At 40.5% G+C, this 72089-nt stretch overlaps 3 protein-coding genes and 1 pseudogene across 5 annotated transcripts in view; 3 read left to right on the top strand and 1 right to left on the bottom strand.

Moving 5' to 3' along the window:
* Positions 1 to 7947, bottom strand: part of LOC138357385 (VPS35 endosomal protein-sorting factor-like) — a 33722-nt pseudogene extending 25775 nt beyond the window's left edge.
* A 5172-nt stretch (positions 7948 to 13119) lies between these two features.
* Positions 13120 to 48652, top strand: LOC123746088 (TLC domain-containing protein 2). Of its 2 annotated transcripts, none has more exons than XM_069314121.1 (5): positions 13120 to 13432; positions 36906 to 36988; positions 39925 to 40054; positions 40777 to 41006; positions 42208 to 48652. In XM_069314121.1, the coding sequence occupies exons 1-5, from the start codon at positions 13242 to 13244 to the stop codon at positions 42414 to 42416; spliced, it is 843 nt and encodes a 280-aa protein (XP_069170222.1). In that variant the 5' UTR covers positions 13120 to 13241; the 3' UTR covers positions 42417 to 48652. The 2 variants fall into 2 exon arrangements, with proteins under 2 accessions (XP_069170222.1, XP_069170223.1); XM_069314122.1 differs by lacking the exon at positions 13120 to 13432 and adding an exon at positions 30411 to 30565.
* A 1335-nt stretch (positions 48653 to 49987) lies between these two features.
* LOC123746089 (glutamate [NMDA] receptor subunit 1) lies at positions 49988 to 67065 on the top strand. The gene is made up of 21 exons (XM_069314120.1): positions 49988 to 50195; positions 52281 to 52413; positions 54210 to 54336; positions 54523 to 54650; positions 54801 to 54989; positions 56237 to 56337; positions 56689 to 56862; positions 57019 to 57135; positions 57573 to 57741; positions 58067 to 58168; positions 58752 to 58863; positions 59559 to 59690; positions 60080 to 60237; positions 61144 to 61274; positions 61723 to 61811; positions 63998 to 64146; positions 64343 to 64500; positions 64627 to 64799; positions 65003 to 65304; positions 65567 to 65810; positions 65940 to 67065. The coding sequence occupies exons 1-21, from the start codon at positions 50188 to 50190 to the stop codon at positions 66626 to 66628; spliced, it is 3585 nt and encodes a 1194-aa protein (XP_069170221.1). The 5' UTR covers positions 49988 to 50187; the 3' UTR covers positions 66629 to 67065.
* A 2966-nt stretch (positions 67066 to 70031) lies between these two features.
* LOC123746090 (BBSome complex member BBS2) overlaps positions 70032 to 72089 on the top strand; it is a 21494-nt gene continuing 19436 nt past the window's right edge. For both annotated transcript variants that reach the window (XR_011224970.1, XM_045727354.2), the window contains exon 1: positions 70032 to 70139. The gene's annotated coding sequence lies outside the window, so the exon portion shown is untranslated. The remainder of the gene's footprint in view (positions 70140 to 72089) is intronic.

Below are 72089 nucleotides of genomic sequence, written 5' to 3'. Positions count from 1 at the left end.
GCTTTATGAACTATTAAATTTTGTTCAAGAGCTCAACTGAATCATTTCATGAATCTTTAAATGCAGGCAATGGGTTAAATGCTGACATTTTAATTCAGTGCAAAGTAGTAAAGGATGAAACATGTACATAAATGTTAAAATGCAATGTGACAATCATAAAGACTTCAGCATTAACCATAATTATTGAGTATGTCCCCACCTGGACAACCCTATATCAAAACAGAATCAAATTGAATTGTTATTCTTATAAAATTGTAGATACGTATGAAAAGATCAGAAAATACCCAAAAGAAAAACATATCTACCTCTTTGTTGGCTTGGTGATGTTTGTGCTTTTGATTAATGTGACACATTCTTCAATAATAATAATAATAATGATGATGGATAGAGGTGGCTTCCACAACTTCTCTCAGTGCATTCACTTGTTAAGCATCTATACACTGTACAAGTATTTCTGATTTTTGTTATTAATATGCATTTTCAGCCTCCACTGATGATAACTTGTCTAATTTCTCTCAATTTAAAGAGACTGTGTTAATCCACTTTACCTATTCCCTCAGTATTTTACATGTACATTGGTGATCAACTCTACCGTGTTCCTTCTTTCCTCTACGGTTGTGAAACCGAGTTCCTTTAAACTGTCTTCAAAGCACTGTTATCCTAATTCAGGTACTTGTACCTTGTTGTAAAAATTTTAACTTTTTCAGGTTTATCATTGTGCTTTTATGAGATGCAGATTTGATGCTGCATCTTTTAGTGCTGTATCGGTTCTCATGCATCATGCATATGTTGTCTTTTAGAGTCCTCGCTCTGATTTATAAATGCCATTTTTATGTTTGCCAGCTTCCCATATAATGCTAATGTTACCCTGTTCGTGTGTTCCCCTTGGTGTTAGCGTTGAAGTTGCAGTCAGACTCAAGGGTTTCTCTAATTCTGATTCCTATAGCTGTGTTTTCCTCATGAAAAAAAAAGAGAGGGGGAGGGAGAGAGAGGTGGAGGGAGGGAGGAAGAGAGAGAGAGAGGGAGGAAAAGAGAGGGAGGGAGGAAGAGAGAGAGAGGGAGGAAAAGAGAGAGGGACAGAGAGGGAGGGAGGGAGGAAAGTGGAGGGAAGGAAAACAGGAGCAATGTGAATTTTGTTGCCCAGGTTTAATAATACAGTATATTTTTAACTCAGAACAAGGTTCAGTACAAAAGTGTTTTAATATAAGATCTATAATTTCTTTATTCTAAAAAGATTACTCACAGAGTATAAAAATTTCAATATATGCAATTTATGTCTGTAACTGCTTGAACTACATTTAACATTTTGTTTTCACATATGCAAAAAAAAAAAGCATTGAATGTAATAAAACGCCATTTTCTGGGCGAGCCAAGGAGGCTTCCTGAAGCTATCTGAACTGATATGTGCTATAATAGTTTGGGGTCATCAGCAGCATACTACCGAATGTCATGGGCATGAAGATAGCCTGGCTGGACTTGATGACACTGCAGACGACCTGAGAGACACGAGCCCTGGAACAGGGAACCAGAGAAACCGGATCCACCCAAAGAGCGTCCACCGTCATAGAACCAGTGGCCCGCAGGTACCAGCGTAAAGTCACCACCAGACACAAAATGTGATAAATCCCTGGCCTAACCAACGAAGCATCCACAAACAACGGACCCCTCCGGAAGCCCACTGTCTCATTCTTTGCCAGAAAAAAAGGAGAAAGCTGCAAGCAAACAAAATGACCACCTCGACCAAACGAACAGGTGGTCGTTTTCATGCTCACCTTCGTCGGAGGAGAGCAAACTCCCACACTGTGCTATGAGCCTGATGAGCCCCCAAGGCAGAGCCCTCATCCACGCCTACCACCCCTGAAGAAAAGGTCGAGTAAAGGGTAAAGATTCCATGAGGTGAGTCTGCTGGGTTGACTCAGATGCCCTGGTGGGAAAATCGGGCCAACCACAACCGTGGCCGAATCAACCCCCGAAGTTAAAGCCACCCGAGCCTCATCCCAAATTAAACCCTCTCTCCTGACCCCCAAACCCTTAGACGTTTGGGAGCCAGGAGCCAGAAGTTAGGGAGGGAGGGGCAGGGAAAAACCACACCCACTTGGGAAGGAAGCAGGGCGTGAACAGGAATCAAGGCCAAAGGAACCAACTCCCCCAAATCCTGGTCCCAAAAACCCAAGTGGGGCAGCTCCAGGGCCTCCAACCGGGCAATCAACCCGGCCCGTTGCAATAAGGAGGATCGAGCATGCAATGCAGCCACCATCTGATCCCTGAGATGATAAGACAAGGAATGGGTAAATTGAAACACAAGCGGGGAACAAGTCCGGTAAGACTCCAGGTCATAGGTGTCACTGACCCAACAGGCAGCATGACGGAGGCAGGATCCTGCCTCAGGATCATCTCCCTGAGACAGGGACGACGAACAACCTTTAACTTCGCACAAGGCAAGAGAAGACTCGTAAGACACATCCATGATGCCCCCGAGCCCACTTGGGTTTTCCAGGGCCCGTAAAGTGAGGAAGTCCTATGGGAAGCCCAGGCACTGGGGCTTGCCAAGCCAGTAGAACTTTTTCAGTCAGCAGGAAAACCCCCACCAATAGCAGCCATGTAACCTTGAGGGCAACAGAGGAGGACCCCCATCACAACCTAGGCTTTCCTAATAAGAAGCTAGGCAGACCTCCTCCGTTAACAAAAAGCAAAAATGCTAGGAAAGAAAAACAAAACTCCCGAAGACACACAAGAAACTGGCAGCCGGGGAGAATCGTAGGCTGTTGCATGTGTAAGCTATGCTGGCCTCAGTACGCCCTGCATAGCCAATAATACTCCCCACCTGGGGCAAGACGGAAAGCCCAAGACCCCAACGTACCCCAAGGGTGACGACAACGTCAAGTGATGAAGTCCTCAAACAGGAGTGAGTCCTGAATGCCCCAGGGAAGATAACCCTGAAATGCAAGGGTAAAACTTGCAGAGCACCTATGGAAGATTACCCTAGGTGCATGCTGCTCTGCATACAATAAGACACCTGGACACCACACCACACACACTGCTGGTACAGCCACATGGGGCAAAATCCAGAACAAGAAATTGAGGCCAGAGGTGACCGAGCTGACTCCAGCACATTAGTTCAAGAACTAGAATGGTGAGCTGGCTCCATCTTCTAACCCCACCTTTGTGTGTGGGGGGGGGGGGGGTAGGACTAACGAGTGGGGGTGCTAGTTGGATGAAGCGTTGCTTGTTTTTTTTCTAGGGGGGAGTTCTTTTGCCATGTTCGGACATAAGTTGCAATTTTCATCAATTTTTCAGATTTCCCCAGTAGATGGCAATTACAACACGACATAGTTTAAATGTAAAGTGTGCATAGGCCATTGCTCCCTGCGCCTCTCTGAGGGAGCCAGGTTCTGGCTTGTGGTTCCCGGTAGACATAATGACTCCTGTGACTGATGGCCTCAAACTAATATAGCACATATCAGTTCGGATAACTTCAGGGAGCCGATGGGGCGCCTCACAGAAAAATTGTTTTGTATGCTAATAATATATTTTTCCTTTCTAATGACTAACAATTAAACAGATCACATTCACTTATGGCATTCTCACTGTACAGCCGAGTTAAAACCTCACCCGAGTCTGACGGCTGCAGGAAACTTGAAGTGAAGGTGAGGGTCCCAGTTGTGGTAAAATTTGTAAGTATGAATGCCCGGTGTTGTTCCCAGGTACTATGTCGACTGTCCACGATGGTCATCTCTGTCTCTCTATTCTCCTCCAATATCTAAAAACAAATTAATTACTTGCTGCAGTTGTACCTCTATAAATGGTTCAAAATTGGCCTCAGATTTGGAGTGAGGACCTGCATAGGCCTCGGACCATATGGCTGTGTGGAATGTTAGAAGAAGAAATGAGGAACAACAGAAGCTGGAAGTGGCAAATCTTTAAGGTGCTGGCTTTATGTGAGATAAAACAGAAAGGAAGAAAGAATAATGAATGGAATAAATATTATTATTGGAGCAATTAATTTAATTTCTTTTGTCAGGGACAGGAAACCTGTGTGTATATATATATATACATTAGGCTTATATTAAGGTCTCCTTAAGGTTGAGCTACTGACCATCCACAGGATACAACCCCACAACACTGACTAACTTCCTGGGTTGTGTGATATTAATGTAAAGTGTATGGCAGGGTGTATAATGACCACTAGTTCTTTAATAAATAAATATATATGAATGGAGGTTACAAGGGAGATGAAGGTGGAGTGAGTCTTAGCTATACTGTACTGAGGTACTATAGCAATGGATTGCCTATCCAGTATTGTTGCATATATTTGTTTTATTTCTTTGATCAACATTATTAATAAATAAAATAAATATAAATATGTTTATTCAGGTAAGGTACATACATACAAGTGATGTTACATTAATGGATCAATATATAGATAGAGCTAGTACATACAATGCCTAAAGCCACTATTACGCAATGCGTTTCGGGCAGGAAGAACATTAATATCTAGAACTTAATACTAATTGAGCATAAAGAATAAAATGTGTTGAGAACAAATACAAATAAAGATAAAAAAAAAAGGGGGAACATGACTGAAAAGCAGCACAAATACAATAGGTTGACAAACAGTGTTCATTAAAAAAAATAACAGACATGGGTTGACAATAGAGGGGTAAAGTAATTAGATTAGTAATCTGATGATTCACCTTTTGCTTTAGGTATGGTTCACTATATGGTCTACATAACAAGAAGGCGGGGTAGGTAAATCAAGGTCCTTCTATGATAACTGCTGACCTTCCCGGGGATGCAACCCACAACAGTTCCCCGGCTCTGTTGTAGGCTTCTCTCTCCCCACCCCATGAATGATAATGGTAACAACTGCAGTTGTTCATTCACATGCACATCTTGGTATACTGAACAGGAATATTTCCCCAATGGTCCTCAACGGTGTTTTAGGATTTTATTTCATGTAAGCTGGATAAGTTTCTCTTAAGATCGTTATATATTACAATAAACTGCTGAAGAGATGCAGCAACAAAATAAAACAATAAATTCATGTCTCTAAATAAAAAATACTGTACTTTTTTATTAATTTTCAGTTGGTATAGTTTATTTCTTTCCAAATACAAACAGAAATACTTAATTTATGAACAAAACTTTTATACCCACTTACATTTAGCCTGTGTAATAAAGAAACAGTCGAGTAAACTCTAATACAAGAGAGATCCAATTCGTCATTTACCTGAAATGAAGCAGTTGGAAAGGCCTTGCCAGATAACGGATCTGAAGCACTAAGAAGATCACTCAGGGGATCGGGACCATCCAGAACTGATGACAGTGGGTCAACCATAATCTGTTGTATTTTACATACTGTATAAATAGTACAAGAAATAATCTGAGAACTAAATGTATTTTTGTAGATTCTTAGTGAAACTTCGTGAAAATATTATAAAAGATAATACTTTTTTTTACTAATATGTATTCCAGACACCCAGAGATACTAATTAGTCCAGAAAATCAGGACTGATTATACAGAGCAAATAAAGACAATTGAACTTACCGGTTGCACAGCAGGCCTGCTTTTCTTGTCATATACTTGCCCTGCATGTTTCAGAGTTCGGTCCTTCACCTGTAAATATAAGGTTCAGTTAGTCATTTTGTCTGTACATACTATTTTTCATTATACGACTTGATAATGGTCCAGGACAGACCAAAACATTATCAATTCTTTTATTTTCAGCTCTATGGTTGGGTGTTTATTTTTTGGCCAAATTATTGTGACTTACTGTCTGCTTCTTGAACAGACTTTCAACTAATTATTTAGAAAAATAAACCATCCTTTTACAATAGTATAGAAAGTTGTCACCTATTAAGTGACTAATTTAATTTGTAGAGTGATAAAGTAACATAAAACCTGTATTAAACTGCACCTAATAACATTTTTAAAACAAACCCAGTAAATGTGTTGTGCTGTAAAAAAATGACATAGAACTGTAAAATTATGACTCAAGTCTCAATATAACTGAGATGGGTTCTGCATTAAAATTTTTGTCTTAAACTTGCCCCTTGCAGCGGATGACTTGAGGTTGGCTTTGGTACCAATGGATTCTTTTCCAAGCCCCATTGTCGAACAGCTATTTTCCTGTAAAATATAAAACACTGCATTAATAATACTAAAAAAGTATAGCTCAACTGGGAATGAAGTCCTAATTTTTAAGCCTGACTCGAAAGCTTTACCTTTAGCCCAAAGTCTTACTAAAAGATACCAAGAGAATAGGACAATTACGTGAACTTCTGAAGTAAATATACCAAACTATTGAACAATAGGTAAGGTTACTAATGGTTAATTTGTATTTATGGGATTTAAAGGTGACAAGAAATAAGGACTGTGTTGAGCCCTGTCTTTCAATTCACCGAATTAAAATGAAGCTGGTCAAGATCTGATAATTCCTGGTAAAGTGGATGCCAAATTACAAGTTGGAGAACAAACAGCATTGTTTAACGAAAGCAAGCCATGGGGTTGGCATTTAGGGGGTAAGGGAAGTTACATGGAGTTAATTAAGTAGCACTTGGTTTTATTCTTAAACTGGTTGAGAGAGGTACAGCCTTTGACATGATGGGGGAGACCATTCCACATTCTGGGTCCCTTGATTTGTAGAGCATTTCTAGTTTGGTTAAGTTGCACTCTTGGCATATGAAATAGGTATTTGTTTCTGGTGTGATGCCCAGGAGTTCTATTACAACCTTCTAGGAAGCTTCTAAGGTCAGGAATGACATTGCAGTTCAGTTTTAAATATATAGAGTATGCATGAGAGGATGTTCAGTGACTTAATATCTAATACTGTATATTCAAAGACTTGAGTAAGGGTACTGAGTGATGTCTGGGGCCAGAGTTAGATATTGTTCTAATAGCAGCTTTGTGTTGAATAATTAGAGGATGTAAATGATTTTGTGTAGAACCCCAAGCACAAATACCATAATTTAGATAAGGATAGATGAGAATAATAGAGCGTCTGCAGGGCAGGGCGAGGTACATAATATCTGATCTTAGAAAGAACGCCAACAGTTTTAGAAACTTTTCTTGATATATTTTGAATGTGTCCCTGGAAATTCAGCTTGTTATCGATGAGGATACCAAGGAATTTTCCATCTAATGTACTTTGTTACTAATTTGGATATTGTTTATTCTTAGATTAATTTGATTTGAGGATTTATTGCCAAGCATGATATAGAAAGTTTTGTCAATGTTAAAGGTGAGTTTATTGGCAGTTAGCCAAAGATGGCCTTTATTTAGTTCAGTGTTCACTGTGACATTTAGAACAAGAGGGTCAGGACTGGAGAAAATGAAACTAAACTAAAACTGTGTCGTTAGCAAATATAATTGGTTTGAGGTGTTGCATTTGGAAGGTCATTATTAATGTAGATGAGAAAGAGGAGAGGGCCAAGTATGCTGCCCTGAGGAACACCAATGTTCATGGGTAGGGTGGGAGAAATTGAATTATTCACAGAAACATACTGGAGCCTGTCAGTAAGGCAAGACTGAAGATATTGCAGGGAGTGACCTCTGACTCCATAATGATGTAATTTAAGAAGAAGGTTTTGGTGGTTGACAGTGTCAAAAGCCTTACGTAGGTCAACAAATAACCCAACATGGATTGCAATTTTTCATCCCAAACAGGGATTGGGATTTAATTGCACACTGTACAACTGATCATTACTGTCTCATTCCTAAGCAGTCAATCATTTGCACCTTACAGCGTTTTATAAATGACTATGACAGGCATATTAGGTACGACTAGAGAATATCAGTACAATGTATAATTCTCACCAAACCACCGACATGTTCCGCCCACTTTAAAGGTCTTATACAGAGGCCATCAGGCAGAGACGAGTGTGGCCAGTAGAGAGGGGCGTATCATCCCTCATCAACCTATCACAAACCAGTTAACAAAACTCTGGCAAAGGAGCTTTGCTATAAATGTTTATGTCATTAACTGCCGCGCGTTATTTAAATATTCATTTCATATTTACCAGAATTTACCTGAATATCAAGAGGATAGGGATATTCCATATCCTTTCCCGACCCCGGGAAATGAGATGGAATTCTGTCTTTAGACAACACACAGCTTCTATAATAATAAAAATAATAATAATTTTTATTTAGGTAAGGTACATACATAAAGAGATTTTACAAAGTTTGTTGGCTTTATAGATGTAATTCTCTGTTTATTCTTTCTGTTTATTTCTTTCTGTAATTCTCTGTTTATTCTGTTGGCTTTATTGATGTAATTCTCTGTTTAAATCTCTTAACATGCTAAACATACACTCACTCCAGCCATTCTATTGTGCTATTTATCTGTACAAAACTGTGGAAACTGTTCTTAATTTCTAATATTGAACTCAAACGTTTCATTAATAGGTATAATAGTACCCATATTAAAGTTGAAACAGTGTCCCCAGATATAAATATCGCCTTGATATCCCCTGACTCAAACTAAATCTGTGCAAACACTCTATGCAAACAAAAGGACCCAGTCTATGGAACTCACTCCCTAATTAATTAAAAAAATTCCAACTTATACCTTATTCAAAGTAAAACCAAAAAGTACCTAATATCATCCTCATAGTTTCCTACCTTGTGCTTCAAACTCACACTTTATCTTGTACTACCCATTTCCCCAATATTAGTAATTAAGACATGCAACTTCACCAGTGTAATAATTTTCATCAATTTATATGTAGTTATTATATTAAACCTAAAATTGCTACAGTGTATACAGTGTAGAGTGTAAGAGCACCAATGTTATGTACTCTCACAAACCTATTGTACCTTCTTGTATCAATAAATAAGTACATAAATAAATATATTAAATAATTATAATTAATAATGGGTGCATACTAATAAAATGTACCTTTTCTGTGTATACCAGACAAGAGAATCTATTTAATGGCAGAATTTAGCCATTTTGTACCGTGATTAGCTGTTGCAGGTAATATCAAAATGTCTCTGAATTAAATGCAAACTAACTCAATAATTTAGTCCACTAAGAGGGCGAAGCTTTTTATCATCGATATTATTTGTTTGAGGCAACCCGATGCCTCTGTTTGAGGTTACAGAACGTAATTTTAATATTCGCAAAACAATCTCATTCATTGATGTTAAAATCCACTAAAACATGACATGACCGACTTTTTCCCGCCTGAGGAAGCTCGCGCCTCAAGCTCCTATTATGCACAGTGTTGCCAGATTGGGCTACAAGTAGCGAATTGGGCTACTTTTGAGAGCCCCCGCGCTCCCATATTTTTAATTTCGCTATTTGCTACTTTTTGGGCTAATTAAAAGCAAGATGTGTTAATTTGGGCTATTAATGTTAAGACTGTACGATTGCGAGTTACATGAAAGTAACTAAGCTATAAATAATTGTAATTAATAATAATTGTATATATTAATTAATACTAAATAATATTATTTAATAAAGTAGTCCCAATTCAATGCAGAGTTTTCTTCCAAGCACAGAAACCTGTAAATATAAATACAAGATAATAGATCGATAAATAAATAGACAACTTTCAAGTATTGCACCAAGTAATGGCGAAAGGAAAAAACTAGACAGTACAACAATTACAATACAATTTTATTTAGGTAAGGTACATACATACAATAAATATTTACAAGGATTGTTTAACTTATAGGTATAGCTAGTACATACAATGCCTAAAGCCACTATTACGCAAAGCGTTTCGGGCATACATTATATATGAAATTAATAATGGATGAATGGTAATAAATTGGTGTATGTTTGTATGTACACCAGACAAAATCTATTTAATGGCAGAATTTAGCCATTTTGTGTAAAAACTTTTATATCTCATACTATTATTTATAACAGTAATCGAAAAAAAGTCATAGTTTGTATATACAAGAGATGAAGCAGCGAGTCATGAGCTAGAGCGATGTGCTGAGTCCATAAGGAGGCGGAGCTTCCAGAAATACCTTCCTGTGATTGGCTGTTGCGGGGAATACCAACACTCTTTTATGAATAAAATTTAAACTAAGGAATAGGTCCTTGTGCACAACAACAAGGTTCTTGTGAAAAAGAACAACAATTTTTGTTTTACACCTGACAAAAATCTCCATCTAACTGAATAATTTACTCGAATAAGAGGGCAGAGCCGTGTATCATTATTTGTGTCAAGGCAACCCCCAATAATAACGTCACAAGTTAGGTAGCCAGCCCATGTTTCTGTAACACCCGTTACATCCTGCATTATTTAATTATCACTATATTAATACTTTTAAACACTTAACATTTGACTTTTTAGGTAGATTAAAGTTGAAGCAGAATGTCATAAGCAAGGATGGTGTGCTGAATAAATATGATTTATTAAGTGGATGGAGCCTTTAGCTGATCCCTTCCTGTGATTGGCTGTCGCGGGGAATGCCAACGCTTATATGAATAAAATGCAAAATAAGAAATACGCCCTTTTGCTCAACAACCTTGGTGTTGTTGTACAAAAGAACAACAATTTCTGTTTTATACAAGACAGAAATTTCCATCTAACTGAATAATGTAGACCAATATGAGGGCGGATCAGGCATTGTATCGCCGATATTATTTGTGTGAGGCAACTCCCACTGATGACGTCACAAGTCAGGTAGCCAGCCCATGTTTCTGTAACACTCGTTACATCCTGCAGTATTTTTAATTATCACTATATTAATACTTTTAAATAATTAACATTTCACTTTTAGGTAGATTAAAGTTGAAGCAAAATGTCATAAGCAAGGATGGTGTGCTGAATAAAGATGATTTATTAAGTGGATGGAGCCTTTAGCTGATCCCTTCCTGTGATTGGCTGTTGTGTGAATGTCAACATTATGCACCCTATACCATCTGTGGGCGGAGCTTGGAACCTCCTACCCGAACACAACAACCCGCCTTATGGGTTGCTGTTTGGCTATTTATAGTGCGTTGGAAAAAAAAGAGATGGCGCTAGTTGTTTTTTGTAGGGTAATTTGTTATAAGTGTAATTTGATGTCAACAGATGGCGTAAGCTGTACCTTATGGCCACTATTGACCAGCCAGTTAATAGTGTTCTCTTCTGCCGACAGATGGCATCAGCTGTATTATTATTACTTCCGAATTCCCTTTAAACACTGATCTACAAATCCTTTGGCTTTTGATAAGGTTTTATACCATTTATGATAAGTATTAGATAACTGGAGTTCCGTAATTACTTTTATTTATCAACTGTTCAGGATATCATCATATAACGTCTGGTTAGGACGTACTGCTCTCGATTGATGAAGATTAAGCCACCCAAGAGGTGGCACGGGCATGAATAGCCCGTAAATATTGCTCTCGTAATATTATTTAGGGGGGTGGGGGAACTATCAAGTGAAAGCGCCAAGCCTATATAGCACTCGGAAGGGATCAGGATACGGATTTGGGATGGAACGGGGGAAAGGAATGGTGCCCAACCTCATGGGCGGCCGGGGATTGAACGCGGACCTGTAGGAAACGAGACCGTCGCTCTACCGTCCAGCCCAAGTGGTTAAGCGTAATATTATTAAAACAACAATTTATGCATATAATAACAGCATTTCACACTAAAAATACTTGGATATATCGAAATTTGGTAGTGAATTCCAATCTAGGAATCTCCTATGACTAAACTGTACTTTTTAATCATTTTTATGTACTTACTACTTATTATTAAATTATTAATTACTTACTATAATAATTAAATAAATTATTTTATTTAATATTTAAATTAAATGATAAAATATTAGGTAATAATAAATCATTGTGTATGGGGACAGGCAGCCAGTGTATATATAGATGTTAGGCTTATACCAAGGTCCCACAAAGGTGCCAAATTAAAGACTGGGTGCTGCCAAGTTCAAGTTCAAGAACTTAAACTGAACTTGAACCAGCAGCGAACACAAGCCAGCGCATATGTATATAGGAAAGGGTTCGTATATATATATTCTTTTAAATTTTATATAGATTTACATTCTTTTAAACTAAAGAAATTTACATTTAATTTGGAAATATATATTTGTCTTGATCTCAGTTAAATGCATTAATTAAAAAATTGCAACAGTTGCCAAAATCACATAATACGAAATGTAAACCCAGGTAAGAGGGGGTTGCTAGGTTCGTTCATGCTAAGGCTTGCAGTTACACAACTGGTCGGGGTCCGCTTACACAACTGGTCGGGGTCTGCTTACACAACTGGTCGCGGGGTCCGCTTATACAACTGGTCGGGGTTCGGGGTGCACGACAAACTACCACTCACTGGTTGAATATATGTATATATATATATATATATATATATATATATATATATATATATATATATATATATATATATATATATATATATATATATATATATATATATATATATATATATATATATATATATATATATATATATATATATATATATATATATATATATATATATATATATATATATATATATATATATATATATATATATATATATATAAGCAACCCCCTAGCAACCCCCTCTTACCTGGGTTTACATTTCGTATTATGTGATTTTGGCAACTGTTGCAATTTTTTAATTAATGCATTTAACTGAGATCAATATATATATATATATATATATATATATATATATATATATATATATATATATACATAATACCTCATACATAATGAAATGGGTAGCTTTATCATTTCATAAGAAAAAAATTAGAGAAAATACATTAATTCAGGAAAACTTGGCTTATTAGGCAAATCGGGCCTTGCATAGTAGGCTGAGAAGTACGTTCTGGCTACTAGGTACGACATATATATATATATATATATACATATATATATATATATATATATATATATATATATATATATATATATATATATATATATATATATATATATATATATATAATGTGTGTGTGTAGAAATAATATTAGTAAAACAATTAACATCGTGTAGTGTACTCTATATATCAAAATATATTACTTTGAAACCCATATCATTCACTACAAAAAATTGGGCTACTCTTATGACAAATTCGCTACTTTTAGAGCGTCAGCTCGCTACTTTGAGCAATTGAGATCTGGCAACCCTATTATGTAGCCAAAATTAGTTGTGAATGTGGAGTCAGCGCGGGAGGACGCTACTCGCGCGCTCTCGCTCCACGTCAGTTAATATCGCGAAACCCTACATCGTATCCCTGAGCCTCACTGGAAACTAAAAGATAACAATTGTAACATGACGGAAGATGTCGTATCAGGGCCCAAATGGGTACTGGGAGGCTTTGTGTGGACCTGCGTGTGGAACCAAGTGTTGCGCTTATTGGTACCCCGGAGTGCGCGTACCACGGGGGTGCAGACCTGGAAGTGGAAGAACACTGGTGTATCTCTCACCCACTCCCTTATCACCGGGCCCTGGTCCCTCTACTGGTGCGTATACACCACTCTGATAGTACATTGCTGCTAGTACAATAATAGTACATTAGATTCCTATACAACACCCGCCTAGTACGCGCTATTGACAGGCGGAGAGGGAGAGAGAGGGAGTAGCATACGCCCTTCCATTGAGGAGTTTGCCTGAGAGTTTTGTTTACAACTTTCTGTGTTGTAAACATGATTTGTTTTTGTGTTGAGGCTGGTATTTTCTCCCCTGTAAATGACTTACCATAACTTTAACTTTAACCATAGACTAACCTTATGGCTAGCCATCGTGTGAGAGGGGAATATTAGAAGAACTTAGAGCTAGTTTTTGATCTACAGTGTAATCTTTCAGATAGAATAGGGTAGCAGCATATTGCTGTGTCAGTGGATACTCAGTACTGTGAACGTATCAATGAACATTTAGTATCGTGAACACATTTATTTATTTATATACAAGAAGGTACATTGGGTTTGTTAGAATACATAGCATAGTATTTACAATCTTGTAAAGCTACTAGTACGCATCTGATTTTGTGTAACATATGTTGAACATCTGTGATAAGATATCAGTTTTGTGTAATTTAATGATGTTGGTGTCAAAAAATTGGTTGTATTAAACTACTTTCGTTTAATTAGAGGTTGAGGGTAGTGTAGCAGGTGATAACGTAGTGGTGTAGTCTGTTGATGACAGAGTAGTGGCTCAGCCCCACAGTAGGCTACAGGTCAATCTGGTCTTAACAACACAGGCGGCTCTGTAACTGGCTGGTTTGTAATACGTAATTCAATGTTACAAAATTGCTATGCTTGGCATATTATTATCAGCTTAATTGTGTTATTTTTAAATAAAAATCGGTTAGATAGGTAAAACACATAGATAATTAAAAGATATGTATTTATAAACACGTGGAAAACACACTGGCCCATAACTCCTATACAAGGTAACTTGCAAGTTTCTTGTTTTTCACACTTGAGTTGCTCCTTATCCTACCAGCGCACCTGTTGCTTCTTGCTCCACTCCGCCACCTGTTACTTCTGGCTTGTCTACGGAACCTTCTTCCCCGTCCCATCCCAAATCTTTATCCTGACCCCTTCCAAGTGCTATCTAGTCATAATGGCTTGGCGCTTTCTCTTGATTGTTCCCTTCTTTTCCGGAACCTGTCCAATTGTTGCTTCCAATGCCACTCACAAGAAGGGCATGGGGTCCACTGCCACTCGCAAGAGGGACATGGGTTCAAATACCACTCTCTCCACTCAGTGGACCTCAAGAGAGGCATGGGGGTCCCTTACCACTCACAAGAGGGGCATGACTGGGTTGTATAATAAATGAACTGACCTAAAACTGACACGAAGGCCATCCATCGCAGCAATAATACCACGTTTAGCAGCCACCATTATCATCGTACATCACTTCTACACATCGCTTATCAGTTACGATGGCTGTCAACCCGTCCTCTCTCGCGTCGTACAAGATCTGCCCATCATTTTGACTTATTGCCCCTCATTTTGACAAAATGAGGGGGGCATACGGGCAAAATAGGAGGTTCATTTTTTACCAAAATGCCTCTCATTTTGACATAAATCCGCTAAGGGCAAAAACTGACGGACTAAAAACCACAACGGCTCGCAAAATTGATGTGATGTACCGTTTTCTATCTGTGGACTCTCGGTTAGGTTAGGTTCGGGTAATTTATTTAGTTCATCAGTTTAATGACGTCGGGAACGTTCGAGAGGCTGGACCCTCACCGCCACAACAGACCGTGACGTCACTGGCCGCATGACGTCATGGGCGTGAGTTACCAGTGATTGTTTTTCTTCTTCTATTTACTCTGTGATGCACGTGGATTGGTTTTCTCGTTCATGGCCGATACGTTGGTTAGTTTTGTTTGTAAGATGGTAAGTGTACATTTGTAGGGATAATCATGGTATTTAAAGTGCTATAATCATTCTTTTGTTTTTGGTGTTGTGGTAGTGAGTAATTTTGGAAGCGTGGGAGTGTGACCTTGGAGAGCTTAACCACCACCCACTTTCACTTTCACCTGCACGCTGGCATCCGTACTCACCTGCATGCTGAAACAGGTGCGTCTTGATGGCATTGAGCCACGCTGACCTCTCGTCGTATATTTTACAACAACAAGAACCATTATTAACACTACGGGCTCACTATAGCCCGTGCTACTTGGAACTTTTGTTCTGAGTTGCTGAATCTAAAACAACATTATTAACACGCTATTTCCGCGCCTCGCCACCGATTTGATCTGGGTTCGAGTCCTGGCCAGGGAGGATTGACTGGGTGCTACCCCTTAATTGTTCGCCCCCCAGTTCATCCTGCAGTAATTGGGTATACCTGGTTGTTAAACGATTGGCGGGTTTATTCCAGGGAAAACTTGTTGTGTAAGGCCTTACCATGAGCTATGGGAGGAGGAAACCCTTAGCCTGCTAACACGTCACCAGACGTCTGCTCCTGTACCCACCTGTGTAAAAAAGAAAAAAACAGTTCTACGACTGATTATTAGAGGTGAAGTCTCTTGAAAACCTGTCGAGTTAAGCTATATAGGTTATCTTGGGTGGCGCAGAGCCCTTGAGAATGTCTAGTATGATGAGAGCAGAGTTAAAACAGAGCCCTTTATGTTTGACTTATATATGTATGAGAGAAAAATCTGAATACACATTTTGGCTTTAGTAAGTTGGCCAACTCCATCCGTCTCGCGTGTTGGCAGGTCAGCACTAGAGAGCTAAAAATGGCACATAACTTCATTGTTAATGAGAAAATCCATAGGAGCCGTGATAAGGATTCGAACTTGTGCACTGGGTATTCCCACACGCGCACCCCCAGACAACCAGGCCATAACATGGTTTGATGCATCACTTTAGTGTGATTAGATTGTTAATGATACAATACCTGAAATACGCAATGTATATCCACGTTTCGTTTGTAAGAAATATATGAAAATTTACGTGAAGAATTAACTTTGTAGCCTAACATCAGAGGGAATTCGGGTCTATGTAAAATGCAATACTCCTGTTCACTTATAATATCAACAATATCCAGTGTTGATAATTATGTTAATTGTTGCCTAAATGACTTGATTTGCATTTCGTAATGTAGCGTTGTTGCACATAGCAGTTGCTGTTCTGTTATCACACCAATCTCATTATTATGAAATTAATTGTGTACATATGAACAGAAATACATCAACCAACACCCACTGAGGGCTAATTAAACCTCTTGTGCCCTCTGTAAAGATGGGTAATGAGGTGCTCAGTGAACTACCACTCACAGGATGAGTATGGGCTGCACAGTAAACTAGCACTCACAGGATGAGTATGGGCTGCACAGTAAACTAGCACTCACAGGATGAGTATGGGCTGCACAGTAAACTAGCACTCACAGGATGAGTATGGGCTGCACAGTAAACTACCACTCACAGGATGAGTATGGGCTGCACAGTAAACTACCACTCACAGGATGAGTATGGGCTGCACAGTAAACTACCACTCACAGGATGAGTATGGGCTGCACAGTAAACTAGCGCTGCTGAATGCAACACTGAGCCTTAAACACTGCATTGAAGAATGCCTCATATTGTGTGATTTTTCAGCCCTAGAGTAAGGCATGCCGGGATGTATTAATAACCTACTATCTTAGTTCTAGAACACTTGACAATGTACTTGGCCTATATCGAAGATTTGCTGTGTAATGTAACCCTTATCTCCAGTAAACAGCTCTACCACCCTTCCCATTCCCTTACCTGTAGGATGTAGGTTTGGTATGTTTTATATTGCCAACAAAGTGGCTCGTGTTGTCGTTGTGTGTGCGAGAATTATCAGCTGGATTCATAGGTCGTTTACTGACTTGTCGCCAGTTCTTTGATGTTGTCATCCTTGAGGTGGTACTTATTGTGCTTGCGGGGATTGAGCTTTGGCTCTTTGGTCCCACCTCTCAACTGTCAATCAACTGGTGTACAGATTCCTGAGCCTACTGGGCTCTATCATATCTACGTTTGAAACTGTGTATGGAGTCAGCCTCCACCACATCACTGCCTAAAACATTCGATTTATTAACTACTCTGACACTGAAAAAAATTCTTTCTAACGTCTCTGTGGCTCATCTGGGTACTAAGTTTCCACCTGTGTCCCCTTGTGCTGGCTCTCTCCTGTTTCTTCCCACTGGCCAATGTTATCATTAATGTGTGTTGTATCATAGATTTTAATGATGGAAAATTCTTTATATTTTCACACATCTTTTGCCAGGGAAGGTAATTACTGAAATGCAACCACAGTTAACTTCGGCAATTACATTTCATTCATTTGAGCCTTAGGAGCCTCGAATCATCAATCCTCGGGGCGGGAGACGGCAGCTCTCCCAATCATGATATGAACAGCCTCAATAGGGAAGGATTCGAGAGGCAACTAACTGCCCCCCAACTGGAACTTTAAGCCCTCCCTAAGCTGTCACTCAAGCATTGAGTAATTAGATAATCCACGCCCCAATCATATAAATTGTCAACCACAATTAACGTGGATAATAACACTTCATTTGTTTTTATTATAATCCAGTATAATAACGTTTGGAAGCTAGCCAAAATATAATGATTTTATATGAGCCGAATTTGTATAAAAACGATATTAAATATAATATATGGCATCATCTTAATCTGAGGGTAAATGATTGGCAATGTGATTGTCATGTGGTTATAATAAGTGTTGTGGTTGTTGGTGAATGACTTAAATAACACACGGACGAGCCGCTGTGTTGATGTACCCAGCCCAGTGGGCGCTATATCAAAGGGTAACATCAGTTTATTAAGGTTGAGTCAACGTAGATAAACACACCGAGATAAAACTGTGTTGGTGTTCAACTCTACAAACTGGAATAGTGAGGCGTGTTGTGTAGTAATCTCAAGTGTGTCATTAACTGATTGCTCTACATCATGATATGGTAAATATTCCATCATGATAAGCTAAATATTTCATCATTGGTCTTGTATCTGTGTGTATTTATCTATCAGCACTTGCCTACCATTGTCTAAGGACAGCAAGACTTAGCTCTTGGTCCCCCTGGACCCCGAATCCTAGCTATTGGTGACTGGTAGGTTTATGTCTGTTTTCTATATTACTTGCTCTTGATAGATGTAACAGCCACTGCTACTTGCTTACTGCCTGCGCTTCCAATAATACTTTTTTATGTTTAACTCATTTGTGTTTTCAACTTCCATCTGTAACCTCTCGTTCTGTACCCCTGTTTACCCCTTAGACTCCTCTCAGTATCTTGTACGTTGTAATCATGTCTCCTCTGGTACTTGTATCTTTTCCTGTCCTTGTAGCCTCGTTTTATTTCAGACGATAATTTTGTTGCAGATCTCAGGAATTCTTCAGTCTTCTTGTTGATTGGGTTATTTGCTCATTTATTTTATGTGCTTCACAAGGTGGGTATGCCATGCCGGTGCTGCATATTATAGATTTGGTCTTACATACGTTGTGTATAGTGTCTCGTTTGTTAGATTGATGTACTGTTACCGTAATGAATTGTAACCCCCGTGCCTCTGGTGGGACCGTCTTGATGCCTACATGATTCGTGGAGCTGGTCACTTTTGTACAAGTATTCAGCTAGTTGTGCTTGCAGGGGTTGAGCTTTGCTCTTTCGGCCCGCCTCTTAACTGTCAATCAATCAACTACTACTAACTAATTTGTTCCCCCCCACACACACAGGAAGCAGCCCGTAACAGCAGTCTAACTCCCATGTACCTATTTAGTGCTAGGTAACAGGGGGAATCAGGGTGAAAAAAACTCTGCCCATTTTTGTTTCTCGCCGGCGCCGGGAATCGAACCCGGACCACAGGATTACGTGTACAGCGTGTTACCCACACAGCCACCAACGCCCCTATGTGTGTGTGTGTGTGTGTGTGTGTGTGTGTGTATGTATACTCACCTAGTTTGTTTGCGGGGGTTGAGCTTTAGCTCTTTGGTCCCGCCTCTCAACCGTCAATCAACAGGTGTACAGATTCTTGAGCCTACCGGGCTCTATCATATCTACACTTGAAACTGTGTATGGAGTCAGCCTCCACCACATCACTCCCTAATGCATTCCATTTGTCATTTCCATTTTTGTGTGTGTGTGTGTGTGTCGGGGGAGGGGGGGTTACCAATATACAAACACACAACAAGCGCTATGATTACATACTATGAGAATATAAATTAGTGAGTAGCTGCATACTGAGATTAAAATTATCTATGAAAAGCCATTTATTTTTATTATATTATTTATCTTATATACTGCCGCTGCTGTTATTATTATTATTATTATTATTATTATTATTATTATTATTATTATTATTATTATTATTATTATGATGATTATTTATATTAGTGTTATTTTCTACTATCTGCTACTTCTACTTCTACAACTACTACGGCTACTCCTACTACTGTTAGATATTCTACCACAGCTGTGGCTTGGGTGGGAGGAGGAGGGATGACGAGAGAGCTTTTTAGGTCTGTAAGAGTGACGGGTAAAGTTAGGTAAAGTGGGACGAAGGGGATGGAGGGTTTCGGGCCAGGGGAGAGAGAGAGAGAGAGAGAGAGAGAGAGAGAGAGAGAGAGAGAGAGAGAGAGAGAGGCAATACATTGATTAATAGGTAAGAAGATTAGTAAAGCGCTACATCATAAACAAATACAAATATGGAGATTCCAAAACAAATTGGGTTAGGAACAAATCCACAAGGGCCGTAACGAGGATTCGAACCTACGTTAGGGGGTTAAGGCGTGCGTGGGAACACAACAAGAGTGATGAATCACCACCACAGTGGAGAGCATGCGCACGCGCCTCGCCACAGTCCATCCTCACGCATGTAAAAACAATCACTTATCGACCCTGGAGTATCGAGTCGTCCAGCAGCCCATTCTCTTCATTCGCCACAGCGTACACAATACAACGTGCTATCCATTCAGAAACTCACGAACTCAAGCCTCTTACCTAGCCTACCGATGTATTGAAATTGAAATTGAAATTGAAATAAGTTTATTGAGGTAAAATACATACAAAGGGATGAGGTAGCTCAAGGTATTCTCACCCCGTTCAGTACATCGTGTTAATACATACATACACACACATCACAAACAATAAACATATTACCAAACATTGAGAGATAAACATCTACATTTCCTAAACCGATGCATAGAAAACGGATTTGTGTGACCTCTTCATAATACAGTACTTTGTAATTTGTATTTTGGGGACCATAACGTTGAAAATGAGACGTATTAGTTGAGGTACGGGCTGAGACCCCTTGGCTACTGTAGGGTTGTTACTTCAGGTCATTAGAGTGACGGTACAGTGGTCTATGTAATATAGGGGGGTAGAAATAGCCTAAGCTACTCTATCCCTTTGAGATGTATTTCTTTCTTGTCTCAATAAACATACTTGAACTTGAACTATGTAGTCTGCTCTCAGTCCAGAGACCCAGAGGCTTCAGTCCCCAGCCAGGATAGATACGGTTCACTACTTTTCCTTTCATCTGATGCCTCTGTTTACCTAGCAGTAAAATCACCACCAGGGAGTTAGAGAATTGTTGTGGGTCGCATCCTAGGGATGGTAAGCCTGAGGGGGGGATCACGATAAACAGGCTTCCTGTCAATAACGGTAATCAATTAATGAAAATATGCACCAACAGTATTTTGGGTTCGTGTGTAGGGTCTCAGCATGGAAGTAAATGCTGAGACGGTAGACGGGAAGAGGTTGACGAGAGAGTAGCTTAGGCTATTTCTACCTCCCATTTCCCTGTCAAAATGGGATGAGGCTCCCCAAGCCGTCAGATGCTGAAGAACACTGCCGTCCTCACGTCTGAAATCAACACTGACAGGCTGGAAACTTACGAGGTCTCTATATGGCTGTCTCGCTCACAAAGGAATGTTAAGGAGATATCTGAGTAAATACAGTGATGCAAAAATGGCCAGAGCGATTGTTGTATGTGATAAGTTAAGCGTGTAGAGGTACGGGTGCTGGTGTACCGTAGGCCAGGTACGGCCACCAAAGTGAAGATGCCTACTGTTTCAGGGTGCATAAGTCGTCACCTTTAAGATTACCTGAAGAAAGGTCGAGGGGGCCTTACCTGCCTCTCCTCCTCCTCCTTCTTCTCCAGTCCTCCTCCTCCTCTACTTTCTGCAAATCAGAGAGCAAACAATTCTTGACTATTGGAGGAAGTCGACACTACAGGTCAAACACTACAGCCACTCACACACAGAAATCACATTGACGTTGTTTGTTGTTGTTGTTCAAGATTCGCTACCTGGAACAAAAAGTTCCAAGTAGCACGGGCTATGGTGAGCCCGCAGTGCCTTATCACATTGATGTGATATATATCAGTTATATATCAATGAGCAAATCCACTAGGGCAGTGAAGTGGGCGCGAACTTGCGACCAAGGCTATGCCACATTCACACACCCGGCTGTAGGCTGTTACAACAGCCAGTGCTCTTCAGTTGTGTGTGTGAGTGAGAGAGAGAGAGAGAGAGAGAGAGAGAGAGAGAGAGAGAGAGAGAGAGAGAGAGAGAGAGAGAGAGCACCAGTATCGACGTTGACATTATAAGCTGCTCATTGTGGACCTCAATTGGTATAATGACGCTCATGTTTTGTATTGGTATACAAAATATATAATATTATGAATGTGTACCCAATTGGCTCTTAACATACGACTACTCTGCATGTATGGTTGCTATTACTCTCTTAGTCTTGTATTGTCTACTGTCAGGATCAGCACTAGGCTACAATATGTATAACCCTTCAGATATGCCTTAATATTTATCATTGTTCAATGTATACCTGGTGTGTATAGTGTCTTGAAATACATCTCCTGGTGTGTATAGTGTCTTGAAATACATCTCCTGGTGTGTATAGTGTCTTGAAATACATCTCCTGGTGTGTATAGTGGCTTGAAATACATCTCCTGCTGTGTATAGTGTCTTGAAATACATCTGTTGTGTATAGTGTCATGAAATACACCTCCTGTTGTGTATAGTGTCATGAAATACACCTCCTGTTGTGTATAGTGTCATGAAATACACCTCCTGTTGTGTATAGTGTCTTGAAATACATCTGTTGTGTATAGTGTCATGAAATACACCTGTTGTGTATAGTGTCATGAAATACATCTCCTGTTGTGTATAGCGTCATGAAATACACCTGCTCCGTACCTACATTCTATTTTTAATTTGCATCAGCTGTTTCTCGTGACCTTTCATTAATATAATAATAATGATCCTTCATTGTGTCAGGGGACAGGCAGCCAGTGTATATATACATGTTAGGCTTATATCGAGGCTCCCCCCCCCCTCCCCAAAGGTCGAATACAGACCCTCCCTTTCCCCTAGGATTTAACCCCTCAACAAGCTGACTACTCCTGGGTACCTATTTTACTGCTAGGTGGACAGGAGCATTAGGTGATAGTAAACGCACCAAACCATTTCTGTCCCGAGATACGAACCTGGAATTCCCGATTGTGAGCCGAGAATGAACCCGACCGTATTGCTGTAGTATTCGTCTAGTAGGTTCCAGATTTTTCCCAGTACGGTTGATTATGAACTTTCCCATCTAACGCGTTTATTATTTATGTGTTTAATTCTGTTTGTTTACTATAGAATGTATTTATTCGTTATGCAACGCCGCGCATGCTATGGGTGCACATGGTAGTACACGCTAGTCGATAGGGTTGGTAGCCCTGAGTTCGTGTTTGGCGCCAACGCTCCGTTTGTGTTACCAACTCAGAGACAAATAACTTCTAAATATTATATTTATATAAAAATATATCTAGTTGAAGTATTTCATAGGGTCCCGATAGTAGAGTCGGGTTCGTTCTCGACTCACAATCGGAAGTTCCTGGTTCGAATTCCGGGTGGGAGAGAAATGGTTGGGCGCGTTTCCTATCACCTAATGCAACTGTTCACCTAGCAGGAAATAGGTATCCAGGAGTCAGCTTGTTGTATTGCATCCTGGGGAGGGTCAGTAGTTTGACCTTGGGGAGGAGGGGGGGGGGGAGGACCCCCATATAAGTCTAACATGTATATATACACTGGCTTCCTGGCTTCAGTGTATATATATTTATATATACCCGCCTCCTGGCTTCAGGAGGCGGGTTCATAAAAGTGGTAATCTCACGGATGTCAACAATTTCAGACTGGACTCAATCCTGTCAACCTTGTCTAAAATATTTGAGAAGTTAATCTACAAGCAGCTTTACTCTTATCTAGCCAAACACAATATACTGAGCTCTTGCCAATATGGCTTTAGACCCTGAAAAAAATACCAATGATGCACCGATTAGTATGATTAACTTGATACAAGCAGCTCTAGATAAGAATGGATACCCTGTTGGTTTATTTGTTGACCTATGTAAGGCTTTTTACACTGTTAACCACAATAACCTTAAACTACAACCAGGTACTCCAGTACCCCCAGTCTTACCTCAGTGTCTGACTCCAGTATTTCTCTGTGAATGATTCTAATTCTCACACCCTACCCATTAACATTGGTGCTTCACAGGCCAGTATACTTGACCCTCTCATCTGTCTCATCTACCTTAATGACCTTCCGAATGCCTTTCAACACTGAAAGCCAATTTTATTTGCTGATGACACAACTTTCATTTTCTCTAGTCCTAACCCTCTTATTCTGAATGACACAGTGAATACATAACTAAATTAAGTCCATCTTTTGCTAACTGCTAACAAAGTCGTCCTTAACACTGATAAACCAATTTATATTATGTTTGGTAATAAATCCACCGATCAAATTTAGCTAATAATTAATAATACAGTATCTATATTAGTAAGAAAGTAGATGGTAAATTTGTTGGTGTTCTCATTGATAACAAGCTGAATTTACAGTTCCACATACACAATATAAGTAAACAAAATTATAAAACAGTTGGTATTCTTTCTAATATCAAATATTGTTTATCTCAATGTACCTCAAGGTTACCGCAAGGTAATCTCGCTCTGACATTTTAACGCTGTATTACCCTCTCATCTATCGTTATCTCGCATCTGGTATCTGTGACTGGGGGTTCTACGACCTCTAATTACTCAAGCCCCAAACACCACTCCGTCCCCCCTCCCTACTTAAATCTCTGAATATGTTAGATATGAAGTCACTGCATATCCTCTCAAGTGTACTCTCTCTCTCTCTCTCTCTCTCTAGACTACAGACTTTCAAAGAGAGTCTTTGAAAATGTAAGAAGCATTATGAAACGCGTTCAGGCGTCAGACCAAAAATAAAGAATGAATTTTGGAGTTAATTTTTCAATTACCCCCAATAGTGAAGAAAAACGTAAGAAATGTTGAGAATATTCGTGTTAAAATTATTAATCTTACCCTTTCGGTCATATTCAACAATATATATATATATATATATATATATATATATATATATATATATATATATATATATATATATAACTAAAGTAGAAATGCTCTGCAGGTCAAATGTCCCAAAATGTGGAATGACTTTCTCAGTCACGTCAAAGACCGTCCCTCTCTATACCAGTTTAAGAGAGAAACTAAGTACTCCCTAATCAACTGTATGTATCTTGAGATGATTTCGGGGCTTAGTGACCCAGCGGCCCGGTCCTCGACCAAGTCTCCAGGAAACAGCCCGTAGCAGCTGTCTAACTCCCATGTACCTATTTACTGCTAGGTAACAGGGGCATCAAGAGTGAAAGAAACATTTTGCCCATTTGTCTCCGCCTCCACCGGGGATCGAACCCAGAACCTCAGGACTACGAATCCAAAGCGCTGTCCACCCAGCTGTCAGGTGCCCTTATGTAACCTAACCTAATCTCCTAAATGTCAAGTTATGTTTTGCTATTATTGAACAACAATGATTAACGACTGAACCTGTAAAACTGCTGATATCTGCCGTGTAAAAACTTAAAATAAAATGTATTCCTTCTGTTTATCTGTCAAAATTAATATTTGCTTTTCTGTTGCAACTTCTGCTGTTTCATTTCATTCTGCTGTTTCATGTTTCATTTCATTCAAAATGTAATTATTGTAATTCTTTCTTATTTTTCTGCTTCAGTTAATTTTGTGCTTTTGATCTTAATTAGTTTTAAGTCTTAGTCCGTAAAACTAATAAGTTCATGAATTTTGAATGGCATAGGCGGAATTAATCATTGTTTTGAATTACGAGATTATGTAAAATGTTATTCTTTATTTATAGTTATTTTTATGCATATGAATGATTTAATTAGTTCAGTATAAGGATATCGAAACATTACCACGTAAAAAATATGCCGTGCGCTGTAGAATGTCCAGTAATCGAATTAAGTGAAGAATATAGAGAAGGTGTAATTATACAACGCCAGTTTGTCAGCAATGTTGGCAGCCATGGAGCGCGCCACGTGACGTCATGGTGTTGCCACTCGCACAGTTGCGGGCGAAGGGATTCGTCCAGTTAAATTAAATGCGATGTATCGTATCAGTTAACATAACAAGGTTTCACATCAAATTATATTAGCTACAGACAATATAATGGTTTCCCTTGTAGATGATTACGGACTGTACGTAATTCAAAAATGACAAATAAGTTAATGTACTTTATTATTTAAGAGTCTTAGGTATACATAACAGTGTATGTTATGTACACAGGTATACATAATAGCCTATTCTGGTATGAAAGATTACAGAATGTAGATCAAAAGCTATCTACGAGTTCATCTGTTATCCCCATCTCAGAGGATTATGGGGATTATGGGTTATCCCCATCTCACATGGACTCAGGAGAGAACATAAGATGGGAGTCTAATCTATTAACCAGCAGTAGTAATCTCTGGAGAGAACACAACTGATTACTGACACAATACCTAACCCTTGGGCGATGATAAGTAGTTATTTAGTTTGTTCATTTATTATGCACCACATACCCATATCGTATGGGTAAGGGGTGGGTATGGTGTCAGGTTACAGAGACACATAATGGGCTTGGCAACTGAACCTCTATTCCATTTAACTAAACAAGTTACAATCTAAGAAACAATCTTACGTATATATATTTTCATGTATGTAATATATAATGCTATGTCAATTTATACATAAATTGCAAATATTTTATTTGCGGCATTATTAATTTTTGTTGTTACAGAGTGTTACCTAAACTAGTTTGTATTTTATTTTATTTATATATACAAGAGTTGTTACATTCTTGTACAGCCTTCAGTACGTATAGCGTTTCGGGCAGGTCCTTAATATTTCCGGAATACGACCCGCCAAATCATTTAACAACCAGATATCCATTCACTGCTGGGTGAACAGAGGCTACAGTTAAGGATTGGCGCCCATTCAATCCTCCCCGGCCAGGATACGAACCCAAACCAAGGCGCCAGGCGAGTTCTTTAACCACTGCGCCACGGGGACTTTGATTCAACTGTTTAATCAAGTTTTTTTTTAATCAGCAAATTGTTTAATTAACTCTAGTATTCAACGTTTTATTAAATTTGGTGTGTAGATGATATTCTCCCAAATCCACTATATAACCCGGTGATGCCCGGGTGCACTCCCTCTTCCCCACTGCCCATCGTCCTCCCCACCCTTCCCTTTCCCTTGTCCTCCGCACCCTTCCCTTTCCCTCGTCCTCCCCACCCTTCCCTTCCTCCCCCCTTTGTCGCCCTCACACCTATCTCCCTACCCTTCCTCCCCCTCTCCTCACAACTTCGAACAGATAGACGCTTCAATTTATATATAAAAAGTAAATCATGAAAATGCGCCGGTAAACGGCGGGAGTAACATCAATACTCTACGGACAACACATCCCCGATTTCATTTCAGATTTCCTGAAAACCGCTCAGGGGGGGGGGGGAATTATAGGTTATATTTCTTAAATTTTTTAACTGGTCGACCTACCCCGACCAGCTTATGTCCGTCCCATACCTCAGACTGCTCCCCCACTCCTTACAAGTCTGCGTGAGGCTAGCACCGAGCGTCTGGTCTCCATCTGACAGACATTCACTTATTGTATAGACCAGAGGGGAGACGGGTATCCGACAGTCCCCAGGATAGTCCGTCTCTACCCTGACCATCCCATTCTACCCACTCGTCCCACATCCCCCTATCTTCCCAATCACCCCCCCCCTCGTCCCCATTAATAATAGAGCCCCCCCCCCTCCCACGGCATTTTCATGGGTGGGAGTTTGTATGGAACTATAATAACTCCAAGAGGAGTACTGCCACGTTGGTCACACCGCAGTGGTTGAGGTGCGTGGAAGGTGTAGCGTTGGTAAGTCTGACATACGTAGAGTGTCCCCTTTGTCTCACTCATGATAACTGACGTGAGTGCTGGCGAGTGTGTGCAACACCTCTGTGGCACCACGCTAGATTTGATGACGCCAAATATTCTTCTATGTATTCTAACGCATGAACCTATATAGCGACGTAGGTTCGAACCCTCGTCACGGCCCTTGTGTTCAACCTATATAGCTGTTTGACCTTTACTATATAACCTTTCACAGATTAAGGTAACGGCGTATCGATCTTTTACTAAGGTTTGTTTATATAAAATTAATGTCTAAATTAGGAAAAACTAGCCTTCGTGTACTAGTTCCTTGAGTGCACAACACACTCAGATGAGCCACAGAGACGTTAGAAATAATTTTTTTCAGTGTCAGAATAGTTAATAAATGGAATGCATTAGGCAGTGATGTGGTGGAGGCTGACTCCATACACAGTTTCAAGTGTAGATATGATAGAGCCCAGTAGGCTCAGGAACCTGTACACCAGTTCATTGACAGTTGAGAGGCGGGACCAAAGAGCCAAAGCTCAATCCCCGCAAGCACAACTAGGTGAGTATACTGCTCTTGACAGTCCATACAGCAACTATAACATTATTTTGAGTAATACTGACTCAGAAACACCCGTTGTTGTTAAAGATTCGCAACAAAAAGTTCCAAGCAGCACGGGCTATGGTGAGCCCGCAGTGCCTTCATAAACACCCAATCAGACCACAAGAATTCCAAAGCCACAGACAATGTAAACTAATTACTAAAGTGTGTTCCCTCCACAACCTTCGGACACAAGGAGGAAAAGTTGTAATTGACTGGGTGCCATGTCATGTATGTGTGGGTGGAATTGGAATTTCAGACAAACTAGCCACGGAGGGACCACCAAACAATGGTCAAAAAATCTTACAGACCTAGAGTCAGATTCACGAAGCAGTTACGCAAGCACTTACGAACCTGTAAATCTTTACTCAATCTTGGGCGGCTTTGTTTACAATTATTAAACAGTTAATGAGCTCCAAAGAACCAGGAGGCTGTTTATAACAATAACAGTTAATTGGCAAGTTTTCATGCTTGTAAACTGTTTAATAAATGTAACCAAAGCCGTCAAAGATTGAGGAAAGATGTACACGTTCGTAAGTGCTTGCGTAACTGGTTCGTGAATCTGGCCCCCAACATTCTAGCCAGCTACTGTATAGACAATTACAGTAAACTATAAGACAAGGATGGAAACCATGATTCCTTAGGGAAGTAAACTCTGTATTTTCACAATACCATCAACTGCCTGCTTCGTCCACCAGCAATCTACAGGGTAGACACCATCAAGGGTGAAGAACAAAGTGAAAATAATGTAAAAAAAAAAAAAACACAGATATTTCCTCAACTGCTATATACCTGCTGGTAACTATGGGGTAGTTAGAACTAGGTCGTTACGCCGCGCCAATTACTGCCCTTGTTGTGTCTGATGCAATTGTTTAACTTTATTGACTTACGAATTCTTTGTCGAATCTGTTCCTGAAGGTGTGGATGGAGGTGGCTTCCATAGCTTCTTCTTTAAGTTCATTCCACTTATTGCACACTAGATTACATAGCAGCTACCTTACCCAGTCAAAGTAGGAGATACATACATGTATGTGTGTTTGTGTATATGTATGTATATCGACAGTAAAAAGACAGTACATTACCATCAATAGTAAAAAGAAACATAAGAAATATTGAGAAAATTCGTGTTAGAATTATTTATCTTACTTTTTCGGTCATATTTAACAACGTATGTATATGTGTATATATGTATATATATGTATGTATATATGTATGTATGTATGTGTATACAGGTTAAGGTTAATGGTCAGGATTGCATTTCACCTTTGTAAACGCACATTAATGACATTATGTAAAAAAGACACATCGAATACTTTATGTAGGGCAGACGTAAATCTATGTATTTCTGTATGTAGTTATCTTGAGATGATTTCGGGGCTTAGCGTCCCCGCGGCCCGGTCCTCGACCAGGCCTCATTTTTGTTACACACCCCCAGGAAGCAGCCCGTAGCAGCTGTCTAAATCCCAGATACCTATTTACTGCTAGGTGAACATAGACATTAGGGTGAAAGAAACTCTGCCCATTTATTTCCGCCTCTACCGGGGATCGAACCCGGAACCTCAGGACTACGAATCCGAAGCGCTGTCCACTCAGCTGTCAAGCCCCTTTCTGTGGCCTCAGTGTAATATAAGTCAGATTAGCATTTTAAAACTACTACAATCCCCTTCTGTGGTTGATTGCTCAATAAATCACTGAACTATATATTTAACAGATCTCTAACTTTGTTTATGGAGGACAGAAGAAAATGTATATATGTGGTTAGCATTGCAAATGTCTGGCCACGTCTGTGGTAGAAAATAATAAAAATAATAAAAACCTCAGTATCTTGTTTGTTGTGAGGGGGGGGAGGTAGATAGGTAGTAGCCGCGCCCGGGTCTGGCCAGTTGTTCTTGAGAATGTGACGTGGACGGATGATGCTAAGAATAGTTCTGATGTTTCTGCTACCGGATACTGTAGGCGCCCAGCCCTGACACTGTCCACGCCTCCCCTAGGCATCCGTCCCTCTACCTACCTGCCCTAACAATGCTCGTGCCTTTCCCCTGCCAACGCTTTCCTGCCTCTGTGCTTACACCTATTTCCTGTCTACCCACGCCTTCCTCATGTACCCCCCACGTCTTTCCCATGCTGCTCACGTCTTTTTCATGCCACTCACACCACCTCCCTCACTGCTCATGGCTCCTTCCTGATAGCGTAGCACCCGTATCATGGTGCCTGAGTCACGGGAGAGGCAGGCAGGCATCAAGGTCCTACACTTGCCCAACGAGACGCAGCTGCGGATGTAAGTACTCCCAGACAGGCCCCCATGGGTGGACGTGCCTCATTACGCATCCATTTCAGTTGATCAAACTTAGTAAACAAACTCCCCCTCCGTCTCCCCTCACTCGTGTAGCTCAGATATGTGCTTCAGCTTTGTTTTGAGGATCGTTCTTACGTGTGGAGGGGTTACGAGTGTTTTTTTTAGTCTTTGTGTGTTTGTGTTTAGTTGTATGAATGCGCTTGTGTGTGGGAGTACTGACAATGGGAGTGAAGGCTTTTCCCACTCATTCTTACAATAAGTGCTTGCAGTGCTGCAAGCACTTGCAAGGAAGTACAAGCGAGGTTCCCAAGACTCGCTACTTGGACAGCTGCTGTTCCAAGTAGTTATGGTTTGTTAATTACTTTCCAGAAGTTTTAGGCTCGTGCTCGTCAATGTTTGCAGGTGATGCAAAACTGATGGACAGGTGAGAATTGAAGAGTGCAGCATAATGCTGCAAGAGGACCTGCATATGCTGCAAGAATGGGCAAACACATTATTGCTGTTTTATCCTCGAAAATGTGAATTAATGAACCTTGGGAGAGGAGATCAGAGGGACAGTTGCAACATTCATCAATATAAAAGTCACATTGTAAATGTTAGAGCAGTTAACAAGCTGGGCACCAGACATGAGAGAAATTAGCTACGAGGAGCAGTCATGTGAACAATAACTTACGACATCGGAAGACAGAAAGATGAGAGGCCATATGATCACAACGTAGAAAATACTGAGGGGGGAATTGACGAAGTGAATCCCAGAACAACAGGTCACAGGTAGAAGTTGGAAACACAGATGAGCTAGATAAATGTAAGGAAATATATGTATGCAATGCGAATGTTAAACACGTGGAATGAACCTGAGCCACAGGTGGTGGAACCAAACAGCATTCACTACCTTAAGACCAACTAAAGCAGAGAAGCGGGAAAGTAAGGGGTTACGAATGCACCAGATACAATACCTGTGAGGCAGGGCCGTAGAGCTATAGACATTGCTCGTGATACATGTAAAATACATGATACATGTGTTGGTAAAACATAAAAAGCTCCGAGTCAACTGCCTCTTTTTAGCGATGAAGACAGTTCTCAAATGTCAAATTTTATGTTGACAACTTTAATATCTTTACCCATTTACTTATTTTCTTAACACGACCTCTTGGACTCCCAGTCGTCCTAAAGCGCATCTGCTTAGTTGCTGTTGCTTTCACTTGACCTTTGACCTCCATGCAACATTCCAACTTAGTTGTACACATTTTATAGTTGTATTTAAGCGTGTTTTTTTATCCTAGTGATGTGAGGAGGCTGTCATTTGTGGCAATCATCGTTCACATGTATACAGTTTTAATAATATTTGTTTAATTTGTTGGGAAATGATATATGAAAGACTCTACGAACAGTATCTTGTCGTATATGGCTGTTTAAAGGTAATATGATGGAATGTGTGTGTGTGGTGTTCACAAGTATGGCGCAGTCTCCTAACACCGTGGCGTTCTCACCACGGAATGTGAGCGGGTCCTTGAACTCACTCGCACCCGGGTGTAAATATAGTCAGCTAGCTGTGTTTTCTCTTTCTGTGACTTCTGACATGTGTGTATTTTATGCTACACACACACACACACACACACGCACACGCACGCACACACACACACACACACACACACACACACACACACACACACACACACACACACACACACACACACGCACACACACACACACACACACACACACACACACACACACACACACACACACACACACACGGTTGATCAACATGTGAAACGGAATACTTTGGCAAGCAGCAGCATTGAGGCAGGTTAAGGTAGCCTCGCGTGGGTTACTGGGCCATTCATACTGGTGGGTCCTCCAGTTGCCTCTCATCTTCACTAAGTACCATCTGTACCGCCTTGTTTGCTAATGGTTAGGTTAAAGGGCGACACGTCCGTATATAATACATGTTCATGTAATGTTTATGCGTATGTTCCTAAACGCACCGAATGGTTAGTTTTCGCATGATTGGTTGATTAGTTTTCGGATTCAAATATTTGATTTATTGTATCGAGGGATTGAGTATTGCCGTCTATTGCATCGTAAAATACCGCTAAATGCTCTACCAATAACTAAGGCCTAGCCAGTTGCAGTGCGACAACTGTAATTATTTTAAATATTTGAAAGAGAAAGTCTGTTATTTTGTTTAACGGTCGACCGACCGTTGATTATTATATTTTTAAATTTCGCCAGGCCGCACAACCACCCAAATATGCAACGTAGACAGTTTCTTGTTGATCAGAGGAGTCTGGCCTGAGCCCTGACCATGATGTCATACACCGTGCAGCCTAACACTACTCTCTTGTAATATGTTTGGGGCAACAGTTGCCAATTTGGCACGCTTCATAAACAACAAGTTCCTTGTTGTCTAAAGCATCTGGCCTCAATATTTGCCCTGAAGCTTCCACGGGCTTGTAGTACAGTTGGCTTCGTTCTCGTCTCACAACAAGGGATCCCGGGTTCGATTGGACTGAATTGTTGAGCGCGTTTCTTTTTACCTAATGCCTCTGAACACCTAGAAATAGATTCCCAGGAGTTAGGCAACTTTTGATTTTGATTTCGAATGTTTCCGCCAGAGGCTGCTAAGTGGATTGTTCACCTGTTACTCCACCCTGTGAGCTGTAGCACTGTGTGTGGCCAGCCAGTGCACTAACCGATACACCATAGCTGATCACCACTTGGCTAGCCTGGGTTCAATTCTCTCATAGGGGAAGAGTATCTGTGTTTAATATAACTTGTGGTTTATGCAAGTGTGTGGTATATATGGGCTCGAGTTTTTTCAAGGAAATATGATTGAGATGAGAGAACGTATGTCTGATCTGTCACCATTAGCTGGTGTCTTTGGGGGGCTGCAGGCGTGGAATAGCCAACTGTCTCACAGCCTTTTTAAGGATCTGCTACAGTGTATCGCTTAGTGTACTGGCTGGCTACTTGGTTAGCCTGGGTTCAGGGGGGGGGGTATCAATGAATATAAGGATCAGGGGTATTAGTTGGGTCATTGGATGCTGTGTCTGTATTGGTTCTGGGTCTTGAATACCCTCTAATCTAATACCCCCCCTGATCTAATAACCCCCGATTCATTTATTCATTGATATATTTAATACCCCCTTGTTATATCATTCATCCACCACCTCACACAAAGATTATATATATATATAATCCGATGTTAAACACGGTTAAACACTGTCTTTGAAAATGTAAGATGTACTTTGTGAAACGCATCCCCCAGGCTTCAGACTAAAATAAAGTGAAAAAATGAACTTTGGAGAGTTAACTTTTCAACTTCAATCGACAGTGACGAAAAACGTAAGAAATATTGAGAAGATTCGTGTTAGAATCATTAATCTTACCCTTTCGGTCATTAACAAATATATATATATATATATATATATATATATATATATATATATATATATATATATATATATATATATATATATATATATATATATATAGTAGTAGGCATCCATCAGTCTCAGGAGACTATGGAGTTGCGCTCTGGTGTCGGCCTGGTCTGGAGTGGCCTCACCAGGGCGCAAATATATTTATATGTTTTTTAAGTTATGAGGGTACCACCACTGGTGCAAGTGTGGGGAGCCATAGCCTCGGAGAAGAAAATACAGAGTTATTCAGAGAAGACCTTGTGGATTCTCACTGAACACTTTTAATATTTTCTTCTCCTACCACCGCCATTCTTTTATATATATACATATATATTCTTTTTTTAAACTGTTACAAAAAAGGAGTTACATATAGGGTACAAAGATGATTAGCATAAGTTGTCGAGTTCCTCCAGCTCCTCAGATGGCGGGCAGGAACCCTGAATGCAGTGTGCATTTTCCCCTCTGTATCGCCACGCTGAAGTGCTGGAAAAGGAAGCTGGCAGCTCTAGGGTCTCTTGTTGTTTCAATTAGCCTAGAATCCAGTTCCTTCAAAAAACTAGTGGTACTCGTACCCCAGGCGCCCAGTGTCTCTGAAGCAATGAGGACAAAATTGTAGTTGTGATCCAGTTCTCTGTCCTTACGGGATTTGGCTGATTCTCTGTGAGTGGCAGCTCCACCTGGTTGTGCAACACTGAAGTCAATGTAGGTGTTAGCCAGGGTTAATACACATGTGTAGTCCCATACCAACTGCTTGTCATTCTTCCAGGGGTTCACTGTGATACCATCTGGGCGACCAATAAGAGCATTAGAGTTACGGGGCGTTAGGTAACGGGGCTCTCTCTCTCAGCTGGGCATCCAGCTGTGGTGAGGCTCCTCTTGATGATGTCGTTAACTTCACTGTGCCTCGAGTGCCATCCCCCTGTGCTTTGGCAGAGTAGGCCATGGTGGCCGTACCTGTCAGCCACCACCTCGCCGCAAATGCACGATATTTGGTGTAGATTGGGGCAGCAAGGCGGAGAGCCACAACAATTCGGAGGGCGTGTGGTGTGGGACGCGTGCCAGTTGCCGACATTGGGGTTGGTGACAGTAAATCCCCGGCATGTGGGGCTGCTACTGCTGTGAGGCGAGCAATGTCGTGTTGTGTTGTTGCGGCACCCAGGCACTCTGCGGCAACTTGGTCTACAATGGGGCCATCCCAGCTGGATTGCTTGTGGGCTTTTGAGGGTGGTGGTTGAGGTGATAGGCCTGCACGAGAGGCCCACTCAGTGGCACGGCGTGTAAAATTTGGATCGTGTAGGCCTGCCAGCTGATGCAAGTAGGCTGGTAGAATTTCCTTCACAAGGTCGTCGGATGCTGATGAGGAGGACAGGAAGGCTGGTACAGCAACTTGTGTTGCTGTTCGAACTCCGAGGCCCCCAAGTCTTACGGGAAGAGAGGATTGTTTCCACTGTAGGTCATCAAGAGGTTAAGGGCTTTTTCTAGCGTTGATTCAGTAACAGGTCATAGTCACCTAGTTTTTGGCACCTGTACTCACCTGTAGGATGGTTAACACCTCAGAAAGTAGGTTAACCAGGAGAGGGACAGGCCATCTGGTGATGAGGTAGAGTGCATCATGAGGGTTTGAAAAGGGTGAAGGGAGAGTGAAAACTGCAGGGGGGGGGGGGGGGGGGGTTTGGGCAAAATATGACCCATTGCCGTTTTCAGTAATTGGCATATTTTCGGTATAAAAATTCGTAATTTGAAAATGAAAATAGGTGCAGAGAGTCAGAATTCGACTCAGGAGTCAATTTCCGACATTTCAGATATTTTGAAAACTGCAGGGGGGTTTGGGCAAAATATGACCCATCGCCGTTTTCAGTAATTGGCATATTTTTCGGTATAAAAAGTCGTATTTTGAAAATGACAATAGGTGCAGAGAGTCAGAATTCGGCTCAAAAATCACGCTCAGGAGTCAAATTTCCGACATTTCAGATATTTTGAAAACTGCAGAGGGATTTGGGCAAAATATGACCCATTGCCGTTTTCAGTAATTGGCATATTTTCGGTATAAAAAGTCGTATTTTGAAAATGAAAATAGGTGCAGAGAGTCAGAATTCGGCTCAAAAATCACGCTCAGGAGTCAAATTTCCGACACTTCAGATATTTTGAAAACTGCAGGGGGGTTTGGGCAAAATATGACCCATCGCCGTTTTCAGTATTTGGCATATTTTCGGTATAAAAAGTCGTAATTTGAAAATGAAAATAGGTGCAGAGTCAGAATTCGGCTCAAAATCACGCTTAGGAGTCAAATTGCTGACATTTTAGATATTTTGAAAACTGCAGCGGGGTTTGGGCAAAATATGACCCATCGCCGTTTTCAGTAATTGGCATATTTTCGGTATAAAAAGTAGTATTTTGAAAATGAAAATAGGTGCAGAGAGTCAGAATTCGGCTCAAAAATCACGCTCAGGAGTCAAATTTCCGACATTTCAGATATTTTGAAAACTGCAGGGGGGGGTTTGGGCAAAATATGACCCATCGCCGTTTTCAGTAATTGGCATATTTTCGGTATAAAAAGTCGTAATTTGAAAATGAAAATAGGTGCAGAAAGTCAGAATTCGGCTCAAAAATCACGCTCAGGAGTCAAATTTCCGACATTTCAGATATTTTGAAAATTGCAGGGGGGGTTTGGGCAAAATATGACCCATCGCCGTTTTCATTATATGCGGCGCCGCATGGTTCAGGCCTACTAACTCCTCCCCATAAATTCAGTCTTAATTTCATGCGCATTTGACACACTCTTAATACATGGCAAAATATTTGATCGACAGTTATATCATAATCAGTATCAATAATATCACTATCATCTTTTCCACATATAATCTCGACTGAATATGAAATGTTTTTCCTAATTTCAGTTTCTACGAGCACCCGAAACTGGCTGAAGACCTCATCAACACCTACACCAGTTCCTCACACATTCTCATCTCTTTCTCTGTAGGTAAGTCTACCTGGCCTCTGTGTCCAGTATCTCCTTAGCTCTGAGTGTCTGGGTCTCTTCCAACCTTTTCTCTTAGATTTAGATCTTTTAGAACTTTTTCTCTAAGGCCTAGGCCTCTCGGAACATTTTCTCTAGTTTGAGTCACTTCGAGTCTTTGCTCTTGGGTCTGAATCTCTTGAAACCTTTTCTCTAGGGCCTGGGGTATCTTGGAATCGTTTTTTAGGGTCTGGGGATATCCTGGAACTTTTCTCTAGGGTCTAAGTTTCTTGGAACATTTTCTCAAGGGTCTGGGTCTCTTGAAACCTTTTCTTTACTGTCTGGAGCCTTTAACGATCAGTCTTCGTGATTATTGTACAGGTGGGCATGCTTAATAGTGCAGGGCCTACTGGCATTCTGATGTTTAGCTAGTTTGATAATATTCAATAAGACGTGTAAATATGTCTCAAGAATGCTTTCTTGAGCGCGGGATATTTAAACCACTTTGATAAAAGCATGATAATGAATCGCTTCTAAGAAAGAAATTACAATTTTAGCAACACTAAACTTACTACCAATTGATAGAAAATACGAATTGCTATATGCATAACGTATCGCAATGTTAAAAATGTTTTACATGTGTATTGCATGCATTGGCTTATTATACCCAGGGGTATTTTTATTTTTAATGGATTTACAAACTGCACACTCAGATGGCTGTATATAAAATATGTGTGAAGCTAAACAGGCCTAAAATCGCTTATCGTAAAAGTGAGCTTGATAAACGTGAATTGCATGTGTCAATAGGCTTGTATATAGTTGTATCTGTTGATGGGAGGGGTAGGTATAATGTAATTTTGAGAAAACACTTGATCTGCCTCTAACGTGCACTTGTGTTTCTCCTCCCTAAATATCTGGCAGAGAGGAAGACAAGATATTAGTACCTGGTGTCCTCTACCGCTACTCTCGTCTCACTGGTAATGGCGTTCTTATAATATCTTCTTAACCTACTTCACGCTTGCTTTGCATCAGTGTTTGTAATTGAGATATTGATGAGAGAATAAGATTTGTATGACCTCAGTATTTTCTCATAGATATATTATGTTTTTGGGATATTTTGTTTTTCCTGCTTAAATATTGATAGTGTGAGTTGCAGCCTAATTTGATAATCACTCCACTATTAGCTTAGTTTGTATTGAATGGAAATGTAATTATTACAGTAATAATCATGTACGGGTCTAGAGGTATAACCCAGGCTACGACTTGGTTGCATGTTAGTTTAGTATTGCTTGTGGTAGACGAGATATTGGTAATTATTACACTAGACTGACGCGTGTGCTGACTGGTAATGTTTACTGTAGAGGTTTCAACCCATCATCCTCCTAAAATAATAGTACTAACTGTCCGGTGAACAGTACCAATATGTAGAGATGCACCACCAACAAGTTGACGTTTTTCAATTTTTAATTTGGCCAAATTGGAAACTTTTTAAACGCGACAAAAATTTAAGACCTGACCTCTCTTAGAATCCTAGGCCTAATACAACTAATACACGTTATCTTTAGTACATAATATAGTACATATAAGTGCTATGCTAGGCCTAAGAATGTTTAAGTTTGGTTATTAGCTTTATTTTTCCGGACTATGAAAATATAATTAGAAAAAGTGAACTTTTTGTTCCCATCTTCCTGCTGAGATAGTACTTATAGTAACGGTGTGGACCACCGTACATATATTGACGTAATGGATGATTACAAAGAAGACTTTGGTACTGCTGTATTTGAACAACCCGGAAAAGGTTCTGATTTACTAATAAAACCTAACCTAACCATCCTAGGTCTAATACACGCTATTTGAGGCCTAATATAGTACATATGTGTGCTATACTAGGCCAACGAATATTTAATTTTGGTTTTAGCCTTATTTTTATCTACTATAGTGAATAGTACCAAATTTTACTATTTGTCTATTACGTTAATACATGTACGATGGACAACATAGTTACAAAAAGTACTATCAATATAGGAGGATGGGTTGAGTGTGTATAGTATTGAGGTTCTCGTAGTACAGTTGGCTTCGTTTTCAACTCATAATCGGTAATCACGGGCTCGATTCCCGGGCCGGAGAGAAATGATTGGCCACGGCTTCTTTCACCTAATGGTCTGAAGTTTCGAGTGAAATTTAATGAAGGTTCAAGTGCTTGTGGATAGAAGATATTTGGGTAGAATGCAAAATATCAAAAACAAAATGAATAATAGTCACAATGCTGTTAGAGAAAACACAATGCTGACGTATTAGAAAAACCTGCTCTCGAAATATACTAATATGTATATATGTATGTAATATGTATATATGTAATTTATAATTCATAGTATTATGCTTTTGCTAATTTAAATTGTGCTTACTATATATATATATCCGTCACAACATATGGAGGCATTTGGACCACACTCCATGTTGTGCAATGGTCGTAGCTCAAAGGCTCATCAAAACAATATTGTAATTGAGTATTTGATGCCGTTCGCTTTTGCGTGAAGGTATTTATCACTTTTGTGTGATATTTGACTATATTATATTTTGCATTTTCATCTGCCTTTTTTTTCTCTCTTTTGTCACTACAGGTGTTCATTATAGAAGTAAGACCTATGGCTAGCCTAAATATAAAAATTAGAATTTTTCCAACAAATAATACTGTATAACAAATATAAAGGACATGTTAATGTAATTAGTGTACATTTTTATAAAAGTAAGAGTATTTAGTGATCACAGTAATATGTGAAACAAAGCTGAACATCACCAATTGTTGCATTAATCAACAGGTAAGAATAACAGGGTGACTTCATCATAGCTATACTGGTATAATACTAGGGAACACATCAAATATATCCCAGTCAGGAGAAATGTGCCGTAAGCCCAAGTGGGTTCCCATTGTATATTAACGGTTGTGTCCATCACCCCAGGTTATTTTATACATGACTTCCTGGACATGGCTCTCTGTCACCGGAAGCGCTCGTCGTATGAGCTGATGGTTCATCACGCCTGTGTCATCTCCTGTTTTGGCCTGAGTGTGTGGAGTGCCATGTTCCTTGGGTAAGTGTCTTGTGTCATATTTGAGTCTTCTCTCACTCTCTTCAGCCGTATTTGGCGCCTTGTTAGAAAAACATGTTATTTCTCTGGCTGCTTATGCCTCCAAAGTGTACAAAATGGTTATTATTATTATAATTACCAACAACTTTTGCTTTAACCTTTCCTTAAGACAGCTTAGGGAAGATAACTTAAAGGTACCAGAAGTTTGCCAATTCTTTATCTCGAGCTGTGACACATGCCCGAAACGCTCTGCTTACCGGTGTAGGACCACTCTGCCCTTCCACCCGAATGCTTGTGGGTCATACGTACAAACTTGGACTGGCTTCAGTATGGGGCTCCAGACTTTGTGATTTCAGGAGGAATCCGGTTGTATGACTTTTACAAGTCCTTCGATTGTCTAGTGGTTGAACTGGCAATGCCGGGTTCATTGGTTAGCGCCCACCAATAGTCCCAGTGGATTTTCTCATAATAATAATCTTCTTAAAGGGACCATCAAGACGTATTCCCTAAGCTGTCTCAGGCAAAGGTCAAAGCACAGTTTTAAAGGAAATAAAAATTCTGTATACTTTGGAAGCGAAAACAATCAGAAAATGCTACTTACTACCCAGAATTTTGTTTAGAATATGTAATTAACGCGATCTTTAACCTATTAATTATCTCCTGGGAATGGTTAACATTATCTGAATAATTGTATAAGTAAGCAATGAAGATGATTTAATTACCAGGTACGCCGTGGTGGCTCTCTTCGTGGAGGTGAACAGCATCTTCCTGCACGTGCGTCAGCTGCTCATCATAACTGGGGTCAGCAGAGAGGAGCCAAAGTATCGGCTCAACGCCATGCTCAACATCGCCACCTTTGTCGTATTCCGCATCGCTGTTCTGGGATGGATGACTCGCTGGATTGTTCTCCATAAGGACAACTTATCCTTGTCTGTGTATACGCTGGGAAGTGTGGGTAAGTGCTTCCAAACTTACTTATTATTATTAACAACTTTATTGACAAAATTAGTTACAATTTTGCCTAATCTGAGGATTTCAATTAAGTCCTATTAAAGTGAGGATAATGCTGATATTCACTGTCACGCAGGACAGAGGGTCATACACAAGACAATAGGTCTAAACTGGCACATATATATATCATGGTTACAATCAATGTTTTAATGTATGAATGAAAACAACTTTCTATTGTGCACTGCCACACTGATGGCTCCAAACTTACTACTACTACTAAAAAGGCATTGCGGGCTCACCATAGCCCGTGCTACTTGGAACTTTTGCTCCAAGTAGCGAATCTTTAACAACAACAACATTACTACTACTACCTTACTTACAACCTTACTGACTACCTCTCTTACTCGTGTATTAAAGATTAGGCTGCATCAACGTTTCTAACACGGTGCATTAAACTTTAGGCTGCAACTATTTTTCTTACTCTTTTAGTAAACCTTAAACTACATCTACCTTTCTTACTCAAGTAGTAAACAATTCACAACTTACAATAGAAGAAATAATTAATTAATTAAAAAAAAAGAGTTATTTCATATCCTATTTGTGAATCATTTTTTATGTGTAAATATTGTTTTTTTGGATTGTACCAAATAATTCATTTTGATTTTATCGCACAGTATCTTTTAAGTATATTTATATCATGGATTATAAACTATTTTACGATCTTTCAAAATTGTTTGATGCATTATGTCAGCAATTAGCTAAGATTTGCATCACTATTTCTCTGTTTATATTTTGCAACCCCTAGCTTGTTTGTTTACATGTTACAACATGTATTCTTGTGTATTCATGGGTGGAAATACATGTATAACTGTCATGAACATTAAACAGTACATGTATAGCTTGCAAGAACATTCAGGGGTACAGGTGCAACTTACCTGAATATTCTGTTATACAAGTACAACTTTCCTGAACATTCACAAAACCTGTACAACTTGCATGAAAAAGTGGTACATAATTCATAATAATTATAATAATTAATTGTGTCTATAGATACGTTCATAGTGTTTAATCTTCCTTTTCAGTGGAGTTTATTCCGACTACAGTAAATGTGTGTCTTCGTGATCAAATATTTATATTTGGTACCGTAAATATTCAAGTGACTTGCTCTTTATTATATCGTAATAAAACGCATTATATGTTTCCAGGACTGGCGATAATCATGCTGATGAACACTGTGCTCTTCTTCAGAATTTGCAACGTAGATTTCAGAAAAAGGAATCCAAGACTCAAACAAGGTGAGTTTATGCTTTTCCCAAGCTTATCACAAAGTCATGTTACCAAAATAACATACAATAGTTTATTAAATACAATTTCCTATTGTAATATGTTAATATCAGTAAATAATTTGAAATAAAAAAGGTCCTAAGTTATATTATTTAGAAAATGATTGGACTTTAACACTTAAACAGTTCCAATCGCTATCTTCGATTTTGCACCTCATGCTTAAATCACCGTATTAGGGATGCAATTGATCCTTATGGATTAGATCCTTAAGGATCCTTAAGAATCCTCATGTATCCTTATAACCTTTTCTCATGTTCATTACAACGTAGGACTTTTAATTACCTTAGCCGTTTAAGGATTAACTGCTTGGATCACCCTCATGTAAAGAGTCCACATGACTTGGTGCCTTCTTTTGATAATTACTCACCAGCTGATGCATGTTAAATGATTTACTGTATATATCTTCCCACAGGGCTTGGCACAGACAAGAAAGCTTCAGGATAATGAAGATGTTAGTGTAGGGGGGTCAACAAGTAGTATAATATCCCCATCATCGTCTCTACTCCCTGGTACAACCAATCTCCATCTGAACTAGACTACTATTAGTACTTAGGTACTAGTTCAAGGTTGTTAATAGATATAGCTACTGCATATGCTTTTGGTCAGAATTAGGTTACTTCATTTTAGTTTTGAGATGAAGTCAGACATCTGTACATATATTTTAAATAACATTAATTTATAATTCCATTATAAATATAATAATATTATATCATAATTAATTTTATTAATTTATAATTTTAGTAATCATGTGCATACTTAACAAGTAAAAAAAGTTATAGCATGAAGGATTATATAATCCAAATATTGTTAATATTTTTATGTATGAGATTAAATGTACAAGTACTGTACATGATAATGACAACATTCCCTTGAATGTGAGATTGATTTTTGACACTAGTAGCATAAGTACTGTATTTTTGCAACTGCCTTGAGAACACAAATATAGGTGGGGTCTTGACTCTAATATATGCCTCAGACACACCATCTCTCAAGAAGACGTGAATACTTCTTGTTACCTGTAATACTCTCATGAAATGTTTAGTATGTTTATGCCATAACTGGTCCTGTGTGAAGTTTTATTTGTTATAGACTTAAAATACACCGATACCTTGATAGCTTTTTTAACTTGAAAATTTGTACAGCTAATTCAGTTTTTGGTGTAACGTTTATGAATTCTATTACTGTTGTCTAGGAAATGTTTTAAGTCAGGGTTAGTAGTAGGCATCCTTCAGTCTCGGGAGACTATGGAGTTGCGCCCTAGTTGTCAATCCTGGTGCACCGTCTGGTGTGACTGATGAGGCCAATCCGAGAGTGGCAGTCCATCCCACACCGAGCACAAAACCTTGGGTTAGTAAGTCAGGGTTAGTACTGACCATAATAGGATGGTTGGAGTATGCTTATTGAGCACGATTTTGGAATTTAACATAAGAGGCTTTATGTTGTCTGAACACATAATTTATAATAGTTTTGATACAGTAGCAGTTTTTTTATACATAATGATGAGTTTGACAAGGTTTGCGGGTAATTAAGCCCCAGTAAATATTAAAGCATACAGTACATAATTTTTGAGAATAACATGATGTTGTTCATAAAGATATTTGCATGGCTACAAAATCTAGAGCAGATTGAAATGTTGACTGCATTAACTTTTTTATGATCTGAATTATTACCTCAGATAGGTTGGCTCCACATAGATTGTGCTTGCATAAAACCATAAGTCAACTGTACTTTAATTTTGTATCTCCTTTTGTAATATTTATAAGGAACAATTTTGTATTTTTTTATAGATAGATTTATGTGGCTTCAAACACATATTGGTAATTTGTAATAAAATGCCTCTAAAGTGTTTGGACCAAGCCTAAATCCAAGTAATAATAAGTACTGAATACATGCGCAAAATACATTTTCAACTTATGAAATTTTTTGCCTAAATTTGGCTGTTAGCTGTGATTTTGCAAGAATAAAATACTGTATGATCATGTTAATTTTGTTATGGTAATATTAATTTGTTATTATAAGATGTTGAACATTTATAAGTGCTACAGCAAAGGTGGCATTGGTTTAAAATAAATATAGATTTTACTCATGAAGAATAAGTGGAAAAGTGCTTGTTGTGTTATAATTTTAGTATGATATAATTAAAATATAACTTACCAGAATTTACCTGACTGCCACCATCTCTCTAGTGGCTTCGACGAGGACAAGAAGCTGATATAAAGACTAGATTTAAAATATACAGTATATGGTATATGCTTTTGTGTACATGTGTGTATAATTACCTCAATGTGATAAGGAAAGTGGATACAAGAGAAGAACTCATAGTGTCCTATCTTCCTTATGCTCTCTGTCATATAGTTTACTTCATTCCATCTGCCTACCACTCTCCACAAACTATTATTTTCATATGTTCTTTAAAGATTCATATTTTAAAAGCCTTACCAATTCTATTGATTCCCATTATAATTGAGTACATGATGATAACATCAGCACTCTCTTCCTTCTATGGAATAGTTTTAACACATATAGCACCTCCAACCTTGCATTGTGTCTTTTCTGTCATTCCACTTTTTCTGGCTTTTTAGTCTTTCCACTTTTTCTCTATTATTTATAGTTTTTATTAACATAGGGATGCCAAACAAAAACTACACACTCTTGTTAGTCTTATATATATGTGTGGCACTAATTTATAATTCATATAATTATAAGATTCATATATGAATGGTTCAATTCCTATAATCCATAATTATATGGGTATTTGGCATATACTTCTATTTGTGTGAATAGACACACTAGTTAACTTGCACGTGTCATCAATCTTAATGGTCTTAAGATTTAAATTGGCACTTGCTACAGTATATTGTATTTTCATATTTATTTTTCATAAATCATCATATTGATGTGTCAGATGTTACAGTACATTGCATATACAGTAATTTGTTAAAATATAAATATTGTACAATACAGTATAAATAAAAGCAGAATACGGTATAGCTAAGTACTGTACAGTATTTATATACATACTGGTATAGTGTTTATAGTATATTGGTACAGTATACTGTAGTATAAATGTTGTATACATATTGGTATTGTATTTGTATACATACTGATATATTATTTATATTAGTTACATACTGATGTATTTATATTGTATACAGTACATATTGATATAATATTTATATTGTATTTATATTGTATACATAATTTATATTATATTTATAATGTATAGTATTTATATTGCATGCTGTATATGCATTATATTGTATATACAGTATTTGTAACATACATAAAAAATGGTGAAATTATTCTGTACTGTATATTATTTAAATTATAACAGACAACAATTACAAAAAATATTAATGCCATGAAAAATAATTGTAAAGTGAAATACTTTATTGATTTTATCACTTATTCACCTTAATGTTTACAGTTCAACATTGTTAGCTAACATTTCTTAGGAATCATGACAGATCTAGTCAACACACTGCCCTGAATGTTATTTCTCTTCAGTTTTAAAACACAGCTGTACCTCCTGAATGACACTGTGAATACTGAACTGAAAAATGTCCAATGGACGAGTTCCAACAAACTTACCTTTAACATTGACAACACATTTTATATATTGTTTGGTAACAGATCACCAATCAAAGTAACCTTAGAATTAACAAGTCCCAAATAATGTGTAGATTACACCATAAATTTCTTAAGAGTTCACATTCACAACATGCTGAACTTCCATTGCCATACTACTATACACAACAAAAAAAGTCTCAAACACAGTAGGCATTCTCTCCAAGATCAGATAGTATGTAGTTTGTTCTGCCTCTGTAGCACACTATTATTCACTTGTCTGTCATATCGCACCTAAAATAGCTGTCCTTGGGGTTTACAACCCAAAATTGCATTCGACCACTAATTACTGTACTCATCATTAATCAGCAATAAGAGCTATGACAAATTCCAGTCCCAGACAGCACTCATATCCTTTCTGGAAATTTAAACTTGATACTTAAAGTTAAGTATCGTCACTGTACATTTTTGCAAGTGTGCTCTACATCTACAAAACTCTGCACTGAAATGCTACTCCTAGCCTTCAGCACTTCCTCGAAGGCTGTAGCAGAACCCATGGAATCACATGAGAAGCAAATATATTTTTGATATCAAAGAGTGCAACTTGACCAAAGCAAAAAGTGCTCTGCAAATCAAGGGTGTTAAACTGCGGAATGACTTCCCTAATGAAATTAAAAATTGTACTTCTCTCGTCCAGTTTAAACAGAGAAACTAACAACTACTTGTTCAGTACAAAGAAATAACATTAATGTGATGTATCAATGAGAAAATCACTGCATTAGAACCCCAGGTTGCATTGCTTTCGAGTATGTCATGGCCGAGTTGGCTAGGGTGTATAATTGGGAGTACCCAGTGTGCAGGTTTGAATATTCATCATAGCTTCTACTGATTTTCTCTTTTTAAGAACTAAGAAAACTAAGTACTGCCTAATGAACTCCATGTAACCTACCTTACCCCCAAAATGTCAACCTAAGTCTTGCTAGTTTCAAAAAATATTGATTATTAGATATGATGTTTATTCAGGTAATGGTACATACATTGAAAAGGAGTTACAAACAATGTTATAGTTATAGATAGAGCTAGTACTGTACACACAATGCCTGAAGCCACTAATATGCACAGCATTTTAGGCAAGTTGTGGGAAAAACTTAGACTAAAACTTAATACTAATTGAGATTGATCAACTTTTATAACTGCTGATATCTGCCATGTATAAACTTGAAGAAAATAGTAGTATTCTGTTTATTTTGTTAAAATTACTTCTGCTGTTCCATCCATCATGTAATTATTATCATTTTTTTATTTTTTACCTTTTTCAATTCAATTTATGCTTTTGATGTCAATTAGTTTTAAGTTTTAGTCTAAGCGTTTTCCCCACATCTTGCCCAAAATGCTGTACATACTAGGGCTTTAGGCATAGTATATACTAGCTCTATCTAGAAATCCAACATTGTTTGTACCTCATTTTGAATGTATGTACTTTTACCTGAACAAACATTATTATTATTGTTATTATTATTATTATAACTACTTTATTAACATTATGTAACCAATTTTCCTCACCACTTCTCATCTTTCATGTCAACCTGAGTTTTGCTGTTATTGTAAACTTTACTTATTAATTACTTTATATTTGCTGTTACTAAATACAGTTCTGCTCTTCCTATACTGTATATCATAAAGCATTGTATGTTATTTTTCGTATTCTTATCTACTTTTAAAAATTAGTAACTATATACATGTAAACTGTTAAAGCAGCTGCCATTTATAAGTGTCTTATGTTTAATTGTCAGTTATTTCAAATCTTTCAACAATTCAATAATTTTTCCCTATCTTTCTTAATATTAAGTATTCCCTATTTGCACTTGTTCATTTTTATATTTCTTTTTTATATAATGCCCTTCCTAAAAGCTGTATAGCATTTATTAAATGTCTTGAACGATGTACTGTATATCTTAGCTTGCTTCTTGTTAGTATTAAATGTCTACATCATCGAACCTTTAATTAAACAACCTAACTACATTATCTTAAGTTGTGCCTGAAACACAGTGTATTACTGGCTTGATGGATTGTACTGTACTTGTCTATGTATCTTCCTCTGTTTATAATATGTATGTACATTTGTGTAAATACATTTTTATTATTATTATTATTATTATAAATTAAGCAGTGTCTAAAACCTGAAACAAGTATGTACTCCGATATGTCACTGCTACTCTTTCAAAACACCTAATCTAACCCGGCCTAACCTAACAAAAATAGGAGATCAAATGTTATATATGGGATGCATTAGGTGTGGATTATAATTATCATGCTGGTACAGGCTTTAGACCTTACTGCTAGACTCCTTATAAGAATAATAATTATAGTATTATATAAAAAATTACACAGGGTCTAATTAATAATGTTCATAGTAGGCATTTATATTTTTTATAAAGCCAATAATCATGTGCAGCAAGTTGGGAAACCTTGTTTTTCAAGAGGTTAGTATTGATATTTCAAAGAAATCTGCTGCTCCTTCTAGACTTGATCTTTTATTGGGTTGTATCCATGTTCAGTCTTGAAAGATAATGCTTCTAAAAATAAAATTAATAAGAGTTAGCTTAATTATGACATTCACTTGCAGTAGAATAATTATTTCTAGATATTCTATGACATACTATTATTTTATGGTTTAAAGTAAGCACAAGTGTCTTGTCCCTTTAAATAAACACCAATAATCTTGGCCTGAGAATTAAATTATGTTTTTTTTACCAATAGTTTTTACCTGAATTTACCCGAAGGCCACTAACACTAGTGGCCTTGACGAGAAGACGAAGCTAGCAGCTAGTTGAAGGCCCCCCCCTATTTACCTGGATGATCTTTTCTAGTTGAATTTCACAATTTAACAGTTTTGGTATTTATAGCTTCAGCGGGTAGGCGGTTCCATGTTTTTATAACCATGTGGGTGAAAAAGATTCTCCTGTTCTCAGTCCTACATTGTGGCGTGTTGGAGCAACGGTTTCAAGCTCTTGTCTGTGTTACATCTGACGGGTCCGTAGAATTATCCAAATTTACCCAAATCCTGCTAGCTTACGTAAGTAATGAAGAGATATGGTTTATTTAGTCACAATAATATTGGTCCAGAATGCAGAACATGATCAACTATGTTTACACTGAAATAATCTAATTTCATAACGAAATTAGAAGTAAATGTGTAACATGTGACGCCATAGGAAGTCGACGATCCAAGCGACAATGCTGTGGAGCGGGAAATGACCTGAAAGACCCAGAGAATCTTTGGACCAGGAGCTGGCAAAACGAGCCCGATGCCTCCACTACATAACATAAAGGCGAACCGCAAAAAAGGCCAGTACGAACCAAAAGTGAAACCACACTATCGCGAAATGTGGGGGGGGGATGTCTAGTGGCAAAGGGATTCATCCTGTTAGTGGCAGTTTATTGCGTATCTCATACTCATCCTGTGAGCGGTAGTTCACTGTGCAACCCGTACTCATCCTGTGAGCGGTAGTTCACTGTGCAACCCGTACTCATCCCTCACATACAGGCCATCTATGTAACGAAGTATTTCCCTAGCTCACACCAATATTACCAATTATCCTTTAGTCATAGATAATTAATATTCACATTAATCTTCAATGTACAGGCCCTCCATATTGTCAACAGTTACCATGCACAGGCCATCAATACGGCTCACAGACCTCCACAAACAGGCTATATTTAATATTGGTCGAAAAAAATCGATTTACTTTTAGCCAACAAGCGGGAAACTAAACTTGAGAGGACTGTGACAGGTCCACAGAAACATTAATGTGTGTCGCAGTTGCTTTTAAGTTCAAGTATGTTTATTGAGAGAAGAAAGAAATACATCTCAAAGGGATAAAGTAGCTTAGGCTATTTCTACCGCTGCTCCCTCCAGACACGCAAATGGTAACAGTTATCAAAGATGTTGTGTCTAGGAAACATATTTTTCTGTGATACTTATTTTTTAAGGAAAACAGAACGAGTTATAGGAACTCTGTCCAAAGAAAATGTATGTAAGATGCAGGAGTTTTGTTTTCGTGGAAGCATGAGTTGTAGAGGTGTTTTTGTCTAAGGAGCAAAGGTGTGTGATATAGGTGCTTTTTAGAGGTATAGAGACGGAGAGGGTGGTGGGAGGGTTGGCATGATGCCCTGTGCTAGTCGCTATACACGCGTAGCTCACAGTGCCAGTGCCAGACAGGTTGTCCCACTGCCTCGTCTGCTCTACTGATGCCAAGCTTCTCCATCCAGCCATGTTCAGGTACTGAAATGTGTTGAGTGAAACTTAATCAGTGCGCGTGTGTGGAGAACTCTTGAATGCTCCTGCACAACGCTCAAGCGAGTGTTGTCTACACCACTGTGATGCTGTGTTGTGCAGTGCTCAATAGTTTTGAGAGGTCTACACATGCAAGTTTCGCTACGGATTTAAACTCTGGCGCTGGTATATTATGAGATAACGGGTATCGAGTCTCGGTGAAACTGGAGCACCTCACCAGCGTGGGGCGCTCGGGCGCGCTACTGAACAATAGTGAACGAAAATACTTTTTTTTCCAAGACCGCCATGAGCCGTGTTGGCCAGCGTGTCCCGCAACCTTAACACTAATAATGATAATAATACGCAAAGAAATCACATTAACGTGATGTATTCAGTGGTAATAATACTCATAATCACTTATGTACAAATATTTCAGAGGGTTTGATTACAATTTTAACACAATAGTCAATATTTATATGTTTTTGTTTTATAAAGCCACTTAACACGCTACACTGAGAGGTACTTGGTTAATCCAACAAATACGCTGTTATGAACTGTAACTGATTTCATCAGTTTGTTTATAGTGCACCACCACACACATTCTGAGTAGTAGTGCACCCCATACCCATCTTGTGAGTGACAATGCACCCCATAATCATCCTGATAGTGGCAGTGCGCTCCCACACCCATCCTGTGAGTGATAGTGCAACCCCATATCTATCCTGTGAGTAGCAATGCACTCATACCCATATTGTTGATCGGAAGTGGAAAAAGTTAAGAGAGACATAGTAATTATCAAAAGAAGGCAGCAAGCCGTGTAGCCTGTGTAGCAGAGGCATATCATGGGCTCAGGAAATTTACCCCAAATTCATTTAGGGAAGCAAGTCCCTAGTCAAGCATTGATGTGCTTGTTACAGAACATGTTAACATATGTATCAACAGTCTATTCACAGTTCGTCATACTAACTGTACGTCAATGATACGTCACACTTTTCTAAAGCATTTTTTCAGTATGGTGATAACTGCTGGAAACAAGATATATATCCTAAGAATACCGCCTCGGTAGACGTATCATTATATCCAAAAATATATATGATTAAGGTTCTTTCGTAAGCACATTCATGTAAAAAGGGCGATGCGTAAGGTGAGAGCGGGGAGTGGTGCCTGGCTTGTTATGTTAGGCCCGGGTAAGGCCAGGCATGTGGGTGTAAACACAGCCCACCTCACACCCACACTCACCTGCTGTCCCTCACACCTACACTCACCTGCCGTCCCTCACACTCACCTGCCATCCCTCACACCCCTCCGTTACTACAAAACCCGTCCTCGACTCAAGTCCATTACATCCAGCAATCGACCCCCACAGACGCATTCATAAATTTTCACATGCGGTTTCATTCAAAACAGGAATGTTTTCAATATAAATAAATATTATGATATATTAGCATATTGTGCATATATAATCATAGGTTAGGTGTTTAGGTTCTGTAGGCGATTATTTGTATTTGTAGTACGTGGTGAAGCATTTATAGCGTTGTGGTTCAAACAAAATTCGTCATTGAAGCAATTGTTCCGGAAGTGTTCGGACGAAATCAGTTGTGAGTCGTGTGTAAACCGTTTTTCATTCATAAACAGGGGGTTTGGCGGGTGCATGGAATCACTTTAATTACATTTAATTTATGACAATTAATTTATATATGAGAACAAAGCAATTTTTTAATACACAGTATGTTAAAATTGATGAATGCGTCTGGGGAGGACGGCCGCTGGTTTAAACAGCCTGGTGTGAGAACGGGTTGCAGAGTTAGTGAAAACTCAGCAAGCTTGCTGAATAAATATTTCCACTCGCATTTAAGACAAATAAGCTACCAGTTTACAGTCGTTTAAACAAATTTCAAGGAGAGTTTTTTGCTTATTTTCTTTCGTTTTCGTTTTACTTTTGTTTATAGGAAGATGACGAGACGTGCTCCTCGTGTGTTTATATATATATGCCTTGACCTGCAGCGTTTTACGAGCTATTCATGCCTGTGCCATCTTTTGGGTGACTTAATCTTTATCAATCAATCAATGTGGCTTTTCTCCTCCCCCCAGGCTACAGGCAGCGGCAGTGCTGGTTATGGCGGCGCTGCTGACGGAGGGAATCACGCCGCCGTCACGAAGGTTTCACATCGGGGGCGTCCTGCACAACAACCACACACAGGAACACTTCACCAGGGCTCTGAGGGTGTGTGCTGAGCCCTCTGTTCACCAAGCTGGCATTCGGGAGTGAGGCAACTGTTGTGGGTTGCATCCTGAGGAATGTTTGTTGTTGGTCTAGTTGGAGGGGGGAGGGGGGGATTTTCGAGAAACCTAACAAGTTTTCTGTCCCCCAACATTGGGAAACCAATTAAGATAAACACCATATTATGTCTTAACAGTGATCGCCAAGGGCAGGGCTAAATACTGGATGGGTGATTTCACAAGTATCCCTTACATTTGAGTACCTGGATACGCCTAATAGAATTCCTGTCCTCAATAATAATATACAATATTATACATGTATTAACAATTATACATTCATTAGTATAAAGAATGTACATCTTAAAAGTGTCCACAGCAAGGCTGAGGGAATCCAGACCTTAAAAGGTCAAATGTGACATATATAAGAGCAATATTTTCAAGCTCAACAAGCCACAATGTAGGACAGAAAACAAAGAGATGCTGTTTCACTCATAGTTATAAACCCGTGGAACCCCTAAGTGCCAAAAACATTACTAAAACACAGCAAGAATGTTCTTAAACCAGATTGTTAGGCTCATATGGCAAACAATATAGGATAAGGTAATCTAACTTTCAGCCTGTCAACGTTTCAACCTGTTTTCAGGGAAGAGGTACCCCTGGAGGCAATCACGTCAAACCACTATGTAATTAGTGTTATTATCTACTCTATATCCATGGTTAGGTTAAGGTTAGATTAGGTTAGGCTAGGTCTCGTTACATTTGGTTTCGTTATTGTGGTGAATTACTCTCTAACGTGAAATCTGAAACTCAAAAACTATTTGAATATCACCCTAGAATCTTATTTACAGAAAATCAAATTCTTCAGACCGTTTCAAAAGCATATCTTCCGCAAAAATACATCGTGACGACGCATACAGTATGCCAGATGAACATCTGTGCACTAATGAAATTAGTTTATTACCTAATTTAAGTAATTTTAATATAATACTGCACATTTGTCCGGATAAAACGTTTATTCAACAACGTTTATCGCTACCGCTGTTTTCGCACTCTTCAGGCCAGAAAGAACGAATAATATAATTATATCAAAACATACTCTACCCATACCTTTCACACTGCATTCTGAAGCATTATGTATAACTAACACCGTCACACTCTTGCAGCACCCATCACTTCAACCAGCACTTCTCATACTAGCGAAACCAATCACGTTAATACTTTATTTTGTACATAACATCCACCCAAAAAATTTGCAAAGATGTTTATTTGCTTCATAATTATTCTTCATCACTTATTATTCTTCCATTTATATATGAAATATTTAGATTGTCTTTTCCCACCAGCCTCCTTGTTTGACTATTTAATTTCTTTCCAAAATATCTTACAGTTGTCTGAAACTTTTTGCTCCAAATATGGAAGGGTGGCTATAATCAATGATTAAGACTGTGCCACCAATGTGATCTCGCTCCATAGGCTTCCTTATATACTTGAGAAAGGAAACTGGAAACTTCCTTTACTCAGAAATTAAGTATCATCAGCACGAGGTTAACTCATGAACGCATAACGGAACGGAAACCCTGTCCCCATATTGTCTAAATGGAATTGTTAAGTTTACAGTCCTCGATCTATATAATAGAATGTCTGGGTTTTAAGATTTGATTCTCAACTCAAAAATTTTCAAATCTCAGATAATTTGATTCTCAACTTTCCCTTTATGCCAAATACGATTGTAATTATAAATATATGAACATATATTTGTTCAATGCAAAATTTTATTGCTTGATAATATTATTTTCTTAGAGAATAAATTTTGACGGAGTGTCGGTTGCGGAGCAGACGACGCTGTACGACGTGACTACTGTCCTGCGCGGGAGCCCTATTACCGCCGCCCTTCAGGTCTGCCAGGCCCTTATCTCTCAGGCTGTAAGTATATACTGCATTGATATGTTACTCCCAGACAAACCTCACTCTACTTTTCATACACATTCATGAAAATATAAGATATTGTATTGTTTACCTTGAGCCTCTGTAACCCTTTCTACCACCACCCACAAGATGGGTGCATAATATATGAACTAAACCAACCTTCCTGAATTTATTTGAACACCTTCAGGTGTACGGGGTGTGGTGTCTAGTCCCCCTGGCGGATCCGTCACCACAGCTGCCGTGTCCTACACCTGCGGGTTCTACCACATCCCCGTCATCTGCACCCACACCAGGGACTCTGCCTTCTCCAACAAGGTGAGTCTCGGATCTGACGTATTGCCACAGCTGGTGAAAATATTGGGCATGCTAAATACTGTATTTACCATCGGTCACCATCGCAAGAGGTGGGCACAATCACCAGCACATAACCAGGATGGTAATAACATTAACCTCATATGTTTTCAGAACATCCATGTGTCGCTGTTGAGGACGGTGCCGCCATATAGTCACCAGGCGGACGTGTGGGTGCGCCTCCTGAAGAACCTCCAGTACCGCCAGGTTATTCTCCTTCACTCCTCTGACACGGACGGCCGTGCTCTCTACACCCGCTTCCAGAGCCTCGCTCAGCACCGCCATGACGAAAAGGGCATCAAGGTAACCCACCACACCATATACAGTACTGAGGCATCACACCCTGCTTGGCTAGGCTAGTTTACGGTACACCAAGGGCGTAGATTACATGACATGTGCATGGGATAAAAGTTTACCTGAAGGCTATTATTTTTAGGGTTCATTTGTACCTTGTTATTAGTAATCGGTGTCTTGTGGAATTTCTCTCCATCTTCCATTGGTGGAAAAACATTTACCGTTGTCTATCCTTTGTCTATTCTATTCTAAAAAATAGACCATGATTCACACCAACAGTTTCAAGCTCAACAAGCCATTAACAAGCCTCAACAAGCCTCAACAAGTACATTTGTGGCTTGTTGAGCTTGAAACTGTTGGTGTGAATCATGGTCCATTTTTTAAGAAATTTACTGGATTAACGTTTTAACGTGACCAATGTCTTGTCTGAATGAGACCTATCCTTCCGTGACTGTTTATTTAGTTATTTCTTGTTATACTGTGCAAAAGCCTTTTCCAATATCAATATCCATGATTGGATACAATATTCCGGCTGGGGACGCAATAAGGATCTGTGCAAATGGATATCTACATTATTTTTATCGAGGTTGAAGTTCATTTCCTTGAAGATAAAGGTTCGTTTGATTTTTCTTAGTAATTATTCTTTTATTTCTTAACCGTAGCTCCTTAATGCTGAGAATGTTTAAATGACTTGTGGACTATTACTCCCATCACGTGTTTTTATTTTCAGATTTTCTGCAGTTGTCGGTAGCTGTGACGTGTATTGCTATCGCCATGAAAGATCTTGAACTTTTCTAAACTCAAAAGTTTTTTCCAGTCTTTTGATTGGAAAGATTGGAAAGATTGTTTTGTAATTTTAAACATATATGTTTCGCCGACAACTTTCCCGTATGTCTGTGTATCATATGCAAGTTTGGTGATGGGAGCCTGTGACGTTATCAGTGTCAATAATATATATTACAAAAAAAAGGTTGCCTTGGAAATAAATCGTTATAGCACTACTCACAATGCTTTCCCAATGTAATTTAATTTCATTTCATTCGACATTTTTTCTGCATTTTAACCATTTTTTTTCCACAACATTATTTAACCAGTGGTTTTATGATTGAACATCAAGACTAGCTAGGCTGCTCTAAATTTTGTTTTATGATCACACCGCGATCATTATATGTAACAAGGAACGGGTACTGTAACGTTCCAGTTTTCTACTCATAAATTAGTATGACATAATAATAATAAACAATTCCTCGTTACAGTTGGTATCTGTAATAGAGTTCGCACCCGGTAAGGAGTCCTTCACCGAGGAACTGATCAGCATCCGTCAGGAGCTGGTCAAAGTTATCCTGCTGTACGCAAAGTGAGTAGTAGCCTAGCAACACCTAAATGTCGTCGGCATTGGTTTGTTCTGTTGGGTCATGATCTGATGGGTTAAACCAAACAAACAATAAACGGGAAATAGACAAATTTATTTTAATAGACGGAAACAGATTCACCGTGCACTTGATGTTTTTTAACATTGAGTTGAGTGTATAATTGTTATCGCTAAATTAGAGTGTTAGTTACGGTTATAATAGCATTTAATCAGTTATTTTTAGACTTGTTGTCTCTCAAGTTCAAGTATGTTTATTGAGACAAGAAAATACAACTCAAATGAATAGAGTAGCTTAGGCTATTTCTACCCCCTTGCCCTCTTTCCACTTACTACTAGGGAGCCTGACGCGGAGAGGATCTTTAAGAGCGCAGCCTCTCTCAACCTGACAGAGGCCGGGTACGTGTGGCTGGTGACTGAAGAGGCCCTCCAAGCCCACCACGTCCCCGTCGGCGCCCTGGGCCTCCGGCTTAGTCACGCCGATGACTACGAGGCCCATATCACCGACAGTCTGTAAGTAGAACGTCGATGTTGGAGTTGATTTAGGGGCGTATCGACCTTGCTGACGCCCCGTATCATATTTATCTTCGTATTCATAGTTCATGGAAATACCAGTCCTAGGTTTTGTGTGTGTAAAAGAGCTTTACGATGTTATTTCTTTCCCCCGAGGCGCGTGATGTCGCTGGCGCTGCGACGGCTGCACGAAACCCAGGAGGTGATCCCGGAGCCGCCGGTCACCTGCGACGCTGAGGGCGGCTGGGACCACACCGGCTCCACTCTCTTCAGGTCACACAACACTAACGCTTACAAAACTCTGCTTGCACGTATGGAGTTTGCCATGATAATGAACGCCATCAAGAACATTTGTGTAAATTATATTGTGATTAGAAAAATGCTGTTTTTTTGTCTTCAACTATATACTCTATTCTTTGTAATTATTATTATTATTATTATTATTTTCTCCTCATCATTACCTAACCATACCTCCGCCCTTCCCTCATGGCCGTCTTTGATGAAACAATCATCATCAGCTGAGGATAAGTTTTTATTAGGCTTTAAAATCAAGATCTACCTTACCTCGAGGTTACCTTGAGATGGCTTTGGGGCTTAGCGTCCCCGCGGCCCCGTTCCTCAACCAGGCCTCCTGTTTGAGAAGTAACCTTGGCTACTGTTTCAACAGGTTGTCGTCTACTAGCGTAACGTTGCTCCCTCTCTTCCTCCAGACTGATGCAGGAGCAGGTACTTATTGACGGACACACAGGTAAGGTGGCCTTTGACGTCAACGGGGATAGAACCCATGCTGATTACTCCCTCCTTAACGTCCAGGACCAACACCAGGACCACCTCGTCTTCAGGAACCTTCAACACGTCGGAGAGTTCTCCTACGACAAGGTGAGACAAGCTGTTCAGTTGAAGTAAGGAAAGGAGAGAGATGTTATTGCATGCATGTGTATAGATGGTGACTGTTCTTGTTGCCAGTGGGTAGATGGCGACTGTTGTTGGTTAGTAAGCAGAGAATGACACTTTAGCTATTGTTGGCTAATGAAAAGATGATGGTGCTGTTATTGTTATTGATAGTGTTGCAATAACACTGAATGCTGAGAAGATGAGGGTGCTCGATGATGTCAACATTGTTATTCTTGTAACTGCAAGCGTAGGAGGTTATTATGACACTGTCTTATAGGTCCATGAAGAGATGATGTTGTTTTTGTTGCAGGCTAGTGACCAGATGACGCTGGAGGTGAACATGTCGATGATAGTGTGGCCAGGAGGCTCGTCCGTCGCCCCGCCTGGGTACTCCCTTCCCACACACCTCAATGTAAGTCACCTTATAGCACGGGCTATAGTGAGCCCGTAGTGGACTTACCTGGTACAGGAGCGGGGCTGTAACTGTTCACACCTTGAGGTGTTCTTCTCTCTCTTTTCCCCTCTTTATTGCTTCCTCCGCCGATTACCTGTTTCTCTCATAACATCTTGTGGGTGCATCAAAATGGTTGTTTTCAAAAGTTGTACGTGAGGTGCTCAAGGTTGCTACCACTCACAAGCACAACTAGGTGAGTACTCATATGAAACAGACGTTATTAGCCTTCGGTCAAAAAAAATCGATCTGTTACTTTGCAATTAAATACTAATAAATACAATCAATTAAACACTAGCCTACTAATATCTGGATCAATTAAACAATCAATTAAATACTAGCTCAATAAATACATTTAAAGAAAATAGACTGAGTATACAATTCCACTCATCAAAAGTTCACAAGAAACCACCACAAAGTTGACTTCTTCTAAACCATATGTTCCCTGTTAGCTCTAAACTCTTAAGTAATCCTGTGTAATCACCATCGTAATTACCTCTTAGCTTCCTCACCCTCTCCTTACGACTAACTCTTCGCTCTTCAGGTGATGACCATCCAGGAGACGCCCTTCGTGTACGCTGAGGCCATCAGTTCAGAGGATGAGTGTGTAGCCTCTGATGAAGAGCTTTGTCCGCGCCTCAACACCACCACCGGAGGCAAGTTACGTCAGGCCAGGACAAGGGAGGCAAGCCTCCACTGGAGGCAAGCCGTACGGAATAGGCAAGGGCAAGGAAAGGGGGCCATGCTGAAGGCAAACAGCGCGGGTTAAGCGAGGGGGAACGGTAGTCACCAAATCCTACACGTCAGGCAAGGGAGCCACGCAAAATGGGCAAACCGCTGGTATAAGGTGAAGTATACATGAAGCATAGAGCCATCACCGGAGGCAACCGCACAGATCAGGCAAAAGAAGGAAAGGAAAACCGCTGCCAGAGGCCCCACGTGTGAGGGAAGGAGCGGGGGACGGGGAGTCGCCTCCAGGGCAAGCTGCGTGAGGGGACGGGAGCCACAACTGGAAAAATTGTGTACAAATTGAATAAGACTGAAGCATCCACCGCCCTAGGCATGCTGTAGAGGTCAGGCGAAGCGAGTGGAATCAGACTAGTTCACTGTTGGCCAGACTAGGCGAGGGAAGCCAAGCACTGCAGCTAATTTAAGGCGAGGAAATGGGAGTCAAAAATAAAAGCCAAAACACCTGGGATAGTCCTTGGGGAGATAATGTGTGGATCAGTTGTTTGTCTCCACTGTGATGAAAACTATTCTGGCATTGATACTGCGTCAATATGTTGTTATTCCCCACAGAGTCTAAGATGTGGTAGTTTGGGCACTGTAAAACTGCTGTTCTTCCTCACAGAGATGGAGAAGATGTGTTGCTGGGGGTACTGTATAGACCTCTTGCACACCCTGACTGCCAGGAATGGCTTCACGTTCAACCTCACCCTCTCCCCAGACGGCCTGTACGGCGAGCGCAGGGAGAACCAAGAAGGTAATGAACCAGTACAGGAGGCAGGATGGCGAGAGAGAACTAGTAAAGCAAGGGAGGGCCAGGAAGGTAAGGTAGAATAAGTAAAGTGAGGAGGGCAATGAAGGTAAGGGGGTGGGGAGTAAAAAAAGGTAAAAGCTACTAAAACGAGGGGTAGGGGGGATATTTAGGAAGGTGCGACAGAATCAATAGAGTAAGAAGGGGCCAGGAAGAACCAGTAAAGTCAGCACTGCTTTACTAAGCGAGCAGCAGGCAATAGCTTCATCGAGCTGGAAGAGAAGGTATATGTTGAAGCCTAACACCACTCAGTCTACAGACTGTATAATACAACACAAGCGGGAGAGCGGAGGAGTCAACACCCCCACATGACGTGACCTGACATGACCTTGCAGGGAAGAAGGAGTGGAATGGGATGATTGGGCAGCTGGTGAACCAGAGTGCGGGCGTCGACATGATCATGGCGCCGCTCACCATCAATCCCGAGCGCTCCCAGGCCCTGCACTTCACCAAGCCCTTCAAGTACCATGGGATCACCATTCTCATTAAGAGGGTAAGACAAGGCGTCTCTCGCCTTCTGACTTTAGTTTGTTTTTTCCTTAACTTTGTCGCAGTATAATGTAAAGGTTTCAGATTCGAGTAGTTGTTTTACAAGCCTGTCTCTACCAGTGTGGAATACCAATACCTGTCACTACCACTGGAACAGAAAACAAGATTTTAAGAATTCTACACATGTGCCTGATAGTCAGTTATTGCTTGAGTGCTCGAACGGCTTTGCTGATTTGAATGGAAATTAAATCACTGTTGATAAGATATTGGCTCCGAGCTGAAGAACAGCTTGAGTGAGGACAGTGATTATAGTTCTGTAGTTCTTAGTGGCTAATGTATACAGTTAATTGAAATATGTCATATACTTTTTCAGTAAGGTGAACTCCCTGGGGTCACATTGAGACCAAGGCTGTTCAGATTATAGGCCTATCTGGTTTATTAATATTTTGATCATTTTGTCATTGTCCATTTCATATTTGGGGTTAAAATTCATATTTGAACCACAATTTGAGATCTGATATATATCCAGGGAATGGAAATTCCCTGGATATTTTTGCACCGAAGCTGCAAGGAAAATTTATCTGAAGCATTTGTAGATCATTTGGAACCTTTAGTAAAGATAAAGCAGAGAAGCGTAAGCACAAAGCTGCATCTGTTTTGAGAAATGTTCTCTCGTACACGGCTCCTCATATGATCTCACTTGCAGACGAGGAGTCACAATAACGTGGCTGAAATATGATGACCAAACCACACACTAGAAAGTGAAGGGACGACGACATTTCGGTCCGTCCTGGACCATTCACAATCGACTTGAGAATGGTCCAGAACGGACCGAAACGTCGTCGTCCCTTCACTTTCTAGTGTGTGGTTTGGTCATATGATCTCACTTGACCCCTGCGTGTGGAGCCAGACGCCCGTGGTGCCGGCCCTCGTGTCCATCCTGCAGCCCTTCCACGGGACCCTGTGGCTCCTCCTGTTGGTCACCGTCCACGTCATTGCTGTCGTCATCTGGCTCCTGGACCGTCTCAGCCCCGTCTACAAGTAAGTCAGTGGTGAAGGAGGAGGAGGAGGAGGAGGCGCGGAACGGGAAGAGGTACGGGGAGCAGTAAAAGGAATGGGCGCGGAGAGGGAACTAAGGTTAACCCGAGAAAGAGAGTCGTATAGTAACGTGAGGAAGGGGTTGAATGTAATATTTTTTAAATTAATATGCAGAAAAGATTTTAATTTAACTTGAGGGTTTGTATCGTGCTGGCTGATGAGTGTTGGTACAGCCAGTGTATTGAGTGTTGTATTGTGAGTGCATCTTGTATGAGTGCGTTGGCATGAGTGTTAGGATGAGAGTACGTACGAAGGCTGGGGGTGAGAGTACATGGTGTGTGTTAGTGCAAGAGTGCACGTGGTTTGAGTCTCAGCGTGTGCATGTGGGGAGAGTGAGAGAGTGCTTGCTGAGTGTTACTTTGTGTGATAATCCTCCCTGCTTGCCCTACAGGCTGGAGGGCGCCGAGACGGACTCCCTGGTACTCTCTGAGTCCTTCTGGTTCTCCTGGTCAGTCATCCTCAACAGCGGACTCACAGAGGGTAAGTACTCTAGCAACAATGTCCATGTGCAGTCACACACACACACAGAGGAAGCAGCCCATAACAGCTGTCTAACTCCCAGGTATATATTTACTGCTAGGTAAAAGGGGGCATCAGAAAGAAACTCTGCCCATCGCTCTTCTGCTGATATTTTATTAAAATTTTCCATTATCAAGTGGCATCAATCTCGATGTATCAAATATGAGCTAAGTTGTTGCGCTGGGCTGCGCAGAAGCCATTAACCTGGTGGGACACCTTGGAGTTCTTGCAAAGCTTCAAGTAGTACTAGGTATCTCAAGCTTCATCTTACAGCTGATTAGAGACTACCTTCAAGAATAGAATCTAAGGCTTGTCCTCAATGGAGCAGGATCTGAAAGCCTCTCAGTTGGCTCCGTGTGGTGAAATATCTGCTTCAGAGATCTACTACGCCTCATTCCTGAAGCTCTGAAGTCTAATTTTAGGCTATGCTGACGTGTTGTCTAATCTTTACATATATAAGAGAAGATAAGCCAACTGTTATCAGGGTCAATAATTATAATCGCGGAAGGAATACAAGCAATAATCATAACTAGACTACTTGACATTGAATATGTGGTTGGCAAGCACATATACGGAAAAAATCCTGAGCTCTGTGATGTAGTTGACAAAAGAGAAGCGCTGGGGGGTAGAACTTCTATACCACAGCCAGAGTGTAATGAGTGAAACCCTCATTTGACTTCAGTGGAAACCTAAAGATCCCCCGATGATTCAGTTGGATCCCAGGCTGCATTACTTGCGCAACATATCGCGGTTTAGTGGTTTAGGGTGTGTGTAACAGACTAGGCTGTTGTAAGAATTATCCAGAGTGGTTTATCGACAAAAGAGAATGGGAAGCTGAGCCGCATGGTGACCTGACCCCCAGGGGAATTCGCGGTGGAAATAACCGACGCTTTGTTCATATCTGCGTATAATGAATCATCCTATAGTATTCAAGTAATTTAGAGAAAATTAGCCTTTATTCATTTTGCATTAAAATTGTATTGTATAATAGTACTGGATACAATATCAAGAGTATTCTAATTATTGAGTTTAAGTCACCATCAGTGACGTCACGAATCAGATCTAACTTTTGAGGCGGAGTGACCGGCGGTCATAGGTCAGCAGGGTTGACATGTCTAATATTTCTCAAAGTTTTAATAACCATTTTTGTGATCGGGAACAGCTCTGCCGTTAGAGGCTTGTGTAATTTATTTCAGTAAAATAATTCAACTAGTCTGGATCAATTAAGTACAACCGAGTTTAATTGTTATAACTTAAACCTTGCTAGTAACTGGGTAGAACTTTGACTAGGCGCAAGGATACAATGTTCTGTCTGGGGGAGACGAGACAAGGGAAAAATCAGTGTGAATACGGGAGCAGCTGGGAGAGGTCAAACATCTTACCTCTCCCCAAGACATCTAGCTGGTCGCCCAAGGTATAGTTGCTATGGTTATGTATAGAAATAGTCTTCTCATTTGCCATTCAGGTCAAGTAGGGAGTGTTAAAGTGATAGGGAGTGAACACATTTAGATTTTGTTTTAGTTTTCTTTTAATAAATTAAATTTGTTATTAATTTGCATTTTATTGTTTCCATGTGTTTTATGTGTATACTTGTCCTGGTCACGTGGTCCACACGAGGCAGAGTTGCATTGTGCGCCGATTCTAACATCGAATCGGAATCATCATTACCGTGTAATTTATTCCACACTCAAGGTCATCGTTTATAGTGGGGATCAAGCCCCTAGGTTGATTAATTAGCGTGATCGATCCAGACCTCGATCATTGCTCTTGTATTACTGGTCTGGTGGTGGCAGCAGAGGTGACTCTAGGGTTTTGTTCAGAGCTTAGGTCACGTCATACTGGGTGTAGAATCCTAAGTCGGTCAATCGTCTTAGGACCACGTGGCGTGGAGTTGGCTTTGTTAAAAGTTTTGGAGTCCCTTGGTTTAGAAATAAAAGTAAGAATACGGGTAGAGGGAGTAGAAAGAAGGAAGAAAAGAGAGAGAAACCCTAACCCGTGTTACATGTGTGCTTGAGGGGTACCTAGTGTACAAGTTCGAATTCTTCATATGACTCTTCCTTTTCTCATTAATAAATGACAATACGTGTGTGGGGTAGCGTGATGCCTCTGCTAGAGAGGGTAAAAGTGTTGGTGTGTGTCTCCTTCAGGTACCCCGAGGTGTGTGAGTGGGCGGGTGCTGGGCATAGTGTGGGGAGGCTTCGCCATGATCATGGTGGCCTCCTATACGGCCAACCTCGCCGCCTTCCTCGTCCTCGACGCCCCCTCCACCACCATCACAGGCATCAGCGACGCCAGGGTGAGACGCTACATCCAGAGACAGATAAGGAGAGACTCAGAGACATACATGGGACAGATGACTATACATAAATTAATACGAATTGTGAATTATTATTACATGCCGTAAAATGACATAGAGTGAAGCATAGAGAGAGACTTCTCTCATGCCTCACTCTCCACCACTACTGAAACTTCTACCTGTCTCTTCACTACAGCTGAGAAACCCTGTAGAGAACTTCACGTTCGCGACAGTGAGGGGGTCGGCGGTGGACATGTTCTTCCGGCGGAAGACGGAGTGGTCCAACATGTACCGCGTCATGGAGGCCCATAACTACCCCTCTGTTGACCTCGCCCTCCACGCCCTCCGTCAAGGGTCAGTGTGCCACTGGTCTCACTTTGACGGGGGTTGGGAGATGTCCACAATAACCAGTCGACGTAGCTTCATCCGGTTATTATGATTATCTGAATTTCTCACGAAAGTTTCCCATACGTCTCACAGGAGCCTGCAGGCGTTCATATGGGAGAGCTCACGCCTGGAGTACGAAGCCTCACGGGACTGTAGCTTGGTCACCGTCGGGGAGCTCTTCGGCCGCTCAGGTTACGGGGTCGGCCTGCAGAAGGGGTCACCCTGGGCAGACAAGATCACTCTAGATATCCTCGATCTTCACGAGAGTGAGTTTTTGTTAAGATGAAGTCGATATATCAACAGGTCTTGTATTGAGCATGTTGTTCATTTAAATTATGCTTTAAAATATTTCATATTGTCACATTATTCATCTTTTAGCAGCACATCGGTTTGTTTTTGTTAATCAAATGGTGTAGTCGTGTTATTAGTCTGTCATCTGACTTTGTCGTGTTGGTGATGCATGTCCCAGGAGGCTACATGGAAGACCTGGACAAAGTGTGGATCTGGAACGATGGAGAGATATGCGACGAGGACCATAAAGACGCGGACTTCTCAAAGCGTCTAGGACTGAAGAACCTGGAGGGTATATTCATCATGATCGCCGGCGGCATCTTCAGCGGCACCATCCTTGTTCTGGGCGAGATTATATACGACCGCTGCAAGAGTCGGGAGCCGCAGAGCCAGAGCGAGCAGGACCTCGCAGAGCACCCAACAACACCTGAAGACGACGCTACTGCTGGTGGCGACCTTGAGAATACAGGGGCGCTAGAGGTAGGTAGTGAGGGGAAGCTCTCATTACTGACCAAGCTATTCATGGCTTTGTCATTATTATAATTTTGCAAATAAATACTGGTATTCACAGCTTTGTTATTGTAATACAAGATGTTGTTTTAAACAAACAATTTATAATGAAATTTAGGGTGATAAATGTAATTCCCACGTAGGCCTACGTTCGTGCTATATATCTCAATATCATCGCTTACACTTATCATTTATTATAATTCGAAAAACTAATAGAGGTATTACTTGGCAGAGCAGAGTCACGACCCAAGCAGAAGTGCATCCTATGGGAGACAAGAGCTGCTCGTCAACTGGGGACCATCACTGTCACCCACTAGGGGACAATTGCTACCACCCCGAGGAGGACCAACACGATCACCCCATGAAGAACAACTGCTATGACTCCACAGGGGAACAGACATGCCGCCTCACAAGGAACCAGGGCTTCCATCCCACGGGGAAACAGTGCTGCCTCTCCACAGCTCTCGTGTCAACAGGTCAGCACTTAATTTCAGTAATAGTTCATGTGTTACTATGTTAAATGTTTAAGTAAATATGTGAATATTGCATAAATAACATTTCATTGGTGGGGAATGTTTCTTTTAATAGTGACAACTTTGCTTCAGCCAACAGCGGCATATCGTCTACTGCCAACACATTCAACACTATGACCCAGAGACCCCGGCGTCAGTGTTCCACTGAGGACCAAACTCTCCTACTGGACGTTGAGGATAGGCTTAAGAACAGTCCCCACATCCCCGAGGAGTGGAAGACTCGCACGCCGCTCCACTGGTTTCAGCACTACCTGGAGATCCTCAAGAAGGACGCCGAAGCTGACGGCGCAACGAGCTCGCCCGAAGGTCTTGCTGTCATGGAGGATTTTGTGGAGTTCGTGAGACTGAGCGGGATCAGAGACTTCTCTGAACTATATATGGACGAAAGCATTCCTGGTCAACCACTACAAGAAACTGAGGGCAGATATCAGGCTCGTGAAGATGCCGTACGCCATCCAGGTAGTGATGATGTTCACTTTAGGCAAGCTGAAGAAATTACTAATGGTGTAACACCCTTCGCAGCCCACGAACGTCAGGTGAATCTACAGTCACGGACATTGACGACGAAGACTCTTTGTGAAAAGTTGCCAGATGTGGTAGACAAATGTAGTGAGAGAGAAGTGAGTTTACGTGAAAACGTAGACATTGATTTGTACATTGATGGTGCAGACGGCGGTGGTCAAGATGTTTCCGGAGTTGCAGTAAGCGACGCTCACCAGAAACCACTGAAGCACAAAGTTTCCAAACAAGTAACAATATAAACAAAATCTCTAGACTTTCCCCCCCCCCCCTTCCACCACCCCACAAAAAACGAATATTTGCATGTTCATGACATATGAACAAACTTGTGCTAGCTAAATTGTAATTAATGGAGCAATATATGTATATTTTACCGGAATTTCTCTGTCACCATCTCTCTCTCTCTAGTGGCCTCGAGGGAAACAGGTTGTCTGATGTCCCCACTTTTCTTGATGACCAAGTTTGTCATATATTACTTAGATAAAGAGACAGGTCCTTTATAATGTTGTGTGGTCATTGGTGGCTCACTTGAAGTGCTCAAGGTACACAAAGTCATATAGGTTTTTATATTCAAAATATTTACCTGAGGGCCACTAATTCTAGTGGCCTCGGCGAGGACAGGAAGCCGGCGGCTTGTCAAAGGGGCCCCCACATGTAACAAATATACATACAAAAATAGTGTGTTTTATTATATCCTAAACCACGAGGCTGCCCCAGCGATGCCTGGCTATCCCAGAGATGCCTGGTTGTCCCAGAGATGCCTGGTTGTCCCGTAGATGCCTGATTGTCCCATAGATGCCTGACTACCCCAGAAGTGATTGGCTGCCCCCCCAGATGGTTATCGCTGCCCGAGAGATGGCTACGGCTGCCCCCAGATGGCTGGCTGCCCTAGAGTGGAAGCACAAGGACAATGCAGTTAAGAAGATAAAAATATTATTATGAGATCAAAAGTTGCTGATAACCTCAACAGAGAGGACGAGTTTTATAAATATTGAGGCTTAAATTACAAAAATTAAAACTTCATAAAGATCACGATATTGATGGGGTCCTTAAATATAATTATTCAACGTATTGGTCCAGACCACTTTTTTTAAAGGGTCAGATGTAGCACAAATAAGGACCAATGGTTTCAAGCTCATCAAGCCATATTCTAGGGCAGAAAGCAGGGGCTGATTTTTCACCTATTAGGCCATAAACCCCATGGAACTACTTATACCTGCCGAAGTGGTCAATGCCAAAACACTGCTGCAATTCAAATTCAAGCGCGATAAAATCAGAACAAATGGGAGGAGAGATACCTTTGACAAGCCGCCGGCTTCCTGTTCTCGTCGAGATCACTAGTTATAGTGGCCCCTCAGGTAAAATACTGTTCACCTAGTAAATAAATAAACAGGCACTACTGTAGGTAGTTGTTGTTGTTGATTTAGGGGCGACGACGATCGTGGGATCGGATGCGCACCTGTGTACCCGTTAAGGGTGAATCGCGAAGCCTGGAAAGGTGGAACGCCAAGCCAAATCGCAAAACGAGTGAAGCAAATCACTAGAAACTAATATACCATACGGCAAATAAACGCACAGTCAGGCAGATGATTGGGGAGCCCCAGGAGTCCCTCAGGGGTGACAAGCACCGGCCCCGCCCCACACAGAGAACACCAGGTAGCAAAACCAAAACTCTGCCCCCAACTAAAACGCAAAAAGTCATCCAGCGTCCCCCGGCAGAGCAGAAGCCAGCCGCCCACCACAACTGAGGGCACACCAGGAGCCCACGAAGACCCGCCAACTCCCAAGTTCAAGTTCAAGTGTGTTTATTGAGATAAGCAATAAATACATCTCAAAGGGATAGAGTAGCTATATCTACCCCCCTCCGCCAACCCCCGGCACCTCTCGGCCAAGCCGGCCCCCGAACACCGTCACCCCGCCGGGAGAACCAGCCAGTACACGTAAAAAAAAAAAAAATCTATCAACAATCCTGTGACCCAAGGCGATATGTGCGCCAGGCGTCGAACAATCGGACCGCTGAAAAGGGATGCCAAACGGCAGTTCCAAAGCCAAAACGCGAAAACAAGACGTGATCAAGCGGAGCCGCTCGGCCTCAAGGTTGAACCAGGAGTCTACTGTAGGTAGACTGTTGTTGCTTGCATCCTGGGGAAGGTCAGGCATTGATCTAAGATGACCTCAATGATCCAGACTCATTAACCCTGACAATTGAAAACTATCGTTGCAAATTCTCACTGGCTCTAATGGTCGAACCGCTATTTATACTTGTTAACAGTTGAGCAAAATGGCTCTGTATACCAACTATTTTTAGATAATTTTTTTAACCCTTTTGTGTTTGAAAATATTTAAATAAAAAGTTATAAATAAATAAAAATCGAAGGAAAATTAAAATGATAAAATTTTCCAGCAAAAAATATTAGGTATGCTGTCTCTATTTTAAGTGTTCGATTCCACCTTTGTTTTATTTTTTAGGTGCTCTCATAAAATGCATATTATAGTATAAACGAATACTATGAAATAATTCATTTATAATCATTTGAAATTTTATATGCTAACAAAATTAATTTAAGGTAATTTTATATCTGTATTGTAGTCTAAAATGAATATAGCATAACATGAGCAAGGGATTCGGACACAGTATTGCCAGATTGGGCTACAAGTAGCGAATTGGGCTACTTTTGAGAGCCCCGCACTCCCAAATTTTGAATTTCGCTACTTGCTAGTTTTTGGGCTAGTTTAAAAACAAGATGGGCTAATTTGGCCGATTAATGTTAAGAAACTTAATGATGATTATTTATGGTCAGATGCAACACAAACAAGCACCCCGCGATAGCAGCCACAGACCTGGGGCCAGATTCACGAAAGCACTTACGCAAACACTTACGGACCTGAACATCTTTTTTCAATCTTTGGCGGCTTTGTTTCCAATTATTAAACAGTTAATGAGTTCCGAAGAACCAGGAGGCTGTTTATAACAATAATAACAGTTGAATGGGAAGTTTTCATGCTTGTAAACTGTTTAATAAATGCAACCAAAGCTGTCAAAGATTGAGGAAAGATGTACACGTTCGTAAGTACTTGCGTAAGTGTTTTCGTGAATCTGGCCCCTTGAGGTTACCTCGGTTACAGACTGACGATTCAAATGCTAGCACAGCACGCAGAATATCCTTTCACGACCAAAGATCACATTTACCCCCCCCAAAAAATCTTCCACTTACGGGCTATTCATGCCCGTGAGTAAATTTAGGGAAACCATGGAACCACCTTCCCGACGAAGCCGTAAATGATAAAACATTGCTCGATAAAATCACCAGGGTACATAGGGGACGTTATGTTATTAAGGTTAGGCTGCATTGGGCTCGGTTGGATTAGATTGGTTTGATTTGGGTTACGTTAGGTTGGATTAAGCTAGGTTAGTCAGGTTTCAAAATTCAAAATTCCACTACGCCACGAAGCAGCCTCTGTGGCGTAGTGGTAAAACACGCGCCTGGCTCTTCGGCAGCACTTTGACCTGGATTCGTATCCTGGCCGTATCATATTCAGATCTATAAACTACTTTAGAAAGGCCTATAATGCATATTAATATTAATTTACACACTCCTGGCGCTATACGCTAGGAATTTCAATATGGCGTTCAAATAATTTTAGGCAGGGGGTCTCTGGGTCGGTTGGTCGCTACGGGTCATCGACCACGACCACGACCCCGCCAGTCGTCAGGAAGCAGCGGCGGCGTGAGCATCGTCGTTCCCCCTCTAGGTAAGGCTGATAATTTTTTATTTTTTTTTTTCTAATATATCTAAGCAGTTGGGAGGTACGCATGAATATATAGTCTACCTCCACCTACAATGCATTATACATTTGTTCGCTATTATAACACTGAGTTTTAGTAATGTCTCCGAGAGTAATTTTTTCATTTTTTTTGTTAATCCGGGTTGTGTAGTATTCAAATGTTTGTATTCCAATAATGCTAAATAGTCTGTCCTCTCTCGGATTTTGTGGAAGATTTTTTTTTTTTTAGATATATACAAGAGTTGTTACATTCTTGTACAGCCACTAGTACGCGTAGCGTTTCGGGCAGGTCCCTGGAATACGATCCCCGCCGCGAAGAATCCTTGTTACAACCAAGTACACATTTTACTGTTGAGTTAAACAGACGCTACAGTTAAGGATTTGCGCCCAGTAAATCCTCCTCGGCTAGGATACGAATCCATTTTGAGGATTATGATTTGCCAACATTATATGGGTAGGATATTATGTAGAAGACACTTTCCCAGAGTGTTAAACTGCCCCGTCGTCATGCTAGGCTCGTTAACGAGGCGGTCGACCCCCCCCCTCCCCCCCCCCCACCAACCCCACCACCCGAAGACGCATTTATTATCGACTTTCATGTACTGTGTATTAAAAAAAGATTCGTTCATGCTAGGCTTGGGGGTTACACAACTGGTCGGGGTCCGGTTACACAACTGGTCGGGCTTCGGTTACAAAACTGGTCGGGCTCCGGTTACAAAACTGGTCGGGCTCCGGGGGTGTTACTGGGGCTTAGGGTTTGTGCATGATCGGGCTTCGGTTCATGCATGGTTGTGATCCAGAGGTTGTTTGGTTCGTTCATGCTAGGTTTGCGGTTACACAACTGGTTGGGGTCCGGTTACACAACTTGTGGGGCTTCGGTTACACAACTGGTCGGGGTCCGGTTAAATAACTGGTCGGGCTCCGGTTATCTTAACTGGTCGGGCTCCGGTTATCTTAACTGGTCGGGCTCCGGGGGTGTCACTGGGGCTTAGGGTTGTGCATGATCGGGCTTCGGTTCGTGCATGGTTGTGCTCCAGAGGTTGTTTGGTTCGTTCCTGCTCGGTTTGTTGTTACACAACTGGTCGGGCTTCGGGTTGTGCATGGTCGGGCTTCGGGTTGTGCATGGTCGGGCTTCGGGTTGTGCATAGTCGGGCTTCGGGTTGTGCATGGTCGGGCTTCGGGTTGTGCATGATCGGGCTTCGGTTCGTGCATGGTTGTGCTCCAGAGGTTGTTTGGTTCGTTCCTGCTCGGTTTGTTGTTACACAACTGGTCGGGCTTCGGGTTGTGCATGGTCGGGCTTCGGGTTGTGCATGGTCGGGCTTCGGGTTGTGCATGATCGGGCTTCGGTTCGTGCATGGTTGTGCTCCAGAGGTTGTTTGGTTCGTTCCTGCTCGGTTTGTGGTTACACAACTGGTCGGGCTTCGGGTTGTGCATGGTCGGGCTTCGGGTTGTGCATAGTCGGGCTTCGGTTCATGCATGGTTGTGATGCAGAGGTTGTTTGGTTCGTTCATGCTAGGTTTGCGGTTACACAACTGGTCGGGGTCCGGTTACACAACTTGTGGGGCTTCGGTTACACAACTGGTCGGGCTCCGGTTATCTTAACTGGTCGGGCTCCGGTTATCTTAACTGGTCGGGCTCCGGGGGTGTCACTGGGGCTTAGGGTTGTGCATGATCGGGCTTCGGTTCGTGCATGGTTGTGCTCCAGGGGTTGTGTGTTAGTGCCTCATGTTTCTTTGCTAGATCATCAGGTTGTTTCTTGACTATGACTAATTGCATGTTTATTTTCTAGGGCTTCATTGTTGCATTTTTGCAAGAATTCCAGGTTTCTTTTTGTGTATAGGGCTCAATTGTTTGTTTGCTTTGGCTCCAAAGTTAGTTGTTAAGGCAAGGGTGGGGGGGGGGGGGGTGTTGTTAGGG

This window comes from Procambarus clarkii, chromosome 78, assembly GCF_040958095.1.
Source record: "Procambarus clarkii isolate CNS0578487 chromosome 78, FALCON_Pclarkii_2.0, whole genome shotgun sequence".
NCBI classification, from domain to species: Eukaryota; Metazoa; Arthropoda; class Malacostraca; order Decapoda; family Cambaridae; genus Procambarus; species Procambarus clarkii.
This window is presented reverse-complemented; position numbering and strand designations above follow the sequence as displayed.

Coding starts and splice junctions, on each gene's coding strand:
- LOC123746088 (XM_069314121.1), top strand. CDS start 13,242: ATGACGGAAGATGTCGTATCAGGGCCCAAATGGGTACTGGGAGGCTTT. Junction 36,989..39,924: donor TCTCATCTCTTTCTCTGTAG/GTAAGTCTACCT, acceptor CCATCACCCCAG/GTTATTTTATACATGACTTC. Junction 41,007..42,207: donor GTATACGCTGGGAAGTGTGG/GTAAGTGCTTCC, acceptor ATATGTTTCCAG/GACTGGCGATAATCATGCTG.
- LOC123746089 (XM_069314120.1), top strand. Junction 57,742..58,066: donor GAGAGTTCTCCTACGACAAG/GTGAGACAAGCT, acceptor TTTTTGTTGCAG/GCTAGTGACCAGATGACGCT. Junction 61,275..61,722: donor CGTCTCAGCCCCGTCTACAA/GTAAGTCAGTGG, acceptor CTTGCCCTACAG/GCTGGAGGGCGCCGAGACGG.